This window comes from Engraulis encrasicolus, chromosome 17 (assembly GCF_034702125.1).
Source record: "Engraulis encrasicolus isolate BLACKSEA-1 chromosome 17, IST_EnEncr_1.0, whole genome shotgun sequence".
Lineage (NCBI taxonomy): Eukaryota > Metazoa > Chordata > Actinopteri > Clupeiformes > Engraulidae > Engraulis > Engraulis encrasicolus.
In genome coordinates, this window is record NC_085873.1 from 33172521 (window position 1) to 33244609 (window position 72089).

The 72089-nt window shown below is 42.7% G+C and overlaps 1 long non-coding RNA gene across 1 annotated transcript; it reads left to right on the plus strand.

Moving 5' to 3' along the window:
- Nucleotides 1-45896: 45896 nt before the first annotated feature.
- Nucleotides 45897-47361, plus strand: LOC134466789 (uncharacterized). Its single transcript, XR_010038410.1, has 3 exons — nucleotides 45897-46062; nucleotides 46676-46762; nucleotides 47261-47361. It is a non-coding gene; the product is annotated as an uncharacterized LOC134466789 (long non-coding RNA).
- Nucleotides 47362-72089: the final 24728 nt, after the last annotated feature.

The window sequence follows — 72089 nt, forward strand, 5'->3', positions numbered from 1 at the left end:
GATCGAAGAGGGTTGGAAGTTTTCATATTTAGTGTATATTGGTTGTAGAAACAGAATGGTTGTGTTTGTAGCCATCCAATCTCGGACGGCCGTCATTTGAATTGAAGGCAGATTGCCAAATCGCATAAAGCGGCGCATCTCGTAATAAAATCTAAAATACTGAAAAATAAAATAATATAAACATATAGTTTTTATACTGAAAGTATATCGAGGAGGGTCTATAATATTGAGCTAAAGTGTTTGAAAGCTGGAAAAACTGCATGAAAATATGAAAATATATGAAAATTCATATGAAAATATTCCGGCCGGCCGCGGCCGTTATGGTACAGATCCAGCCGGACGTTCACGGCCGTTATGGGAGCTAAAGGGTTAAAGAGGCATCTAGCCATCCTGCCTAACCCCTGTTCTTGAGGCATCTAGCCATCCTGCCTACCCCCTGCTCTTGAGGCATCTAGCCATCCTGCCTACACCCTGCTCTTGAGTCATCTAGCCATCCTGCCTACTCCCTGCCATCCTGCCTAACACCCGCTCTTGCTTCGTCCAGGACCGCATTAAGACATTGCCGTGCCCCCGGGCACTACACCTTGCAGGTGCCCCCTTAATGAACAATATTTGTAACGTTTGTATCTTGTGGTGCCCCCTAACTGGCTGTAAATGGTTGGTGCCCCTAGACACTGTGCCACTGGCCCGTATGGATAATCTGGCCCTGGCTTCCCACAGCCGGTCCAGCTGCTAAATAACTGATGACTTTGTCTTTGAGCCAGTCAGATAAATCTCCCCTCAGATGTAACATTTATTTTAGTGTATTTATCCCCAATGTGCTGTGCTGCTCTATATTGGACTGATAACGCTGTTCTTCTCTCCCTGGAGTCTTATGTGCTGTGCTGCTCTATATTGGACTGATAATGCTGGTCCTTTTCTCCTGGGAGATTTGAGATTTGTGGAGGTTTGCCCTTCAGATCAAAGAAGAGTGACTCACCAAGCACATACACACACATACATGCACACGCACGCACTCACGCACGTAGACACACACACACGCAAGGACAAATGCACGCACGCACACGCATGCGCACGCACACACACACACAAACGCATGGATGCACACGAACATGCACACACGCACACGCACACGCACACACACACACACACACACACACACACACACACACACACACAGTTAGAAGTTAACTAAGATGGGAGACGGGGGTCTGAGCCCCTTGCCACTGACCAGGGGAATCCAGGAACAGGTGTGGAGGCCACAGACCGCTGGACGTTAGGGGCACGCTGCTCCTCTAGGCCCAGCTTGAAGGGCTGCTCCTGCACACACAAGTCAAACGGAGGGAAGGGGAGGTGAGATGGCACCGACCGCTCAAAGACAGACTCTTAAAGTCACAAAAGTAGCACAACCTAAAATTGGCCATAGTGTTCCTTTGAAACCTGTGCTGTGTGCAGTCTGGTACAAAGTGTCTGCATCATACAATGTCTGGGTCATTTAAACATATTTTCATGTTTTTTTTTTCTTAAAGCTAGTATGCCATTCCCGTGTGAGATGAAGTGGAATTTCAACAGAATACGACTGATATTGTCTGGATGATTTAAAAAAAATCATACTGTGCTGCCATCGATACCCATATTGTGTGTATTTATTGAGTTATACACTCCTGTACATGCAGTTATTGATTTCAAGACACAACAAAGACACTGAAAATATTAATGACTTTACAGTCCACAAGAGCACACAAAATTATCTGTCTTTTATGAGTGATACCGTGTCAAATGTGGACACTTGACAGACATTTTGCACTCATGCACTCTTACGCTAATATTTAAAAAAAAACCTGCCTCCATGCATTGGTAAACAAACATGTAATATTTGTGCTTGCATAAAAGGAAAGCCAGTCCTGAACACAGGACAGTTTAACACAGACAGAGAAGGTTATTGTTGTGTGTCATATCCCCTAAGTGTGTTGTTGTTGTGTGTCATATCCCCTAAGTGCATGTCCTGAGGCGGTGTGTTTGCTTTAACTTTCAAATGGCGCACTAGGCTAATAGAAAAAATACACAAAAGAGAATACTAAAATTGTCCAGATCAAATCCCACACACCCAGCAAACACACAAAAACATGCATATGCATGTACGCACGTACGGACGCACGCAGCCACACGCACCCATGCGCACGCATGTACACACACACACACACACACACACACACACACACACACACACACACACACACACACACACACACACACACACACACACACACACACACACACACACACACACACACACACACACACACACACACACACACACAATCACTGAAAAAGACAGAGAGCAGTTGCAATTATTCTTGTAATGCATGACCACCCCCATCACTATCTCCGATTCTCTATGCAAGCCTGCAGTGTGTGTGTGTGTGTGTGTGTGTGTGTGTGTGTGTGTGTGTGTGTGTGTGTGTATCTGCATATGTGAGATTGTGTGTGTGGGAGGTAAGAATGTTATGCCATGCCGCTAGTCTGGCATTTCTCTTGTAATGAATTACACCACAGGGTTTTGAATTATATTCTAATTGGCAATTCTCTAAATAAGGCCGTTACCAAAAAGTCGTTTTTTATTCTGGAATATTGATAAGGAAGTAATAATTAAACCTCAGATTGGACTAAGCTTCTTTTAATAAAAACCCATTCGATTTTCCACTACATTCAAAGCCCTGAAGGTGCCCTTGTGCACCCATCTGAGTAAGCAAAAGAAATCTGAACAACTCGGGCATGTAAGCGGCCAGGGATCCCTTTTGGACTTTGGAATATGTTCGCGACCCCCTAGCAATGGCAGCCTAAGGCATTTTTTTGTCCCTTAATATTACTAGATTTTCCATGCACAGCAAATCGGCCGGTGTTAAATCAACTCCCATAGAGTTACATTTAACACTTTTCCTGAGTTTATATAATGCTCACCGGTTCCGAGTTAAATCAACACTATGGATAGTGTAAATAGTTTAACTCTATTTCAGTGTTACTTCTTTAACACCCAGAGTGTTACATTTTAACTCTATTCTAGTGTATTTTTCACACCAATTTTTCACTTTATGTGTTAACATCTTAACACCCACAGTGTTCTATTTTTAACACATTTGAGTGTTGAATTCCTCACCAATTAGTGTTAAAGCTTTTCACTTTAAGTGAAACATCTGAACACCCACAGTGTTCTATTTTTAACACATTTGAGTGTTGAATTAGCTTAGCTCAACTCACTATAGGGGTTACCATGTAACACTAATTGGTGTTATGTTATACAATAAATACTGCTTTTTCTAAAATGTTCAGATTCTGTACTGCGTTGAGTGCACATTTACATACAGTACATGAAATATACAATCTAAATTAAATTATTAAATTGTGGCACCTCCCATTCCCCACCATGACTGAGACAACTGTGGCATGGAACCAGCCCATCACACTGCTCTATTGAATTGGTAGACCGAATTATCCATAACCACAGAGAAACTCAAGTATCTGCAATATGTGCAATATTATTACCATTTGATAGTTGTAGTCTCCTGGATGATAGTACATTAACCAGTGTGCATAGAATACTCTGGTTGAGCATAATTAGACAAACCTGAAATTTCTTGATCAAGTAAGCAACCCTCCAAAAAGGATACCCGCTACCATAATACTCACTACCAACTAAATAGCTAGCCAGCCAACAAACCAGTCCACCGGCCAACCAAAAGAGTCAGTTGTCAGCTAGCCAGCCAGAGCCGGCAAACCAACTAACACTCATTTACTCAGCCAACTAACCAACAAACANGTCAGCTGTATGGCTAGCCAGCTAACAAATCAGCCATCCAGTCAACCAAAAGAGTCAGTTAGCCAGCCAACCAGCTGGCCAACAAACAGTCAGTTGGTCGGTCAGTTAGCTCACTAACCAACAAGCCGGACAGAGAGCCAGCGAACCAGTCATTTAGGCAAGCATCTCAACCATTGTGACAGTCTGAGTTTATATAGAGGTGAAAGTTAACCATGTGACCAGAGTAATCAGGCATGTGGCAGCTGCAGGTAGTAATTCAATGAACTTGTAACAGTCCTATGTACTCAAGTGAGGTCAGGTACTAATTGACAGATTGATTGGGCACTACCATTGTTCCTGGTTGATGGTAGGCAATGTCAATCATGTCATGCAGCATTTGACTTTCAATTGTGCAATGGCACTTCACAAGATAGCCTAATTTTGTTTACTAGGTGGCAATATTCTGATTTAAAATTGGACGCTGGAGTTTTGGTGTGCACATCCAAGCCAAAGGCATTAGCAGGTGCCAACTTAAGAAAGTGTTTGTGTAGCACATTGGTTGCAACTTAATTTATTGGAAGCAGAACCAGCAACATTTCCAATCATAGACCTTCTTCAAGTATTCTTGGCAATTAGTAATTACAATCAATCATGGCCAGGAGCAACCCAAAGTGACATACAGATATGCAACATTGGTTACTGTCCCTAGGGTAATGCCGGGTTAGGAGGGATTAGAACCTGCAACTCTCTGATTTTAAGTCCACCTCCCTAACCATTAGGCCAAGGCAGCCACATAATGCACCCAATCATGGCCTAGAGCCACGAAGCACCTGTTATAACCGCACAGTAGTTAACTGTGATATGACGAAAAGTCTCTCTGGATTTCACAGTAACAAATTATGGCAGAATGTCACAGTATGTTACTGTGAAATGAATGCAATTAGTTGCCAGTAACTCCCTGTGAGTTCACAGTAAGATATTGTTACACACTTGAAGTGGGCGAAAGTTCAATGGGGAGGCATGTCAGTTGGGTTGAAGGTTGACGCCTTTACAGTAGTTAACTGTGATACGACGAATTCACAGTATGTTACTGTGAAATGAATGCAATTAGTAGCCAGTAACTCCCTGTGAGTTCACAGTAAGATATTGTTACACACTTGAAGTGGGCGAAAGTTCAATGGGAAGGCATGTCAGTTGGGTTGAGGGCTGACGCCTTTACTCAAAGTGATACACAAATATACATGCTGTCCCTAGGGCAATGTAGGGTTTGGAGGGATTAGAACTTGCAACTCACTGAATTTAAGTCCACCTTCCTAACCATTAGGCCAAGGCTGCCACATCACACAACCTGGGCCTTCAGAGACTTCATGGACATTTACAGCAAACTATTTAGTCATCAACTTCTTGTTTGCTACATGTCTTCCCATGCTTGGTCATCTCCTTTTTTCTCACTTCCTCATGTCAATATGTACAACCTGAGGGGGAGGGGCTTAGGACATATGGGCTTCAGATCGTGTCCCATCATGCAATGCACTTATGGAGAGCCATTTATCTGGATGGAATATCTTAAGTGTGCTTCAAAATACTACTCCTTGTTATATTCTGTGTTTATTGTAGGGGTTGTACTATTTAAAGTGGTACACAAGAAAAATGACCATATTCCCACCGTCATGAAGATGGTCATGTATATCTCCCAATATATAAAAGCTCATTCTCCTGTCATTTGACAGAGAGTGAGGAACACGTAGTCAACTGATGATGGGTGTATATATGAAATAATTTGCTGAAAATGTCAATGAAAGGTGTGATTGTAATGAAGAGCCCAACCTGTCTATGACTGAAGTTGTGCCCCAATGCACTAATAATTCAATAGATTCTCCGCCCACACAGTAGTTTACTGTGATGTTTCCTACTTTATCACTTTGGCATGCTGGTTATCCTTGAAGAGCACAGTACAATACTGTGATGTGCAAGTTAGGTGAGAAATGGCAAGTGATACAATGATTTCAAACTAATTTGCTGTGTGCCGTGTGACCATCACAGTAGCATAGTGTACCAGAACATCAGAGTAATTAACTGTGAGATTTCACAGTAAATTACTCTGAAATCCTTGTAAGTTTTTACTGTGCAGATGAAAGAACCGGATGTGGAATGTCACTCTCAATCAGTGTTAGGCAGTTAACTCTTTGAAACAACACAGTGCGCAGAGCTTTTTAAGCACTCCCAGTGTTAAAGTAACACCACAATCAACACCCAGTGACTCCCGTTCACACCAGAATAATTAACACCAGTAAAATCAACTCTAAATAACACTTCCAATTTTGCTGTGTGAATAGAACAGCAAATACATCTATTAACCATACAAGTGAATACTGCTATTAATCAATTTATGGAATTATGTCAGCTGTTAGCTGTGTGTAGTGTCTTAGGTTAGGTAAATAACTGGACAGAGACAGAGAGGCGTTTAGGTGACTTTACCGGAAACAACATTGTATACATTCATTGCATATGTGCACAGCCAACCAATAAGCTGCTATCCAGCAATAAAAGCCTGAACCACAACACCGTGGATTTACCATTTTTATGCAATGTCCCTTTTTGTCCATGACCCCCCCTTCAGTACCTCCATGACACCCCCTAAGGTGTCCCGACCCCCAGTTTGGGAACCACTGTGCTAAGGACACGGTGGAGAGGGAGGATTACACACCACTGTTACCACTGTTTTGTCTTCCATCTTCTGGTCTGCACACAGCACCAGCACTCTTCTACATGGAGGCTTCCCCAGATCCAGCTTCAGCTTCCTACCTGCAAGTAGAGGGAGAAGAACCAGAAGACCTGCTTATGACATGTGTGGCCGAAACATGTCGGCTCTTTTAATCATGCTTTAGCCATAAGTTAATTAAGGCTTTTTAATTCACTTCCTCATTATTTACTTGGAGTTGCTTGGATTATCCTTTTTAGTTGAATTGGACTGACCTCCTTCATCCAAGAGTACCCAATATACTTGTGAAGACACGGCAACTTCTTGAGCTACCAGCCATCCTTTGTTAAAACGCTTATGGCATACTTGGAGAAGAGCCGACAAGCTTATGACATACTTGCGGTATTCCATTAGCATGCGTGTGTACGTTGTTAATGTGACAACTTAATAAGATGGGTGGGTGGGTGGGCTGCACCCCCTTCCCTCCGTATGTGCTTCGTGTGTGCATGTGTGTAGTGTGTGCGTGCTCTGGCATGTGTGTGTACATGAGTGTGTGTGTGTGTGTGCGTGTGTGTGTGTTGGGGAGTGCATCTCAGCACTAACCAAAATAATAAGTGATCTTAGGCTCAGCACTGCCGCAAACAAAGTTTCAGCACTTATCCTCCTCGACCTCAGTGCCGCCTTTGACACGATAGACCACAACATACTAATTGACCGCCTTGAATCTTGGGTAGGCTTGTCCGGTCACGTCTTAGAGTGGTTCAAAACATATATTACAGGAAGGCAGTTTTTTGTCACCATCGGAGAATACGTCTCCAACAAGTATGATGTGCCTTTTGGAGTTGCTCAGGGTAGTTGCTTGGGCCCTCTCCTCTTCTCTCTATATATGTTGCCCCTGGGCTCCATCATCAGAGAGCACAATGTTGATTTTCATAGCTATGCCGATGACACTCAACTATATATCTCTGTCGAGCCTAGCCAAACCACTGCCATTCATGCCTTGACTAAATGCATGTCTGCCATCACAGATTGGATGAACAGTAACTTCCTAAAATTAAATGAGGATAAAACTGAAGTGTTGCTCATTGGGCCTAAGAAAAAATGTGCAAAACTCCACTCAAGCCTAGGTGACCTAAGCATGCACATTAAAGATAAGGTTACTAGCCTAGGTGTGGTCATAGACTCGGATTTGAGCTTTGAGCCTCACATCAACAAGATAACAAAATCTGCTTTTTTCCATCTTAGAAATGTCAACAAAGTGCGCGGCTTGGCCCCCCGACAAGACGCTGAGAAACTTATTCATGCCTTTGTCACCAGTAGGATAGACTACTGCAATGCTCTCTTCTCTGGTCTCCCAAGAAAATTAATTGACAAATTGCAACTCATTCAAAATTCTGCGGCAAGAATCCTAACAAGAACCAGAATGAGAGAGCACATCTCTCCTGTCTTGGCAGACCTGCACTGGTTACCTGTCTCATACAGAATCGACTTTAAGATTCTGCTCACAGTATTTAAAGCATTAAATGGACTTGCCCCTAGTTATATCTCAGACATGCTCTCTTTTTATGCTCCTGCTCGAGCTCTCAGGTCCACTGATGCCAAGCTGCTAAGGACCCCCACCCCCCCGCAGAAGAAGATCGGCGACGCCGCGTTTGCCTGCTATGCGCCCAAGAGATGGAACGCCCTCCCCATCGAGATCCGATCAGCCACCTCCGTCGACTCCTTCAAGAAGCAGCTGAAGACCCACCTCTTCATCCTTGCCAACTCCTAGCTGCCAAGGCGTCATAGTGTCCCAGCTGCCGCAGCGCCCTTACTACTCGCAACCAGCCCTGGCAGGGGGCTCCTCTAGGTGGCCGCTGGTCTCTGCCTGAGGTTTCTTCCTGACTATAGGGGGTCTTTTTTCTCAGACCTCACTGAGTTTTTTTTTCCCCCTTACAAACTATGAATCAAGCGAAAGGGAGTTTTTCCTCACCCCTGATGCCACCAGGGGCCGCACCTGAGCGCCCAATCTCTGTGTGACTATCTATGACTTATGATAGGCCCAGCCACTATGGACCTTACACATCTAAGAATCCTGGTCCTAACCTACGTCGACCTTATGACTCTACATTCTCTGTCTATCTCTTCTTCCTCTGCCTTCCTGCTTTTTCTGCCTCTCCTCTATACCTCTCCTTTTAAATCTATCTCTAAAAATGTTTTTTTTTCCCATTTGTTAAGCACTTTGAGTTACATGCCTTGTATGACACAGTGCTATACAAATACAATTATTATTATTATCCCATATGGTACAGCAAGAGTGCATTTCTTTCATAGCACTGTGTGTGCATGCGTGTGTGTGCGCGTATGTGTGTGCATGCGTGTGTGTGTGTGTGTGTGAGTGTGTGTGTGTGTGTGTATGCATGCGCCTGTGTGCGTGTTGGGGTTGGTAAGGGGAGTGTTTCCCCCCATGTGTTTCCCATATGGTATAGCAAGAGTGCATTTCTTTCATAGCGCTTCATCAGAAATGACATGTTCATTTAGCAAGGTGTCGAGAAGGATCATTCAAGTCTAATTAGAGCCCTCTCAGCACTCTGCTGCTCTACCAATCAGCAGCTCATTATGTGTTAAGTAGGTGTAAACCCTTGGACGTAAACTCAGCACACGTTTCAAAACGGCAGCGTTTTGAACGTACGTCATCTGAACTGCAGACATTAAATATAAACAACAGCCCTTCAGTTCTTGGAGTAAAAGAGTAGAGGTGCAAGACTGCTAGACTCTCTTTCCATTTTTTCTCTTTTCTTGTAAACCTGAGAAGACAATGTTGACGTCAGAATCGCAGCTAATGGTATGATGCTCATAAACAATGCAATGGATCTTGTTGATGTTTGGAGATTGAAGAATCCAGATCTTGTTAGATATACTTGGCGAAGGAACACCTCTGCAAGCAGGATTGATTTATTTCTGATTTCATTTTCTCTTATCGCAAAAGTTACTCAAGTGGCAATATCTGAAAGATTTAGATCTGATCACCATCTTGTTGTACTAAAAATTAATTTTACAGATAATGATAGAGGTAAAGGTTATTGGAAATTGAATCAATCATTGTTGGAAGATGGGAATTTCATTAATAAGACGAAACTGTTTATTTCAGATTTTTTCCATTTTAACTCTGGTTCAGCAAATCCACATAGTGTATGGGATGCATTTAAATGTGCTTTTCGGGGGCATGCCATAAAATGTTCTTCTTGGAAACACAAGCAAAATTGTAAGAAAGAAAAACTCTATTGAATGAGGTGCAAAACATTAAAAATCATATAGATGCAAACAGGTCTGATTGCCTTGACCAAGACCTTCTACTGCTAGATGATAAAGAAAAAGAATTACAAAGGTTTTATCAGGAGAAAATAAAAGGAATCATCTATAGAAATAAGGCAACGTGGATGGAGCAGGGTGAAAAGTGCAGTAAGTACTTTTTACAACTTCAAAAAAGGAATTTTTCCAGAAAAAATATAACTAAAATTTTGAAGGACGATGGAACAAATATCATTTCAGCAAGTGGCATATTGAATACATTAATGGAATACTATAATGGGATATTTAATGAAGAAACCACAACGGCAGATAATATTTCACTAACTGAGCACATGAAAAGGTTTTTATACCCAACACTCACTAAGGACCAACAAAAGCTGTGTGAAGGTCTTATTACAGAAGAAGAATTATATGAAGCCATTTGCTCTTTTCAAAATGGGAAAACACCTGGTTTAGATGGAATACCAGTGGAGTGGTATAAAACATTTTTCACAGAAATTAAAGTGCCTTTGTTGACATGTTTTAACTATTCCCTTGAAATGGGTTACCAATCAAACTCCCAGAGAGAAGGTTTAATTTCCCTTCTTTTGAAACATGAGGCTGAAGGCAAGGAAAAAGATCCTGTGGAGTTAAAAAATTGGAGACCAATAACACTGTTGTGTTGTGATGCACGTATCTTGGCCAAATGTTTAGCACTCAGGCTTAAAAAAGTAATTCAGAACTTAATTCACCCAGATCAAACAGGTTTTCTGAAAGATCGCTTCATAGGTGACAACATCAGACGTTTACTTGAAGTAATGGATTATTATGAAAAAGAAAATTTGCCTGGTCTAATTTTTATAGCTGATTTTCAGAAGGCATTCGACACAATTAGCTGGAATTTCATATATCAATGTTTGAAGACATATAATTTTGGTGCCAACTTTATCAAATGGATCCATGTGTTGTACCAAAATCCTTGCAGTAGGATAATTAACAATGGGCACATTTCAAAGCCAATTACATTATCCAAAGGAGTGAGGCAAGGTTGCCCTCTCTCAGCGTATTTGTTTATTCTTGCAATTGAAATACTGGCTATAAGAATAAGAAATAATCCAAACATTACAGGCTTAGAAATTAATGGATTAGAATCAAGATGCTCTTTCTATGCAGATGACGCTTCCTTTTACATAAAACCAGATACTTTTTCTTTAGATTCTCTTATCACAGAATTGGATTCCTTTGCCGTTTTATCTGGATTAAAACCAAATTATGATAAATGTTCCATCCTCAGAATAGGATCTTTCAAAGGTATGAGACATAATCTGTGTAAAGTGCCTATTCAGTATACAGATGGACCTGTTAACCTTTTGGGAATACATATACCAGTAGAGACAAAGCTCCTTGTAAAGACCAATTTTGAGTTAAAACTCCAGAAAATGAATAAAATTCTTCAGGCCTGGAGAGGAAATTATCTTTCGATTTATGGAAAAATAACAGTGATTAATTCACTGATACTTTCACAATTTACATATTTATTACAAGCGTTACCATCTCCTGATGGAGTGTTTATGAAAACATATGAAAAAATAATTTTTAATTTTATTTGGAATGGTAAGACTGATAAAATAAAGCGTTCCTATGTCTATAATACACGTGAGAATGGTGGTCTAGGACTGAAGAATCTTGCAACACTGGATACAACCCTAAAAGGGGCATGGGTTCAACGACTGTACAAAAATCGACACTGGTTTACATTTAGATTACTCTTAGCCCAAGGTGGTACATCATTGGGAAAAATGTTGCCCTTTTTTCAACTAAATCAAGATTCAAAAACATTGTGTGACGTTTTCCCTAAGCTGTCCCCCTTTTACAGAAATTGTCTTTCCTTATGGTGTCACTATCAGTTTTCTAAGCCAAGTAATACCTCAGAGATCAAGCAACAGATTCTGTGGTTGAATTCAAACATTAATATAGACAAAAAACCTGTATATTGGCAATCTTTTTTAGACAATAATGTAGTTTTTGTGAATGATGTACTCAATGAAAATGGAGAATTTCATACATATGAATCTTTTGTTTCAATGTATGGGGATTTTTGTCTAAAACTACATTATCTGCAGTTGATCTCAGCAATACCAGCAACATGGAAAACAACACTACTACAGTCCAATACTGACTTGTGTGTCTGTCGCCCATCCATTAAAAACCACAAGTGGCTAGGACATAGAAAAATCAATTTAGACATGTACCATTTTTTTCTGTCCTCACGAAATATAGCAACGATACCATATTATTTTCAAGACTACTGGGAAGACATTTTTGACACTCCTCTACCTTGGTTTAATATATTTAGAAATGTGTATGAATCATCAGATGTAACATATTTATGGGCTTTTCAAATGAAAATGTTCTACAAGATCTTGCCTACAAAGAAAATGTTAAAAATTTGGAAAATAAGTGAGGACAACACATGTACATATTGTGGAGAAGAAGAAGAGGATATTATGCATTTATTTTGGTACTGCCCAAATGTGGCTAGATTTTGGCACAAGTTGGTGGGTTGGCTGTCTGGACAGGGACTCGCCTTACCACTATCACCACATTCTGTTATCTGGGGTTTTCAAGAACAGAAAAATATGTTGTTAAGCACCATTGTACTCCTTGGTAAATTTTTTATTTTTAAAAAAGAAAAGAATGTTCACTTAGAATCATTTATTATGTTCTTGAAACATCATTATCTATTAACTAAAATTATGTCTAAAAGCAAAGGACAGGCACAACCTGATGGTTGGCAAGACTTGATAATTACAAAAGAATGGGAAAAAGAACTATAAGAATGTTTTTTTTGACACTTGTATGTCGCTGTTTCTCTCTCTCTCTCTCTCTCTCTCTCTCTCTCTCTCTCTGGGATATTCCTTAGTTTATGGCCACTAAGAAGTTAGGTGGATTAATTTAAGATATTTTCTGGTGGAGTATGTATGCTTTTTATTTTATTTTATTATTTTATTATTTATTTATTTATTTTGTTGTTGTTGTTGTTTTGTTTGATTATTATTGTCCTTGTTCCTTTTTGTTGGTTGTTGCTGTTTGTTTTGGCTTTTTTGTTAGTGTTTTTTTTTTGTCCATGTTATCCTTTGTACCACTACGTCTTTTCTTCTAATTAAAAAAAAAAAAAAAAAAAAAAAAAAAAAACAAACATCTACACATTCAACCAAAAGACTGAAACGTTTGCTTCAACAGCACAGTTTTAGGATGCAATGGTACATCCCCGACTCATCACTAAATAATGAAGTACATAATCAATTACCAATCCTTCTGTTTGTTAAGGCATTGTTTTCTCATGAACATAGGTCTAAATTAAGAGTGACACCTTCCGTCTGGCTTTGTTTTCCCCCTACTTTGGTTTATCATTAACACTGTTAAAACTCATACTCAATGTGGCAATATGGCACTGTCATTTATCATCATAGTGTTTGTGTAGACATTACATTGAATTACATTACATTTAGCAGACATAAGATAGACACACAGACAGACATAGACACAGACATAGATTTAGACATAGACATCTCTCTTTAACCATCCCAAGAGGACAACTCTAACAGGAGGAGGTGTAACCAACCTGTCATTATTGACAGGGAGGTCACACCTTCACAACAGCACAACAACTGATTTTAAAGCACGGCAAGCATTAACATCCATGTGACTGATGAAGATGAGAGCTATACCATCAAAACATGTGAGGTAAAAGATAAAAGATAAAACTTTTACATGTCTGAAGTAAAAGGAAAACCTAAGTTTTACTTTAACTATATCTAACCATTTGGTCATTTATTTCCTCCAGTTGATGACATTATTACATTACATTACATTGCATTTGGCAGACGCTTTATAACCAAAGCGACTTTCAAAAGAGGACATAATCAAGCCAACATCACAAGCAAATACAAAGTGCACAGGAGATATACAGAACAACAAGTGCAGTTGCAAAGAGGGTTATTTTTTTTAATTATTTTTTTTTAAATCATAAAGAGTAAATAACGAGTACACACACACACAAGCACACACACACACAAACTAAACTAAACTAAACATCATGTCAGGAGTCTGCCCTGGGGCAAGGCCAGTTCAAGCATTAGTCTAGTAGATTCTCTCGAAAGAGGAATGTCTTTAGTTGTTTCTTGAAGGCTGCAAGAGATGTGCTTAGTCTTGCTGCCTCTGGGAGACTGTTCCACCACTTGGGTACCACAACGGAGAACAATCTTGACTGGGAGTACCTAGAGCGACTGGATGGCAGAGCCAGGCGGCTTGTGCTGGATGAGCGCAGTTCTCTTCCTGTAACATAAGGCGTTAGTAGGTCCTTCAGATAAGCTGGGGCCGTTCCTGTGATGGTTTTGTAGGCAAGGGTCAATGCCTTGTGCTTGATCCGGGCGGCGATCGGTAACCAGTGCAACTCAATAAATAGAGGAGTAACATGGGTCCTTTTGGGTTGATTGAATATCAACCGTGCCGCCGCATTCTGGATCATCTGCAGAGGCTTTATCGCACAAGCAGGTAGACCTGTCATGAGTGAGTTGCAGTAGTCAACGCGGGACAGGACCGTGGCCTGGACCAGTCGTTGTGTAGAATATTGTGTCAGCACAGGTCTGATATTCCGTACGTTGGACATCTGGAGTCGACAGGTCCGGGTGACCGAGTTGATGTAGTTGGAGCATGACAGCTCATCATTAATCATGACGCCAAGGTTTTTGGCGACTTTGTTTGGGGTCACGATGGTGGAGCCTATCTTGAGGTTGATGTTGTGACTGAGCGACTCTTTAGCTGGGATCACCAGGAGCTCTGTCTTGGCCAGGTTCAGCTGTAGGTGGTGGTCCTTCATCCATGTTGACAAATCGGTGAGGCAGGCAGAGATGCGTTCCGAAACCGTGGTGTCCTCTGGAGGGAACGACAGGTACATCTGGGTGTCATCAGCATAGCAGTGGTAGGAGAACCCATGTGTTTGAATGACACGTCCCAGGGAGGAGGTGTATAATAATATATAATTCTGATGATTATAACTAGGCAGTCAGTAGTTATATACCTCAGTTATGATAAATTCAATTTTATTTTAGAAAAAAAAAGAGGTATCGCACACCAATAAAGTCTTTCTTGAGGTGCTGGCTTCCTGAGCATATAAATGTTAAAGAAAAAGAAAAGAATGCCGCACACTCTGCTCCATGTTTTAATGGCGAAGTGACGTTTCGGCCGTCTGGAAGTTTGAAGAAGGCCAGACGGCCGAAACGTCACTTCGCCATTAAGGCATGGAGCAGAGTGTGCGGCATTCTTTTCTTTTTCTTTAAAATTCAATTTTATTCTCATCACAACTACAATGTGCTAGTTACAGACACTGAATTATTTGTTTGTAGGCTATTTGTTGTATTTGTTATGCAGACACGTTCTGAAGGCACATAAATTGTGTTTTCATCTCCATCATGGTGAGGATATGTCACACTGGCGATATAAGGATGACACCAACTCTACAAATAGCTCTGCTTATTGCAAATGTTCAATATGACGTGGGCTACAATTAATCTTATGCCTGTGTTTCTGAGTCCCCTTGAATTAATTTCCAGTTGTCCGCCTGTTAAGTCTGTTTAAATTGTCACATAATTATGTTATCATTAAATCGGCCTCCTCTTTGATTGACCCCTGTGTTAGGACGTTGATGATAATTAACCTATCATCATCATCATCATCATTTGTACATGATCATTCAAATGAAAATGCGCCAGCTCTAATCAGCCAGAGTGTTAGTCTCTGGAACTTCAAATAAGCTGGCAGACTCCCTGTGTGTAAATAAAAGATGTCAGATTTAATACTGGGAAAAATCACTCCCCACTGTAAAGTCAGTGTTAAAGTGACACTACAGAATTTTTGACATAGGAGTGTTGGAGACGTTTTCTTACATTTAGAATGTAAAAAGAACTGTAAAATACAATGTTTGTGAATCTTTGCTATTAGCATGCATCAGAGGAACAACTTTCCATAGGCCTACAGAAGTTCTCTATATTTGGTAGTATTTGTTATGCTCCTGTAGGCCTATTGATATTACCATTTTATGACAGTGGTCTTTGTCATTCCTCGCCTGCTGCCTGAGAGTACGTTAGCAGAGGAAAGATGCCTTTCCACCATCTGGCCACTATTGTGAAGCTGAATTCCACAAACCGACAGCAAAACAGGTGTTGATGTTGGACACGAACACAAACATATCTGAGACATCGCTCATTAAACCACTTATATATGAAAAGCCACGTGCAAAGAACAGATGTTCATCATTTCGATGCTGAAAGAATGATCTGTACCCTCGATAAGTGGATGAAAAGAGTCCTGGTTGGCATTGAACATCACATTCATATGCAACTCTAGGTATTAATCTACTGTCTACTCTGAACTCTCTGTCAAATCAGATTGAAAATGCAAGCCAGTAGGAAAAAAAAGACAAATGGGCTTATTGCATTTGAGGCTATGGGACTAGCAAATTAGCAATGCCTGTTTTCTGTGCGATTGTGAGTGAAAAATTGGACAAAGGAGACATTGCAGTAGGAATCAATACAGCCCCACCCCAACACACAAACTCTTATTAGTCTCCAGTTTCCCCAGGGGGGACTGTGATGAAAGAAATCTCCAGGCAGTACTGCAAATATATCATATCAGCATGAGGGCCTGAGAGACTCAAATAGACACCTTATAAGACAGCTGTGCAAAATCAATATATTTCATTGCTATAAATTAATCGTTTCACAAAGCACATCTTCACAACTGTATGTCCTTCCCCCGTCCGTCCTGCCACACTATGAGAGACAAGCAAGCAGCAACATTTTCCAGCACAGCATTTAAGAAAATGCATCTATTCCTACTGCATATACAGGGCAGGCGGATGCTGAACATGTCTTGATTTCTTGTTTCCAATCAAATAAGGTACAATAAATAGAAACTCTAATCTAAATTCCACTCTGCCTGGGAAACAAACTAAGAGGTCTGAGAAAAGCACTCTATTCTACAGGGCCATGAAATCCCCCGAGTCAGCCATTGATTTCAAAAGGCTTTTTTTGCTGAGAATCTTGACTACAGAATAGAGGAGATGACAAGAAGAGGATTAGGCGGTAAAGCATGCGGCTAATGTATCCAAATAGCAGGGATATGTATGTGCATGTGTACTGAGAGGGAGAGCGAGAGAGAGAGAGAGAAAGAGAGAGAGAGAGAGAGAGAGAGAGAAAGAGAGAGAGAGAGAGAGAGAGATGGGGTGCGGAAGGGAAGAAAAAAAAAAGATGCATTCATTCATTCTTTTTTTGAAGGATTTTGTTTTTTTCTGGTGGAAGTCTGCTATGGGGCACCTAAGTCTCCACCCCTTCCGGGCGGGTCATTGGGCTGGGAACGCAAAAACTTTTGACTGGGCTGTAATGGACTGATCAAAGCTATTTTCCAATCCACCTCGCATTTCCCCGTTGATCACACATATGCTGTGCCTCAGAATTAATAACAACCAATGGTGTGCTTGTTGACTTCACTCGGCAAGCGATTTTTAAGTTGTGTACGTGCAAAAATATGTAATTATTTGGACTACACAACAGACGTTGTATGTACGACGTGCAGCCACTTAAGCTGCGGTGCAGTGGTAGGGTTGGCTGTGCCTCGCTGCACGTCAAATATGCGAGGCGCAGGTGTAGTCCCTAACACAGTTTTGCACAAAAGCTAAAATAACGGTTCTTGCGTGTCGAAAATGAGTGGTCTTACGACGCAAATCCAAGCATTTAAAATGTACTGCCATCATGTGTGAAATCCGGAGCACATGCCAAATGGGATGAGGATTTAGCTTGACTAGCTCCATTAACTCTCATTCAAAATTTTGAGAGCTCCAGCCCCACGGATCGGAAGCAGAAGGGCGTGACTTAGGTGCCCCATAAGAGGGGGTGGGGGATGAGGGCAGAGATGTGTATTATGCAACATCACACTCCCTCCTCGTCCTCACGAGTGGCGGAAAATCACCTAAGCACTTCCACTTACAACATGACTAATCTAGTCCAAACTAGTCTTTGGCATCCAGCGATGTCTTGCCCCGGCCACTTAAAGGTAGGGTTGGAGATCTTTGAAAAACGGTTCCTGTGAGCTATATTTTTGAAAATACACAGCCCGCCTCTCCCTTCAGCCCTCCCCTCAAAGCCACGCCTTCAAAACACATGAACGCGCATGCAGTCTGTCAAGTGTTCGGATTATCCCGGGAACCCACGAGAGCTCACGAGGCGGGGGGGCGGGCTAGAAGCCACGACAAAGCGACTAGCCAAGCTAACTTCCAGCCATGGCACTGTCTCCGGCTACGGTAAGAATGTTCAACATCACAATAAACGCACAGGCCGTCATGGTTGCAATTTCAAGAAATATTGATGACAGTAGATGTATACTAGATTAGTTATTGAACTTGACTTGATACGTGTTACTTAGATATCTCATTCTAACTTCCTAACACTGATGACAGATGCTATACTGTCATCCCTAGACAGTAGTTCTAGCCAGTAGCTACAGTACTGACACATGGATTTATTTTGACAGATGTGTACCGCAGTATACATTTTACTATTGTATTTATATATACCCGACACCACAATCCGTAGTGTTTTAGGCTATGACTTCAGATTTCACTTGGGTTGTCGCACGCGCAGACACAGGGACAGAGGGAGTAAAGAAAAACAACCGAACTGTCAACGCTAATGAAATTGTTTTGGCTGACGATATTTTCATATGCTTTAGACCTTCCACGACCACGAGAGCTCCAGCTCTGACTTTCCTGGCCCATCACAATCATAACGACCTAACAGCCCAGTAGGACCGATGGCCAGAGATGGAGGAGGAGGAAGATAGATGCAGCAGAGGTCGGTTTGATTAGGGAGACTCCAACAGAATTGACGCCCTGCTAACTGTAAGGATGTACATTCATCCCTCAATAACATTGTCCTGCTGTATTCCTCCAGATGTGTAAGTATTGTAATGGATGTTATCACAACGGATGTACTCTATATCGCAACACGAGTAGGCTACACGAGTACACCTGTTGTGATAACCATTACAATATTTCTACTCCTATGAGTAGTAGTGTGATATTACATGGTTGTAGGTACACAACACCAGTGGTAGTTCAAGTACATCCATAAAAGCCCATCTACTTCATACATCTGTGTAACCCCTGGCACAACACCAGTTTGTAAGAAATTGACTGAAAACGTTGTATGCATATAATTGGCACATCTTTATTTATATACATAATAATGATTGCTTATGTCCATATTGGTCTTATTGTCAAGAGTTATTTAGTCCCCATCATCAAATAGAAAATGCACTACATAAAATGTATTTATTGCTTTGCAGGCCTTGATTCAATCATTGAATTTGAAGCAATCCCATCGGTTACTGCAGCGTGCCCTGACCCGTGACCCCAGTTTGATGTTCGACCTGGCACATGACATCTGGTCCTCAGTCACAGCCCAGTAGCACAACCAACCTGGCGCCTCTGCGCAATCTGTAAGGAGATGCCCATGAACATTGAAAGGAAATGCTGTGGTGTTCTCAGTTTTGATAAGACTTTGGGCTGATGTAGGACCAGGTGAGAGAAACGGTCTCTTCAGGCATGCAGCCTGCAGACAGTATGGGGCACTTGAACAGGGCTGACCTTGTAATACACAGTACAATACCCAGGATTAGCCAGGGTTACCCTGCTCCACTAGAGCAATATAAAAGGTTTATACAGAGTACGGTATAAAACACACAAACCGGCAGTGTGCAGACTTTTATTATTTTTCATTATCTGTAGGAGCATTCATCTGTACATCTCACCTTTTTGGTTTGGAACCACGTTTGTCTTGTTACCATTGTTTTTTTCATACATAGAAAATAAATGCAACCTGTCAAATGTTCTTCTGATTGTGGTCTTGTGGAATATATAAATTATGTAACCATGCATTTTCAGTCAGAGAATGAATTAAAAAAAAAAGCCACACAGTCAAATTGTGTCCACCAATATTTACTGTCATTGAAATGTATGGACAATTTAAACAATGTATTACACATGACACTAGATACATTACTTTATACTATATTTACAGTTGTCATTACCACACAAAAACTCTGGGAAGGTGGGTAAGTGCAGCAACTGTGAAGGGCCTGGTTTGAGGTTGGAGGCATACATACATAAGTATGTGGTTGTGGAAGGACCCTGTCGGCTGTTGACCTGAGGGAAAAAAGAGCACAAATTGCATATTAGCACAGAGCCCATGCTTAGACCATAGACAGATAAATCATCTGGCACAATCTGCATGCAACCAACAGAACCTAGAAAGAGAAAGATTAGCAGCAATACACAAAGGGGACAAGTATACAAAAACATGCAAAGTGTTCTGATAAGGTGCATGGAGGTAGTCTGTGTTGATTCCAGCAACCTCAAAGACTGAAAAGTGTCCCAGTGTGTTGAATTGAAAACTTGGCGCGTGCGCGCGCACACATAGGAATATCATAATTTAGTGCAGTGTTTCTCAACAGGGGTGCCGGGGCACCCTGGGGTGCCGTAGGGCCCCCTCAGGGGTGCCGCGGAAACGTGGCTGATAAATAAATTATATAACATAAAACATATTTGTCAAAATTGATAAGTTAATGTTAGTCAGTGGAATCTTTGATCTGCCATTTACGCACAATAAAGTAAATATTGGTCACCCCAGCTGCAACTTTGAACGTAGGTCGTGCTACTAGGTTGTGTGTCTCCTAATGTGTTACATTCTAAGCTTGTGTGGTATCGGATGTGATGCTATATGGCTACTTGGTTTGGGGTGCCTTGAAATTTTCCATGAATTGAAAGGGTGCCTCGCCTAAAAAAAGGTTGAGAAACACTGATTTAGTGTATCAATTACAACTACAGGATCTGTTCGCTTTTGTCAGATAGAACCATTGTTTTTCAAAGGCAGATCATTCCAAAAAGGATAGTAGTATCTGCAACTGGACGAAATTACACCCACAAACATGAATAAAATAAACTACCAGTGTGCGGTGATTCATTCTTCATTTACTTGGCAGCCTTGATATGTTGTGAAACAGGAGCAAGGAGCAGCTATGGAAAACACCACACCTTGGAATGGACAAAGCAGAACATTTCAATATAACCAGGGTAAAACAAATAATGTACCGGCATCTCCATGTGATCATTCAGTGTAGCCATCACAATAAAGATCTGCCGTGTAGCCGTCATGGTCATTAGGTGGTATTTATCAAATGCAAAACTACCGTCTTCTCAAAAACGACATCAGCGAGTTAACAACATTACACCCACAATCATGTAAACATTTGAAAACCCAAGGCAATCTATTTTGCAATGCTGGAGCGGCGAACAGGTTGTGCTTGTGCTTGCTACTATTACCAGAGTCATACAACAGAGACGTACCAAAGCAAAACATGCAAACGATATATTTGTAAACCACTAGAAAGACATGGGCTTTGCTGGTCAAAGTAATGTGTGCGTAAACATGGTAGGTTACTTACTACGGGGTGGATCCGTATTTAGCAACTGAACGCGGATGGAGAAGGGGTGCTTCCGTCCTCCTCCCAGCTGGTTTGTCTGGCTCGTTCGCACAACTAGCAGCAAAACACACAAGAGTAACCGTCTGAGTTACACATAGCAATTCTGAAAACGTGTTCATGTGCACAGAATAAATGCCACAGGGGGGAAAAACACAAAAAATAAAGCGATTGAGGTAGCAGCTATGTTAAGCAAGGTAGCAGCTAGATATGTTGGAGCTTGAGCTAATCCTCTGACCCCTCTCAATGGATACTTGCTTAAAAAAAGACACCACTGTGTCCTAAACCAATTCACAAAATATTATACAGACAAATATATTATCTCACCTCTCGATTAGAAATATGGTCACCAAAGCATATTTGAAGCCGCTGCCGTAGCCGACGTCTGTGTCCATGAGTGTCAGGTCCCATTTAAAATTTTCAGCCCGTGTTGGAGTCTGGTCTTGCGAGTCCGATGATAATCCAAGGGAGTATGTTATCCTGACATGGTTACCGGTAGTCTAGTGTTCCAAAAGCCAAAGTTCTTCCTGTAGCTCTGCAAAAGCCACCAAAGTTTCCAAGTAGCTCAGCCTGCTGCTAACTCTCGTTACCTTGCTACTAGCCGAGTGATGATGAGCCTTGTCGCGTGTGCATGAATGATGGGGGCGGGGTCGGTCAAGTTCACGAGTCGGTGAACGCGCAGGGAGGAGGGGTGAGTGCTGGCGGTTGATGGACGTGTCAGAAACCAATAGAAGTGATGATGAGTATTACTTCTATTGGTTGCCGTTTTCTTCTGACTACGCCCTCTACACTGGACCAAAAGATTTCGTTTTTTTTCCAAACACTCTATTTCAATGGGTGCTATGGCGTCATGAGGAGTTTTTCAGATGATATGGTAAAATATGTGCCAGAAAAACATCTCCTATCCCACCTTTAAGTGTCACTTAAAAGACTGCAGATTGCTTTTGCCTTTGTTTGCTGAAGACGCTCCATGCAGTACGAGGACTACATGCGATCATGCGCTCATTGTGTATTGTGTCAGTACACGCTGTTGAGGATGTGAGGGACACCGTACAAAGTGGATCCTCTGTATGCCTTGTGTGTGAAAACAAATGTCAGAATTGCTGTTTATGCCTACCTGTGCCCATCATTAGTGGTGTATCCATGTAGTCAGCAATAATATTCAAGACGATGAGGTGGTATCAGTATATCCAAAGTGTGCCAAGAAGCCACTATCTACAGTACACACCACTGCTGCCAGCATGGAGTGTGAACTGAAGGCAGGGTGGGAATGTGGATTCATGCTGATGGCACCAAACATCCCAAACAAGCTATCCCTCCATCCCTGCACCTCAGCAGAAATCCACATAAATAAGAGGTAAAAGAGTCCCGTAGCTTAATTTCCCTTGCAAAGCAGAGCCCCCTTTTCACCTCTATTAGAATGTGTGAAACTTGTAAAAGTTAACAAATGAAGTGACTTAACCCGTTTTCTGAAATAACCACCAGATTTCTTTTCCCCAGTCCTGAGCAGCTCTGGCCAACTTGTGCCAACCGTTCTTGGAGGACAGGAGAAATCTGGCCTGCTTTTCTATTGTCGGTAACCCAACTACCTTCATGCACATGGGCATCTCTGTGAGCCAGCCAGGCACTCAATTTCTGGGAAGGTGGAATCATTACAATGCACATCCCTGATTTTGAGCCAGCAGCAAGCGGGGGAGAAAAAAAACAACAGGCTTTTGAACTGTTGGGTGGTGGATTGCACGACTCACAGACTGGGTATCTGTGAGAGTTAAGAGCTTCCAAATAGATAATATGGTAAAAAGATGTAGTGGAATGGAAAAAATGAATTAAGAATGGAAAAAATTGAATGGAATGGACATAATATATGAATAATATTTTGTCTACCCTTCAATAAAGGCATGTGCATCCAACAAGTTGCTGCTCAGAACATATTTTATTCGCTCCACTTTCAGTTAGCACTTAAAAAAAACTGTTGTGCAAACTGTTGAAAGGCCCAGGAGATCAGTAGCTAATGAGGTAGTCAAGCCATTCGATATTTACACCACTTCAAAAACATTGCAATCACATTGTACCCCATTCTGATGGTTCGTGTGAAGATTTATTAGGCTCATTTGTGACGAAGCAGTGCTGCTTTTGCTAAGCAGCGAGCATGCGCACTTTGACAATTTAATGCATTGTGGATAGAAAAACTCTAACCAGAATGCATCAAACTGGCAAAGTGTGCATGCCCACAGCTTAGCAAAAGCAGCACTGCTTCGTCACAAACTAGCCTTTTGAGTTTCAGGGCTTGTTGCTTTGATAAGCGCTACTGCTGCCACACAATTGGTTGAAAAGTGCTACTGCTGCCACACGATTGGCTGAAAAGTGCTACTGCAGCCACATGATTGGCTGATAAGTGCTACTGCTGTTACATGATTGGCTGATTAAATAATTGTGTTCAGGAAACAGGTGCACGTCTTGCTAATTTTCTCAGACAATAAGGTCGTTAGTAATAGTGACTGTGTTTTTTCTGCCAGGCAGCAAGTTTGCTAGGCAGCAAGCATGCCCACTGTGTAAGCGTGAAGCATCCTGGTCAGAATTTCTGTCCACGACGCAGCATATGGGAGTGGCCTCTACACCAAAGTCATGTCACATGGCGTTAAACCATGACGGGAACCATTATTTTGCTAAGCAGCAGCGCAGCAAGGTAAGAGCAACTGCGCTGGCATGGGACCTCCTCCATGTCGTCAGTAATCTACCCTGATTGGCATTCATCTATCTGACGTGAATTGCAGGTGTAGTCCACATGCTTGTGAGGCAGTTCACTCGCTGCTTCAAGTAGGAAGCAGCGCTTTTATGTCATAGGGAATCATGTTAGAGAAAACTGTCCATCTAGTTTGCCAAGCATTCAACCCCACCTTTATCAGACCAAGCCGATCTCATTAGGCTTGTTCGTGACGACGCAGTAAGATTTTTGCCAAGCTGTGGGCATGCGCACTTTGCCAGTTTGATGCATTGTGGTTAGAAAATTCTAACCAGAATGCATCAAACTGGCAAAGTGCGCATGCCCACTGCCTAGCAAAAATCTTACTGCTTCGTCACAAACGAGCCTATTGTGTTCATCCCTATGTTCCCCAGGTCCTATGTTCCCCAGGTCCTATGTTCCCCGGGTCCTATGTTCCCCGCTGCTTCAAAGAAGACTACTGCCGCATGGCAAAGCGCAGGTTGTTGTTGCACCTCTGACAGGTTAGATTTAGGGATAGTTTTGGTCAGGGCACAAATTTAAAACTCAGAAACATTGCTTTACTGACAGGTTAGGTTTAGGGATGGTTTTGGGAAGGGCACAATTTGAAGACTGGGAAACATACAATGCGGGGAACTTAGGACCCTTTTCTAAAAAAAGGGTTCTATGTTCCCCGCTGCTTCCAAGTAGACTGCTGCCGCATGGCAAAGTGCAGGTTGTTGTTGCACCTCTGACAGGTTAGGTTTAGGGATAGTTTTGGTCAGGGCACAAATTTAAAACTCAGAAACATTGCTTTACTGACAGGTTAGGTTTAGGGATTGTTTTGGGAAGGGCACAATTTGAAAACTCAGAAACATACAAAGCGGGGAACATAGAACCCTTTTTTTTAGAAAAAAGGGTCCTAAGTTCCCTGGTCCCATACAAAGACAGGGGAACATAGGACCCGGGGAACATAGGACCCGGGGAACATAGGACCCGGGGAACATAGGACCTGGGGAACATAGGACCTGGGGAACATAGGTACGCTCCCGTTGAAATGCCCCCTGAGGGGTTTTACTTTCACACACTACAAGAGACCTTCAACAACAAAACACGACATATGAATACGAGAAAGACATCACCACCAATAGCAATGTGAATGTACACCGCATATTACTGATTGTATTTACACATATTTGTACAGTACACATACATAAAAGTCAAAGGGAAATTCAACCAAAACAAATAATCCTAAATGGTTCACTTCAAAAGTGGACCAGGGGGGCGAAGCCCTTTCAACAACTCGACTTGTGAAAAGAAAATCAAAGGAGCTCACCGCCGGCTGGGCCTCGCTCTTTCCAGTCTCCAGCCATGAGGGCAACGCCGGGGGCCGACAGGGACGACACCCTGCTGAGATGGGCTGGCACCACCGGACCCAGAAACCCCTCCCAGGTGGAGCGCACTCCTGAGAGAGAGACAGAGACAGAGAGAGAGACAGAGACAGAGAGAGAGAGAGAGATAGAGAGAGAGTGTGAGAGAGAGGGAGAGAGAGAGACACAGAGAGAGAGGGAGAGAGAGAGACAGGAACAGAGAGACAGAGGGAAGGGAGAAGGGAAAGAGAGAGAGTGAGGGAGTGTGAGAGTGAGGGGGAGAGAGAGAGAGAGAAAGACAGAGGCACAGGGAAGGGCAGAAAGAGAGAGAGATAAACAGAGAGAGAGAGAGAGAGAAAGAGACAGAGGAAGAGAGAGACAGAGGGAAGGGAGAAGGGAAAGAGAGAGAGTGAGGGGGAGAGAGAGAGAGAGAAAGACAGAGGCACAGGGAAGGGCAGAAAGAGAGAGAGATAAACAGAGAGAGAGAGACAGAGAGAAAGAGACAGAGGAAGAGAGAGGGAAAGAGGATAAGGCCTTCTGTCGACATAAAAGCCAGAGTGCCATATCAAACGCAGGGCCCCTTGCTGCCTGGTGCCCAGGGGATCTCCTGCTGACTGGCCACCGCAGGGGCTGCCCCCTCTCTCCACAGGGGGCTGTCCATCTGCAGGCCTGCACTTAATACAATGGAGACTCAAGGGTGGTTTATGCCTCGAGATCAGCGTCACTGCATCATGATGCAGTGAGCCGCGCAGTTAACGGAGTGAAGCCCCCCCCATCACGCAGGTACTCTGGGGCACCTCCCCGAAATTGTGTCTCGACGCAGGGAGCGACGGCATGAAAGGGCGAAAATAGGTCTCTGATTGGTCCTCTCGACCAGCCTGCTCTGTCCTCGAGTCGAGAACAAGCGCTACTTCCTTGTTCTAACCTTCGTCGGTCTACGGACTGTGAGCTCTTCATTAAATAAGTTGCCCGTGCTTTGTTGTTTGATTTATTTACACGAACCAAAGACAACACATGCGCTTGCAAGTTACGACGCTGAAGTTATTTGGACAGTTGAACAGTGGTTCCGAGGTCGAGGAAACATTCCGCTTCGTCCTCGACAAATGAGCCACTTCTTTGTTCCAAACTACCACTGTGGCTGCCAGTGCGATCAAACATGCACGTGATATAAAGATTTAATGTTTCATTTTCATTCTCGTCGAGTCTGTGATGCTAAAAAACAACCGACACGTCTAGTTTACTCTTTGTATTGAAGGCAGTTTCAGCGTGGAATGACATCGCGCAGACCGTGCTTCAAAACAGGGCATAAACCAAAATTAACTGCATCATGGCTGCGACAAGCTCACTCTGTGGCACAAGTAGGAAGCATAACCCGCCCTTCACACATCCATGACTCTTGAAAGCAATGTACAGCACAGGTAGAAAAAAACACTTGACCAAAGAAACTGTGTGCATTTGTAGGTGTCTGAATGTAAGGCAAGCCAAGTGTAACTGAGGAGTTCCTGTGCAGTTTGCTGCTCGGGGCTCGAACCCGCCACCTCTTAGTCAACGTTCCAGTTTGGGTTTGGGAGTCACAGTGGGTTTACATACAGTGTTGAATCTCGCCCTCCAACCCGTGCCTGCAGTTCACCTAGGGAGCGCTGTCGAGACAGCAGAGCTCATAAGGCTGGCGCTAATAACTTGACAATTGTGCTCGGTGTCGGCTGAAACTTGACAATATTACTGTAAGTTCTGAGAAACCAATGTGGATTTTAATGAAATGTAAAATAACCTGGGAGTTATGTCCTTCTGATTTCCTACAGCTTTGGCATTTATGAGTCAGGCTCCGCTAGCATCTTGCTAACAAAATTGCTTTACGGCCGTCGTGATCACAGCAATGCAGCCGGCCGACATATCCAAACGCAGTGTGTGAAGCCACTCGTGACGTCATATTGGCAATAAAGTCGTATTTTACACAGATCCAGCGAGTTTAAACATTCAAACTAAGTGCGGTTTGAAAGGATAATCTATCCTGCCTTTTGGAAAAATAAATTGAAACGATGATACCAATTCTCTCCCAAAGCAATGGCAGCATCGTGGTTGAGCTCCATGGGACCCCATTCATTTCAACAGCCTCTGCGCTCCTTGGCGCTCCTCTGCGCTATCTGGATGGCGCCACTTAGTGGACAGTACCACCCGGAAAAAGTCGCGAGATTACTCTCTCGTACTACCCATAAACACTCTCTGGTTTGGGAGTCACAGCAGGATGGGGCACCTAAGTCACGCCCTTCTACTTCCGATCCATGGGGCTGGAGCTCTCAAAATTTTGAATGCGAGTTAATGGAGCGAGTCAAGCTAAATCCTCATCCCGTTTGGCATGTGCTCCGGATTTCACATATGATGACAGTGAATTTGAAAGGTTTGGATTCGCGTCGCAAGACCACTCATTTTCGGCACGCAAGAAACGTTATTTTAGCTTTTGTGCAAAACTGTGTTGGAGACTACACGTGCGCCTCGCATATCTGACGTGAACCGAGGCACAGCCAACCCTACCGCTGCACCGTGGCTTAAGTGGCTGCACGTCGGACATGCGACGTCTGTTGTGTAGTCCAAATAATTACATATTTTTGCACACACACAACTCAAAAATCGCTTGCCAAGTGAAGTCAACAAGCACACCATTGGTTGTTATTAATTCTGAGGCACAGCATATGTGTGATCGACGGGGAAATGCGAGGTGGGTCGGAAAATAGCTTTGATCAGTCCATTACAGCCCAGTCAAAAGTTTTTGCGTTGCCAGCCCCACAAGCCGCCCGGAAGGTGGGCGCCCTAAAGGACCAGTCTGATAGCTCAGTGCAACCAATACTGTGTGAGGCTTCAGGAGAGAGGTTAACTAACGTTCTACGCCACACTCTGCTAGTTGGCCTACGTTACACAAGGCAAGGCAAGGTAAGTTTGTTTGTATAGCGCTTTTCATACACAGAGGGAGTTCAAGATTTTATTTTTAAAAAAAAATGAAAACATAGCAGATTACATACGTCTTAAAGCATTAATGTATGAATGCGAGTTAAAATGACACAAACATTTTCTAAGGCCTGTAAGGTAAAAACTTTGAACACACAATACGACACAATTACAGTATATTGTTGTGCATCTATCATATTCTACTGTACCAGGTGAATATTGTGCTTCATCCCATCTGTCTGCAGTCTTATGAAGTGAGATATTGATTTACTGATGCACACTCTGCTCTTCTGATGCTCTACACAGAAGTGTTTGTAGTCCACCGCTCAATACAACAAGTGACAGAAAACACAGCGGAGACTATTGAAAACCAGTGTTTGCAGACAGACTTATTTTGTACACAAAATGGTTTGCAATTCACGACGGCGTGAGAACATGTGGTTAAAATTATGATAACATTTGTCAGTAATAACTATTCTCCAGATTGCCAATTATACACACAAAATTGCACACAGTGTACATTCCATTGCAGTTCAAAATGTCAAAAATGCGCTAAGTGCATATTTATTCATAGTCCTCGACACTTTCTGGTCTCTACATATGAAAAAATGTCCATGAATACTAATTATGGTGTTATGAAAATGTGGCGTCATGGAAAAGCCAAAAACCTCAGATCGCTCAAAACATCCTAATCTATGACGTGATTTCCAACACAATGACATACAATGTGAATCATTGCACATTGTTCTCCAAATCTCTCCCGTTAGTTCAGCAAGTGTGTCAGGTAATGGGCCAAATCAAGTGCATCTCTATTCAGGTGCAGCCACAGCCGCATGATAACAATGGGAGAGTGTCGCCCCAAACAGCACTGTGAGAAATAAAGCACTGCAATCGTCAACAACACTTGAAGCTAATTTGCCTGCATGCATGCAAATGTTCCAACCTTTATTTTCATTTTAGGGTGTCTGAGTGATAGGTCACTGATTCTTGAGAAAGTGGCTAAAACAGGTTGTAATGTTGACAGAAAAAAACAAAATGAATTACAAAATTATATGGTATATCCTCATAGACTAAGGTCTTGGCTTTTCAGAAATGCACAAGGCCAATCTCCCCATTTAGTATTTTTTTCAGAAATCAGATTTTTCTCAGATTATGCCTTGTTTTTTGTCAACACCGTCAGACACAATTAAAAGCAATTTAAATTATATTGATTTGGTTGCATATGTATCTGGAGTTTTTAAGTGATTATGTGTATTTTTTGGTTCACACATATGCCTTTAAATGCTGAAAATTCACTTTTGTTCTATTTTAATACTGTTTCATGTGTTCTAATTTTAAAATATGTACCGTCATACGATGCTTACTTAACGCCTAAATAGAACAAACAATTTTTTGTAATTTCACAAATATTCCTGTAGGCTTAAATTGGCTATTACTATGATAATTCAACAACTCCTAAGGAAAATGTTGTAAGCACATTCATTTAAAATGTCCAAAACTCCTTCTTACTGTGGTGATTTAAGAACTGACGGTGGTGACAGTAATCTGAGAGTGGTGAAAGTGGCCTAATTTGTACCTGCATTTAGCAAAATAAATAGCCCTCTCAAGTCAATGGCATCTTGCATAAACACTTTATTTTTGTGTGTGCACAGTATGTTTGTACATGTGTTTTTTCTTCATTAGTTAGATTCTCTAGGAAGTAGGCCATTGGTTCTTGAAAATGTGGCAAAAACAGGTTTTAAGTTGTTCAAATCCAAAATATAGAGGTGTCACAGACCTGTATTAACCTAGACTGGCAATGCCCCTTGAAATTTTCGGATTTCTCAGAGCCTCAGAATCGTAGTCCGCCATCTTAGTGGAGACTCCCGTAATTACGTAATGACGTCATGCACCGATGGGGTTTTTTAAAAATATTTTTTTGCAACACTGGTTCACTAGTAAAGTTGGGCCAGGCCATGTGTAACGTCTTTAGAACAATAGCTCTAGTATAAATTAATGTTCTAGAAAAGTCTCGCTCTCAAGTGGCTCGTTATTTTCACAGCTGCAATGTGCTGTGCCGTGTTGTTGCTAGGTTACCTTCAGCGTCCTGGGGGGGGGGGGGGGGGGGTATTAATAATAGCACAGTTACCGGTAGCTTCACTGAAAACGTACGGCTTATTTAAGAAATATACATACCTATATACACAGTTGTCATAACATCTGAGTTAAGTACATAAAATAAGCTTTACACACGTAAGCATGGCCGATTCAGTGTCACAAATATCCACAAACCTGCATAAGCGGCAACGAAAACAGTCGGCTTCGGGGTTGCCAGATAACACTGATTATTTTCGTCCATTTTTACCCACAGACCGCCTTCCTCAACGGCCCCGATTGGGCGGGAAACCGCCCGATCTGGCAAGACCGCTCAGCTTCAGGCTCTCTAATAAAACGTTTGGAGGTAGTGAGGGTTATTTCATTATTGGAGTGAGAATTTAGACGTTACGCCTTGTCAAAATCTTACAAAAAATGATTGAAACCCACTTTGATAACGTTGTAATCACCGTTTGAAATCGTATGCATTCCTATGGCACACAGCTGCGATAGTCTCCACTAGGCGGGGCTACGTCTGCAAATATGGCTGCGCCCATACAATCCGAAAAGCTGCCACTGGCTAGAACCGCCCATTGCCAGTCTAGGTTAATACAGGTCTGTGAGAGGTGTATTATCATAAATGTAGGTCTTGGCTGTGCAGTGAATGTATTGCCCAAGCTCCCCATGTTTAACATTTTTCATAAAATGGGCTCTTTCTTGTTTTGTCAACAGCGGCAGACAGAATTAGAAGTAAAAACATATGTTTACTGTATTAAAGTGAATTACTTTAACAATTCAACATAACTGTAGATACTTATTGTATGCATATTCCTAAAACATGTCAAAAACATGTAAAACATGTGTTTTTGGTGAACTCCATCAGATGTCACCACCGTCAGGTTTTCTGACAAAACATCCTCCAAATGCACCTCAGTGGTGGCTAGAGTATTTTGGATCACAATTATTACTAACATGCCTAGTAATGTTTCATTAACCAGCACAATTAAGTAAAATATGGAACACGATGATGAGCGGAACAAAATCTGACGGTGGTGACATCTGACGGTGTGAGACAAAAAAACACTCTTTTACATATTATGCATTGTTTGTTCACATTAGCCATTTCATTTTCGCTGTGTTTCTTAGGTGCTTCATACCTTTTCTGAGAAAGTATATATTAATTAACATTAATGTAATATAATACTATTAAAACCCCCGACGGTGTTGACAGTTTATGGTTGGGACAGTACCAGTGTCCAAACAAATTAACAAATTGAGGACAAAATAGTAAACTTATAGGAGCTTCAGTGATGGTGAAGTATGCAGTAGAGCTAAAGGTTTGAAAAGGGGTCCTCAGTAATGAAAATGACCTTGTGCATACCTGATTTTATTGTCTTTTAGAAAAAATCTGACGGTGGTGACCAATATGCTGGACACATTTTGAGCAATCAGAAAATAATAGTAAATATTGTTTTACATGCACTATGTGCACATCTAGAACCACTTTAATATGGTCTTCCACATCATGGTGATATTGTTCAATTCTGTTAGTGATTTTTGTATTTTAAGTCATTTGAAATGATGATGCCAGTCCTTGTGTATTTGTGTAACAGACCCCTTGGCCATTACCTGGATTCATTTTGTTTGTGAAAATTTAGTTGATTTTCAACAGAATGAGCATTTACTGCTGGGACATGTTTTTGCCAAACTTTCAAGAATCAGTGAGGTGTGGTTTATTTGCAAAGGTTAATTGCATTTTAAGTTAGCTGTGGGTGCAGAATTGCCTGACCACTGCTTGGATTATATCCACCCTGACAGGATAACACTGATTTGAAAGCTGTGATTCAATTGGTTGTTAATTCCTACTTTGTAAGATGCACTTTTAAAGTACAATACTCTTCAATGAGGTATAAGCCCATATTTTAAAAAATGAAAACCCTCCTTCATATCATCAAATAGCCCCTGAACAAGCTAATCGAACAAACACATAGCTAATCATAGAGCAGATAAGTTGAATACTGAGCTCAACTGTGGCAGTGCACAGGCAAAAGGCAAGACTTTTCCGCAGGTTTACCACCATTTTTTATTGTAAATTTAGTCAAAAACATTATTCAAAGGCCAAGTTCAAACACTGCTATACTTGAATCGAAAAAGGAATGCACAGATTATATTTCATCAAAGACAGAGAGCACAACTTTGACGAGGGTAGTGTCCACAAGAGACAAAAAAATTGGCTTATTAAGCCCCTCTTGTCTGAGCATCATGGAAGTTCATGTTCACTGCATCTGTTTTTATTTCGTCTGAAAATAAAAAAAATATTTTGCAATAAGCACAAGGGTTGCTTACCTCTTGAAATAGTCAAAAGCACAGTGCAGATGGTCGGGTACCTGATTAACCTGATTTTTCCCCTTCCCTAGCAGAGCTCCAACATCTTGTGAATATACATTTCAATACAAGACGTGCCTCAGATTTGAGTCCTGCCTGCCATCCTAAAAAGAAATAAAAATACATCAGTCTGATCCAACTTACTCCACCGTACCATACCCCCACCCCCACCAACCCACCCACCCAAAAACCCCTCAAAAGTCAGATAAAAAGTGAAGTGTTTAAACTATCAATTTGGGAGTGGAGAAGGGGACGCGGTGGGTGGATGAGTAGAAAAGGGTGTTGAAGATAACGAGAAGAGATGAGCAGGAACATTATAAGAGGCAGGAGGAGAGGAGGCGAGGATAAAGGAGGAGAGGAGGAGGAGCATTGTAAAAGATAGGAGGAGAGGAAGGGAGGGGTGGAAAGATGAGGGGATGCAGGGTGGCAGAGGAGAGAAAACAACAACCTTGGCAAGCAGTGTTAGTCGTGTGATGAGCGGAGGTCTATAACAGGAACACATATGCCGCCAGTAAGTCTGTGGCAGGGGAACAGAGAGAGAGAAGAGAGGAGTGAGAGGATGTCAAGCCTTGGCGCTGTGGATTCAGCAAGACCTGTGAGACCTCCACCTGCCAATCATCCTCCCTTCTCCTCAGAAGCTCTGAGTGTGTTTAATGTGCCTGATATAGTCTTCGCTTTGAGATGCCACTTCAAATGCACCACAAAGGAAGTCCTTGTTTTATACATCTGTGAAGTGTATATGCCTACTGGAATGCGAAAAAAGTCTCCACATCCTACAAGGTTGAAGTTTCCCCCCACATATTTTCATTCCAACAGATGTGTATGGAGAGGAAATTACAGAATCTACAAACCTATTGGGCGACAATTATACTGTGAATGTCATTAAAGTGCTGTAACCAAAACAATAACTTAAAACACATTCCAATTAGGTTGACACACATTGTTCTAGCCTCGCTAGCCATCCTACGTACTTCCGGGGATTGGCTCCACTACGGTAGTCTGGCCTTGCTCTTCTGTGGAGTGTCCAGATCGGTGGGATTTTGTTCGCAACGCCCCCCATCTAATCTAATCAGAAAACAGCCAATAAGCGAATAAGCCCCCCACGTGGGGGAGGACGCTCGTGACGATGACGAAAACCTCTGCGCCAATGGCTCTGGTCTGCGCTATGTTGTTGTTGAGTAACTGTCGGCGATAGGGTGAGAGCTGTCCAATCATTTCAAACCATAACTGAGTGCAAACTTCCCGCTTCCTGCAATCGCGTCAGATCACACAACTTCCAGACCATCAATACGAAATGAAATGGTAGTATTATGGGATGGCCAGGACCAGGCTAACATTGTTCACTTCTCTGCTGAGAAAATGGCTGCCTGCTATTGCAGCAGTGTCTTTTTTGCTATGATTCATGCAAATGTTTCCAGCACAGTGTGATTTTCAGGAAACGAAAACAAGGAAGGAAATTGTGTCTTGTTAATGGCATTAGTGAGTACACAACACGTCACTGAAGATGCCTTCCTTATGCTATTGCTGTGCAATGTGCAGCTTCGAGACGACTCCTTCTTCAAATAAGCATAGCACAATATGTTCTAATCAGCATAGAGGGAACAACAGACGAGCCACAGATATGTGGGCTGTTGGACTCAGGCGGTGTATGGCAAGCAGACACAGGAACAGGAACACAGTGCCATGTCGGGACCAGACCTGATCCAGAATCAGTCCCTGGCAGAGTTAAGCCCCCTTTTGCATTCCAAAGAAAGCAGTGAGGTGGTGATGCAATCATTTAATCAGGAGGTTGTGGATGCATGACAATCCACATACACCCTGCCTACGCCTAGGGGGAAGGAGAAGGAGAAGGAGGCAGAGATGCCAAGCATTATCACCCATGTGCAGATTGGATAACATTAATGAAACATTCGCCATGAATACATATCCATTTGTATTAAAGCAAAAGCAAAATGCAACCTAATTGTGTTTTTGTGTCTTGCTCTGAAGCTGCCCATTTTATTTGCATGAAATTGAGAAAATAAATATGGCCTGGGCCTCAGAACAGTTTAACCTTCTCAAATGTATAAGACAGAATAAGGATGACGGAGTGCAAAAAATATACTTGGTATGTCTGATAAAGAAGTTGCTCATTTGGCAATCAAACTTCTGCACTCAACAGTGCTTTAGACAGGTGTGTATGTGTGAATGGTGTGAATATAAATCAGCACAAAGTGGTGCAACTGATGCTAAACTTTTTGTGTGAGCATGCCTGGGTGAATGTGTGTGTGTGTGAGAGAGAGAGAGAGAGAGAGAGAGAGAGAGAGAGAGAGAGAGAGAGAGACCCACACACGCACACACACACACACACACACACACACACACACACACACACACACACACACACACACACACACACACACACACACACACACACACACACACACACACACACACACACACACACACACACACACAGGGCTGATGAGAGGAGTATGTGAATGGATATTTGTGTGCATGCGGATGGATATTTGCATCCCATGAAGTGATTGAGAGGCTGTGGAAGTTTCTCCTGACTGCCGGTACTTTAGCTGTCTATTATAAAGTGGGCTCAGGGGTTATTCTCATTTAGCCACATTCCTCCCAGTGGCTGGGGCCCAGGATGGTTACATTAGACCATGGCGGTGGGTAAAGACGCGTGACAATTGCACCATTAAATAAACGAATCCTTAGCAGCCAGATGTAGATCCGGACTGCTCCTGGAAAACTTGGGAGCTTGTTTAGCCCTCCACTCGAACCCTGTGCAGCGTATCCAATGTCTAATGATAACTCACTTGACCTCAGGAAAGAAGTAGAGAGCGGAAACTTCTTCTTTATGGCCTCACCAGGCCGCCATTTTGTTGTTGTTTTTGTAGAGTAGCACCAGTGTGTAGACCAGTGGTTTCCAAACTGGGGGTCGGGAGTATGTGGTCCTATTAAATTGGCAAGATAATTTCCCACGAATTTAATCATTTAATAGGCCTTAAAAATGAAATATAAGACAGTAACTGTTTGAAATGTAAGAACTATTAATTTGAAATAGCATTGTCAAATACCCTAATATTTGTTGTAAAAGCTTCTGTAGAATTTCATTAAATGAAGCGTGCTAATGAGCCAGATGCAGCAACCAACAGCTCCCCTGAACTCCTGAAACCCTGCCCAGCATATCTGCTGTTTAATGATAACTCTCTCAACCTCCAACTCAAACTCTCCTCTTGACCCCTTTCTTCCCTCGCTGTCTCTTCCTATTATTACCCAGCGTGTCGGATGCTTCACATCCACATCTCATCTGTCTGCCTCCCTGCCAATCCTTTGTGCAATTGTTGCTCATCCCCCAGCATTCATGTACGTAACTCTGTGAACTTTGCATATGTAGTAAGGTGGACCTTTAGATGTTAGTTTTCCTAAAATAATAACCATCAGACTGATAGTTGTAATTGCACGACTACGCCACTGGGGGACTGCCACCCCAGAATATATTTTGATTTCAACCAATAAGGCACAACAGGTTCGGATAGAATGGACAAGAGACGTACCTTTGTTTAAAGGAATAACAATGTTTTCTTTATTAATACAATTGTAGTCAATTAAAACCCTGCGCCGCTGAGATAAAAAACAGTAATGCACATTAGAACGGGGTTGGCTGCCCCAGGATAAAAGGGGTTCACCGAGCTAGGCCAGCCGGGCAGGCTTACTAGTTGAGAATAAATTAAGTTCACCACTCGTGCACGAAACCAAGGGGCCTATGGTAAACGCCAGTCACACACACGCGCGCATAGGCTCACTACGCTATGTAAGTGATTAAATGACAATAAGTGTGGATATCCACTACACACAGAATAAATCCGTATAATCACACTCAAAACTACTAGTCTACTGTATGGCCCGGCCCGACTAGCGTAGGCCTACATAGGCCTAGAACTGCGACAGCCAAACCCCGTACAATGACAAAGTGACAAGCTAAAGCGGCGGACAGGCGAAAGAAAATTAAAGAAACAAACAAAACAGAAAGGCTAAACAATTTCGTAAGGGCAAAACAGCGGTGAGCAGCTGCCGCAAGCAGTCTGCCCACAGAGACAGACCCTCGACGTACTCTGAGGTGTCTGGAATTAGGTGAACATACACACAGAGATCAGTACATGTTACATACAAAGACAAATGTTTAACATGAGCTATGCATAGGACAAAGGATCTTTACAAGCTCACCTCAACAACACTGAGAGGGAGGGGAAGCCACTGGGGTTAGACGCCACGGGGACTCTGGCTCCTGAGAATGAACAGTATGTTTAAATACACAGCTCTAGCTGGTTGCAGTCATCTAGACAAAACTGTGATCACACATACCTTGCTGCACCCGTAGCAAAGGCACCGGGCATCATCAGCGAATACCGGCACACCGGGAAGGCTCCAACGAGCCGGTCTAATTCATCTGATTTTTATAAAAACAATGGCATAGCCACCAATTACGGATTAGCCACTGAGCGGCTACCTGAGTCCCGTGACGTCATTGGGGTATGGGAACTGCTGAGGGACACACCTTACTGGACAGACAGTGCGCCCTGTTACATTTTTCCCCGGCTTTTTGAATCGTCGTCCCGACGATACACGATCCCAGCACCGGTGTACCCGCAGGCAAACTCACCATCAGGCACGCACACGCAGTCAAGCAAGCAAGCAGGCATTTGTACAGGCGTGGCATCGTCGCCCCGACGATCGTGCGCACGGGCAGTCGCGCACCTACAGGCAGACAGGCACACAGTCACCCCATCGCACACACACCCTACAATGCACCAAGAAAATTGAACAGCATCATCATACACACACACAAGCATACACACACACAGTGTAAGAGGACCCAGGTTGGAGGTTGGAGAGGCATGGACATGTCCCTTGAGTTCGGCAGCGCTCCGCTGGCACGGCCACTACTCAGTCCAGGGGACGGCAGATCTCCTGCTGGCCGACGAGGGGAGGGCCTCCCATTGCGCCCCGATTGGGCTACCGGCGAGGGCCGCGGCGAAGCAGGGACTCGTTGCCCATCACAGTTCCTGGCCAGGTGGCCGGGCTGCCGGCACCGCCAACACACCTTGGGGCTCCCAGGCGACCCTGCTTGAGGCCGCTGCAGCAGCTCCACCCACTGCGACAGGAGACGGATCTGTTCCCCCTGCCTCCTTGCCATGTCCTTCAGCTCCAACAGTCCCTCCCAGTCTTCCTCCATCTTCAGCGGGGACGGACACCACTCACAGGCACAGGCACCCCACGACGGTGGGTCGTTGTGGAGATTGGGGCCCCCCGCCGTGCCCACCGCTGTTTTGCCCCTAATTACAACCAGCCTTTCAAAAAAATCAAAATAAACTCAAAGCTAAAAAAAGGACACGTCTCTTTGATACATCTATCTCTGCCGACTATAGGCCAAATGTAGTAAGGTGGACCTTTAGATGTTAGTTTTCCTAAAATAATAACCATCAGACTGATAGTTGTAATTGCACGACTACGCCACTGGGGGACTGCCACCCCAGAATATATTTTGATTTCAACCAATAAGGCACAACAGGTTCGGATAGAATGGACAAGAGACGTACCTTTGTTTAAAGGAATAACAATGTTTTCTTTATTAATACAATTGTAGTCAATTAAAACCCTGCGCCGCTGAGATAAAAACAGTAATGCACATTAGAACGGGGTTGGCTGCCCCAGGATAAAAGGGGTTCACCGAGCTAGGCCAGCCGGGCAGGCTTACTAGTTGAGAATAAATTAAGTTCACCACTCGTGCACGAAACCAAGGGGCCTATGGTAAACGCCAGTCACACACACGCGCATAGGCTCACTACGCTATGTAAGTGATTAAATGACAATAAGTGTGGATATCCACTACACACAGAATAAATCCGTATAATCACACTCAAAACTACTAGTCTACTGTATGGCCCGGCCCGACTAGCGTAGGCCTACATAGGCCTAGAACTGCGACAGCCAAACCCCGTACAATGACAAAGTGACAAGCTAAAGCGGCGGACAGGCGAAAGAAAATTAAAGAAACAAACAAAACAGAAAGGCTAAACAATTTCGTAAGGGCAAAACAGCGGTGAGCAGCTGCCGCAAGCAGTCTGCCCACAGAGACAGACCCTCGACGTACTCTGAGGTGTCTGGAATTAGGTGAACATACACACAGAGATCAGTACATGTTACATACAAAGACAAATGTTTAACATGAGCTATGCATAGGACAAAGGATCTTTACAAGCTCACCTCAACAACACTGAGAGGGAGGGGAAGCCACTGGGGTTAGACGCCACGGGGACTCTGGCTCCTGAGAATGAACAGTATGTTTAAATACACAGCTCTAGCTGGTTGCAGTCATCTAGACAAAACTGTGATCACACATACCTTGCTGCACCCGTAGCAAAGGCACCGGGCATCATCAGCGAATACCGGCACACCGGGAAGGCTCCAATGAGCCGGTCTAATTCATCTGATTTTTATAAAAACAATGGCATAGCCACCAATTACGGATTAGCCACTGAGCGGCTACCTGAGTCCCGTGACGTCATTGGGGTATGGGAACTGCTGAGGGACACACCTTACTGGACAGACAGTGCGCCCTGTTACATATAGTTGTGAGCATGTGATTGTGTGTGCGCGTCTGTGTGCATGAAGAAAGAAGGTGCGATTTTGTGTTTAGAGGTCACTTGATACTTAATATGCTTCAGAAAACACGTCTCATTACAGTTCTGCCCGCAAATCCAAATGTGCAAGGTGTCTCCTCCCGCAGAGGCTGTTGAGAATTTGTGTCCACAAAACTAATTGGAGCGATGTCAGATCCCACTGTAGAGGAAGCTCAGACGGATGAAGGGAGAGGGAGAGGAAGAAAACAAGAATTATTGTTATTGTTGGACAAAGATGGAAGGTCCTGGACACACGTGCAAGATGTCTCTTTCTGTCACTCACTCTTTCCTTCTCACACTTTTACTTTGTGTGGGAACTCTCATCAATGCACGGAGGTTAAACAGCAAAAAAATGAGCACATAACTATGTAGGCTGCTCTGCTCACGCTTTCCTTAGACGAATGTTGCCTCTCATTGACGTTGAGTGTGCTTATATGTCAAGAGTTGCCAAAGGAAATCATGAGAGTGTAGGGGGAGTACAGTGCAGCATTGGAATTTGAGTGAGATGGAAGACGTTTCTAGCTTTCAAGCCCCAGCGCCCACATCAGCTGCGCCAAGTGGACCTTTCATGGTGTCCGGCATGTCAAACTTCTCAAAACATTTACAGGAAGTGCATTGTGTAAAGTCTCAGAAGTTGGTTAATATAACAAAACAATTACTGTGAGAGGTGACTCATGTGAGCCATCTCCATTCAATGGTGCGATCTATCCAACCTCTGATGGAGCTTCTTCGATAGACGCACTGACAGGCACTTGTCGCTGCAGTGCAGCGCCGGAAGTGGCTAGTATGCTTCACATGGACCAAAATGAAAGGAATGGTGCCATTTTAGCATCACATGTAGGCCGCTGAATGGCTTCCACATTTTGGATGCCAAGCGAAGGGTCGTGAGGTCCTCGACTGCACATGTGTACGGGTCAGTGACGTTTCAGCAGTAGCACAACGGCAGCCAGTGCCACTATTGTATGGATTTTTTTGTTTGTTTGTTTTTAATGGACTATCTACAGTAAGAAGCATATTCATTACGCGTATCAACCACCAATAATCAATTGATGGGAATTAGATGCCGTTTTGCCACCTGACATCTGAGACATAGACATAGAGCAATACTACAGTACTCACAGGAAGGGCTCAGCTACTCAGCTACTAAATGGCAAATTAATGTATACACTGTAATATTTTTTGGCATATTATTTGGATTCCCATTAGCTAGTGCACACATTGGCCACTCTTCCTGTTTTCCACAATATTTACGCAAAATTTTTGCAAAACACCAGTGGAAGAAAGTTCTGTCCATTGGAGCATGTGGTAACACTAGCTGTGTCTGTGTCTGGCTGTGACAGTCAGCAGTAGATGGGTGTACACAACTGTGCAATTGAAGGTGCAATCAAAGATATTCTTCTTGAGTTCTCTGGGGTTCAACTGTGGAAGGCATATGTGCATGGTGTTCTTTTCATTTGACATTATACAGTATGTGCTCAATCTGCCACCCACCACAAAAGAGAGGCTGCAGCACACAAAACTGCATCGCAGCATTCAAACATGATAGAGTGGAAACGTGGGACCACCAAAAAACATAAAAAGAGCAAAAAGGAAGATCCTTCACCATAGTACATTTGTGGCTGTTTCATAAGGCATGCACATGTATTCATGCCAAGCTTACATAAATATGGAAGGCTGGATGATAAAAACATGTCAAAATAAAGGTCCCATAGACTCATGCCTCATGAAAGAAACTCTCATGGATGCATTATGCAATTTTATGAAAGGTGCTGGAAATATGATGTGCTTTCACCCATCACGTTCAGTCTTATGCAGAGATGGTCATGGTAAAATACACAAAACAACTAGACTGCCTGTGCAGTCGCCTTCGACTGCTTAAGGTATATCCCCGAAACGCGACGGTTCCAGTCCCCCATCATTCCTACCACTCCCGTCCACCATTTCGTAAACGTATATGATACATACAGACGTGACATGACGTGCATAGGCTTAAAACCAAACGACTATTGTGAAAATGAAGCAAAAAATGGGGCAAATGGTAATACTGTTTTAATGCTTCAGTGGATATACCACATTAGGTACAGTGTAATAACCAGTGTAACAATATTTAATACAATGTAATTTTTTTTCTTACATCATGTGTTTGTGCGTAAGTGGTATTACATGGTATTGCATATTGTTACACTGGTATTACACTATATTTCATGGTATTGCATACTGTTACACTCGTTATTACACTGTACCTGATATTGCATATTGTTACACTGGTATTACACTAGTATTACATGGTATTAAATATTGTTACATTGGTTATTACACTGTACCTAATATGGTAGATTCACTGAAATGGTGAACCATTAAAATATGGTGTTACCAGGCAAATCAATCCACCCAGTCAGAAGTTATGGGCCAAATGAAAATTCCGCCATTTTGAAAGTTTTGTCTTCCATACTCGAATCAGTTCATGAACCTACCCTAGAGCATTCACACACAAAATCTGGGACAAATCCATCCACCCGGTCAGTAGTTAAGGGCCAAACAATAATTCGGCCATCTTGAATTCAGCCATCTTGAAAGTGTTGACCTCCAAACTCGAATCAGTTCATGAACCTACCCTAGAGCATTCACACACCAAATCTGGGACAAATCCATCCACCCGGTCAGAAGTTATGGACCACACAAAAATTCGGCCATCTTGAATTCAGCCATCTTGAAAGTGTTGACCTCCCAACTCAAAGCAGTTCATGAACCTACCCTAGAGCATTCACACACCAAATCTGGGACAAATCCATCCACCCGGTCAGAAGTTATGGACCAAACAAAAATTCGGCCATCTTGAATTCAGCCATCTTGAAAGTGTTGACCTCCAAACTTGAATCAGTTCATGAACCTGCCCTAGAGCATTCACCCAAAAAATCTGGGACAAATCCAAACATCCGTTCAAAAGTTATCGCGTTAACACGAAAGACCTTACGCGGCGGCGGCGGACGCGGACGCGGCGGCGGCGCACGCAAAACCATTACATCCCCGACGCTCCGCGTTTCGGGGATATAATAACCTTATGGGTGTCTTTAAAACGACAGAGGAAGGGAAGACATCTGGTGTAGACGTGTAGGCAAACACACAAATAAGACATTTCCCACACAGTCTTTTGTTGTTGTTAGTATGGAATTCCCACACTCTTATGATGCTGATTTGGAATGCATTTACATTTCATACATACAATTTCAGATAAAACAACCCCATTTTTTTTGCAGCAAATGGTATTGCAGGCTCTGAATATGTTTATGTTCTGAAATGAGATGAAACAGAAAGTCCTGCACACACACATACAGACACACACGCACGCACAAATGCATGCATCCGTGCAGACACACGTGCACACGCGCACACACACAGCACACAAACACAGCACGCACACACAGAGCACACACACAGCACACACACACACACACACAGCACACACACACAGAGCACACACACAGCACACACACACACACACACACACACACACCTTGGAAATATTGCATATATCAGATGCATCTACCTACCATAGCTTGTTTTATGAGTGGCTGGTAAATAAAGATGTCTATTCCTAGAATTTGTATTCAATGCTTTTTCTAGTTCATGTTTTCTATGGTTCACAGGTTAATTTGTGTCTGATCTTGACTTCACCTGCTCCATGTGAAGTGGGGTTGCAAATGATTTTTCCTGTTGCCACGGTGAAAGGCATGTGCGGTGAAAAACATTGACTGATCACCCCTGATTGTAGCCGTGTTCATTTGATCTGAGCGGTGACAGGTAATCCATTGAGAGGTCTGTCACAATGTCATCGTTTGAATGACATAAAAGGGAAACATTACCAGCTCAGTGTTGTGTGTGGCCTGTTACTACACGCGCCAATGCAGCAAAACTGACTGCAGCCCTTTGAGAAATTACACCTGTTGGTCTGAAAAGGTCACCTGTGGCTGAAAAAGCTGACATTTTCCACCCGTGCTGTGGCTTGCATGAAGCGTAGGTGAAAGGACAGACATCCAATTTAAGGGGCTAAGGGTCTCTGAGGGTGGGGGGCTTTTCAAAGCCAAAACAAAATAATTTGTAGCATGGCGAGTCTTAACAAATCTGAGTCATGGAGAGTTAAAAGGCTTGTTGATTTTAGAGTGTGAGAGAGAGAGAATAGAACCAGGAGCACATTTCAAGGGCTGATGAAAACAATAAAAGAGACATTATGGTGTAAATGCCAAGTCGAGCATTTCTCTAGGCTTGGTATACATGTAGTCAAAGAGGTTGGAATTTTAATAAAGAGCAATCGAAACACGCCCACTAAATGCAAAAGCGTGTGCTCAAGTTGGGTCTCCTAAAGGGGCGTTGTTCCCTCCTTCTTCTTCTCTTTTTGAGGTGTTTGCAGAAGACATGCGCTTCCGCTATCTGCAGCACTAAGGGGACTTAACTTATTCTCAACCTCAGGACTCCGAAGGTCTCCTAACCGGGCGTTCATCCGACATAAAGTGGATACCGGAAAAGAACGAGCCAGACTTATCTCTCTCTCATGTACGATTCTCTGATGTAGTCTTGTAACACTGCCTGTGTACACGTTAGACCAGTGCCCCCTATTCGTCCCAAGTGCAATGGCAACTGTAATTGCAGTGGGCCTAAAATGAGTGGAAATGATTGACGAGAGGAAATGGGCCAAGGCTTAGGCCTATGTCCAGATATTTTTTGAAACTGCTGCATGAATTCTGGAAATAAACTACTACAATATTACACGGTGCACTTTTGAATATAAACATACTGTTATTTCTTATAAAAGAATGAACATATTGTATGTTTCATTGGAATGTAATTAATTATGATTTTACAAACAAACACAATGTTCTCTGTTGAAATTAAAATGGTCTGTAATTAAATGTGGATAAGCTCATGACCCCTCTTTTAAGGCTCAGGGTTTTTTTCCTTGAAGCAGGCTGTGAATGTGTGCCTTATTTGTTTCTAAATCTTGTTCATAACAAAATTAGTTTGGGCTCCCCAAACCAATACTGTCTTCCTCTCACGATCCCAGGACAGACCTAAAATACTCACTTTAATTGCGAAGCAACTTCACCCACACACACAACTTTACACACACACACACACACACACACACACACACACACACACACACACACACACACACACACACACACACACACACACACACACACACACACACACACACACACATACACACACACACACACACACACACACACACACACACACACACACACACACACACATAAAAAAAATGTCTGTATGGAACTCAGTCTGTCACACCAGCAATAAATAACACAAAGTAAAACAATTACAGTTGAGCCTTGGGATGGTGTGTGGGGGTACACAGAATCACAGAAGGTGGAGATTCCTGGCTGGTTTGGTTGTCAGAACATTAACATTCAATTGGTACAGTGATCCATCATTCAATTTCAAGAAACGTCCACACATATTTACTTTTGAGAGAGATGTTTTTTCAGATGGAACCTCAAAAAACTGTCAAGACTGTCATTGTGTCATCCTGAAGATGAAACAATATGGAAACAGCCTCAGGCAAAGTCAACCTAAATCAATTAAGTTTGGGAAGGAGACGCACACGGTATACACTTTCTCATTATCCACAGTTTGCACACCACCCCACGATGACACTGTTTTGATATAGCAACACAATCAATCTCACTTCATCTCAGATTGGAAACAAACACAAACTTGGTGCTGGATGAGGAATCGCTTTTGGAATTCATCTGAACGCCTCCGTACCAGTCAAAATATATTAAGACGTGTGGGTTGCCCTATTTGTTATGACCAAACATGTTTACACGAGCTAAACTTTGAATGATTTAGAGTGGAGGAACTTAGAATATAACCTTAAAGACCTCATGACACGTGGAGACGACCCTTTTTAGTTCAGTCTGAAATAACTATTAAATTCTAGTTGAGATGCATCCATATGACAAATATTACTGGTTCTCCTGTTATTTCCAAAATTTGAACACGCGCCACTAAATTCCACATGCCAGTGGCCCTTCCATAAAATGACGTATGCTCAGGAATGCCGCCACGCCACACCTCTCTGTTTACACCTGACTGCACGTGCTGTCAACCATCCTGACAGGAATCGATAGAGTGTACGTTCTTTCTCGAATATTTTTTTAACAACATGCCCGAGCGGTGCGTTGCAGGATACTGCTCAAACACCAGGGAGAGCGGTTTCACACTGCATCGCTTTCCAAAAGACCCTGAATTGAACTTGCTGTGGACTCGCAGGACGAGAACTGATCCCAAAGGAACACCGTGGAAGCCAAGCTCTGTACTGTGTTACACATTTTCTGGATAAATGTTACGACTCGACCCCGGCTCTGAAGGAGCAACTTGGAATTGATGTTCGTCTGAAGAGGGTTTCGCGGCCCAAATCAGTGCCGAGCATATTCCCTCGGGGGACAAGCTCGAGGGGGGCGAGCGGCACCGACGCCAGCTGCAGGGGGTCTCGTGCTCTGGAGAAAAGGCAGCGGCTGGAGGTAGGCTGTACCATCTTATTTTGGACTGCATTCTAATCATGAACTCGAGGGAAAGGAAGTGCAAAGAGGTTTGTGTTTTATCACCGCGTAAACCACTTGCTTGGTGAACGGTATGAAGTTGGTGCCAGTTCTGAACACTTCAACAAAGCTTGCTACTAAAGTGCTTCAGCCGTGCATCTAAATTAATCTCAGAGAGTGTTTGCAAAAAAGTCAAGTCGCCTTCCTACATTTCAGTTCGCCGCCGTAGGCCTACAGTTACAGTAAAATTATATGTGTCTAGGCTACTGGCAAATAGTCTACTGTAGGCCTACCTGCTGAAAAGACAGTCAATGCAACTCTATGCGACTGCCCCCCCCCCCCCACCCCCCACCCCCATCCCCATCAGCGTTGTGTCCGTGACTAATGGAGCATGAACGTACTCTAAGTGTTGACAAATAGCCTACTCTTGTCAGAAACCCAAAAGAACATGCAGTAACCGCTGTTATGTAATGTCATGTAAATTTGCAACTTCTTTCTGTGTTCAAGAACAATCTGCTGTCATGTTTGTTTTGGGTTTGCAGTAGCGCTTTTTTCTCTCCTATTCACGCGGCATCATATTTATATAATGTTTCAGATACTCCAGGAATGCCAGTCTGAGTAGGCCTATGTTGCTGCAGAGGAAAGAGATGGCTTCACTGCTGACGGGGTCCCATCAATTGATGTAAGTTTTGGTAAAGTGTGTAGGTCAACTAAGTTAGGCTACTAATACAGATCACATTTGACTACACACCACACTCTCAGACCTTACACTGGTTGGGTTTAGTACACTGTACATGGGTCTACTTTTTGCTCAGATAGGTTCTTTGTGTTGGGAAAGAAACCTTTTTTCAATTATTATTTTATTTTTCCTTTTACACATACACACACACACACACATATTTTATATGTGCTCATATTCATGTTCTTATTTATTCATGTGAACTCAACAAAAGATCAGCACTGTGACTTTTGCATACAAGCATGTCTGAGGCGACCAACAAGGACTGTGACTATGCAGTTCTAAGGAAGTGTAGCCTACATTTTATATGTCTCTACACATATATTGGTACATACACACCCCACATTATTTCATCCCTGCATTGCCCCAGGTGTGTGTGTGTGTGTGCCAGATGTACATTACATTCACTATTTATTGATTCATCTACACATGTTTACTCAGGTGTCAAGAAGAAGTTGCAGAGCCTTGGTCAAACCAGAGGTTGCCAGGATGTCAAACCCTGGGTGGGAAGTATAATAAACCATCTGTACTGGGCTGTGGTCTCGACGCCTCCTGACAATGTTCAACTTGTGGTGGACAAATGGACATTATGGATCACATCCACAACAGGCATACCGGATTCGAGGGACTGTTCTCTTCTTGTGCACACAGAGTCTTGGAAGGCAGGGAACAGCCTGTGCCACTTTTCATACAAAGGGATGGAGAGCAGGTAATCATACAGAAATATTCAGTGAAACATACTTTTAGGACATTACATTATACTTGGTAGACTCTTTTATCCAAAGCTGCTTTCAATCAAGGACTTAGCTACCGCTTGCAACATTCCCAGTGCACAAAAAATGTACAGAGCAATGATTGTAAATGTCTCAGGACTTGCACTTTTGTTTGTTTCAAAAGACATTATCACAGGGTAAGGAAGAGTAGTAGTATGTCTCAGATAGACTGGGGCCATTTCTGAAGTGACTATAGAAAGTTCATAGCAGATAAGATTAGGTTTTTAGATGCGTCCCACGCATCTCTATAAGAGGCTTTGGTGTCCGTCCGTCCGTCCGTCCCTCCGTCCGTCCGTCCGCCCTCCCGTGATGTGTTTCCCTCCCGTGATGCGTTTCTGAATTGTGATTCCCTCCTGTGATTCCCTCTTGTGTCCACAAGGTGGCAGTCGCTCAGTTTTGGCCTGGAGCTCATGCGTGCAAACCAACCGTGCTCTTTGCCAGTGAGAAAAACATGGCGGCACTTCCTGTTGATTTTCACATGAAAGTTTTGCTTAATTTAAAGTCCCTAAGCGACTATAAATGTTGTGGCTTCCATATATTGATGTAAAAGTGCCCCACGAAGTAATGAAGCACAACAAAGTTACTCCACATTACCATTTGACCACTCGTTTTTCTATGCTAACAGGGTAGCTAATGTAGCATTGTAAATGATCCAGGGAGAAAGGGGGAAATGTTGTGATTTCAGTCCGCCTGAGGCAACGATTTTCGTGGGGAAGATGACCTGCATCTCGGTGGCATTGAACCACGCCCCCGTGCCTTATTTGGCTCGCTCAGCACGTGCGTCCTCAGTCCAATCGCAATGCTTTATGTTCCCCAGACGTTTAATCGCATTTAAGTGAAAGTGCCATGTATACACATCGCAAAATAACTCTTAATCCGATCTATTTAAATCGCATTTATTAAATCGGACTTAAAAACATCATGTACACGTAGCCAATGTCTCATTGATTAGTTTATGGAACTTACGGTTTGTCTGTTACGGTCCACGAAGACAATATCCACGTGAAAACGCAAACGCCTGCAAACCACTGTTTTGACAGAAATACAGTTCACCTGTCGCCTACTCTGTTTTCTTCCCAAAGCGGCATTTAAAAGTATTCCATGAAATCCAACATCAACGTCACTTCAAATAGGTGACAGCATCATGCTCACACATGAAATAACACTTCAGTGAGGGGGGGACATCACTGCTCTCATATTAAAGTGAAAAGAGAATTTCACATTTTAGTTTATTTAATGTAGGCCTATGCAAAATTGCAAATAGCCTATTCATTGAAATCTGTCCAGAAAGGGTTGTAATGTTTGCCTGTTTTTTATGTTTGTAATTTAAACAAAAAAAAACAAAAAAAAGTGATTTAAAAAAAAAAAAATAGCCTAACAAAAATAGAGATTTTATGTTAAAAAAAATGTGATATGGGATGGACCGATGGCCCCCCTAAGCTAAATTCGCCTTAGGTCCCCACATTGCTAAATGTAGTGTAAGGGATTATTTTGAAAAGACAGTAACATGTAATCAGCAATGCATTACAGTTTTTCAGTAAATTGCCCAACACTGTTGAAATCCTATGGTACTTTCAAATCCAGGCTTATACAGTACATGGTAGGCTTATTGATAAATTGCCTTGACAGGTTATGAGGAGGCCAAGGGGGCGTTTGGGCAAAAAAGGTTCAGAACGGGCATAGACGGACGCATCTGTTGTCCGCCTGTCGGACTTGTTGAGATGTACTAATGTGCTATATCTATTGTAGGATTAATTTGAACCTTGTCCCCATATTCCTCTGCAACAGGCTATGCTGAAGAGCTGATGCGGATGGTGGAGGCCATGTGTCGAGTTGAGGACTACAGCTGTGATGACTTTGACATTCCAGACCTATCCCCTGTTCCAGAGCCACTGAGTGCATCATGTGAAAAGCCGGATAAGAGGGCAGCAGTCAGTACACACACACACAACACGCTTTAGCGCCACAAACAACCCTTCAATATAGACATTACCAAAAGTTTGATGCCGGTAATTCCAAAACCACAGTACAGGGTGTGTTGGAAGGACACTTTTTTCTCTCTTTTTTCACACTTATGCATACAAATGGTTCCAACTCAGGTGACTTATCTGAGTAAAAAGTAGACCAATGTACTTGTCGTATGTTCAGCTGATTCTCCACTGGTTGGATTGAGTTTGCGGTGATAGTATGTGTAGCTCTGCTCCAGCAGGGGGCACCAAAGCTACACACTCACCATCTGTTGTGAACCAGGCCAGGTCCTCGTTAGGTTTTTAGTGTTTTTTTTAGTAATGACAGTCTCACTGTACATAAGGTACAATGGCATACATGGTGTTACAGTTATGTATTATGTGCTACTGTTGTAATTACACCACAAATGTACTCATACTTTTGTTTAAAATTGGACAGAGCTGAACTGCATGTAATAAACACATTTATTTTCATATTTTCTGTGAGTGCATTGATCTACTGTGTTGGGAACCACCTGCTCCATCCTCTCCTTGGGGTTCTGAAAAAGGTTATTACAGGGTGTGTAATATTAGCTTTAGTCATTTGAGATGGAGAGACCTTGAGGTGATATTTCACTTGCTACAGTGCCCCCCAATACCCATGTGGGCTTTCATTGTATTGTCCCAGAAGTACTGCACAACATCTTGGACACCACATGATAAAGACTACTAGATAAGCTTCCACGGTGAAGGTGTAAGTTGTCAGTTTGCTAGCAAAAATGCCAAAGTAATTTTATGGGGCAAAATGAAATTTTTCCATACCCTATCCCCGTCATTTCTGTCTTCCTGCCTCAGTCATTGGTCAATCACAACTCTCAGAAGTTAAAAAAACAGTACCTATCAAAACTGCCAAGTTATATGGTGAAAAAGCTCAAATGAATGATTAGGGACAGAGCTATAAGGAGGACAATTAGGGCATTTGCAACTAGTCCAAGGGCCCTCCTTTAGGTAATGGGGGCCGTAACGGGCTGTATGTGGGGGCCCTGGCGGGCTGCATGTGGGCCCTATCTATTTGCCCTAGCGCCCTGTGTGCAATTGTTCCACCACTTTGAATGTCTTAGTCCGCTTGACTTAGACATTGACACACACAATATCGCAGAGGCCGTTCGTTTACATCTGTTTAGGGTTTTTATTAATACATTTCAGTAAATCAAAAGTGATGGCCATGTGTTTTAATTTAATCTCCAGGCTTCACTGTCTGAGTGATCATATTTTTGATGTTTTAATACAAAGTTTGAGTCTTAAAATAAAATGGTGATATGATGAAACTTTGAAACATTTCTATATTGTATTGCATTTTTCTTATGTTACTTTTGTGTTAAAAGCTGAAATTGGTGTTGGACTGTTTTTCAATGAAGGTTTGATTTATCTTTTGTCAATTTGTAAGGGAGGTACCCTGACCAATTAACTGTTCCACCCCTCTACCTACCATGACTGTGATGGCCTGAGCATGGCATGAGGCCACTGATGCTGAAACATACAAAGTGCATTTTGACTTAGATGTGTATTGCTTGAGACATTTTCAGTGAATGCATTCAGTATGGAAGAACATGGCAATAGGAAATATGTCAAATCATAACATTATAAAATTGTCTGAACAGTAACTCTCATTATATTTATTATGACATCAAGTGAACTGAGTTGTAAAAGTAAGCTTGTAAGAGCAGGTAGGGATTATAAGTCTAAGCAGGATGGGAATGGTTGATGCAGTCAAGACTATTACAATTTGTACAAGATTGTTCCAATGGTTCATCACTTTATTTCAGGATTTCGTCTCTGGAATAACACTAAAAGAAAAATGTTCAACTGTTTGTTTCCTAAGAAGTTGACTTGTCTCTTCTCAAAAAGTAATAGATAAAATAAATCCAATACATTTACATCTTAGGTGATGCTGCTGGTGGTGGTGGTGGTGTGTGTGTGTGTGTGTGTGTGTGTGTGTGGGGGGGGGGGTCCTCAAATGTGGTCTTTGCCCAGGACCTCAGACTTCCTAAAACCGCCACTGCTGAAGTTGTATGTTTGGTGTCACCTAGGCCAAGGGGCGTGGGGTCTCGAAACTGTTCTTTGCCTAGGACCTCAGACTTTCTAAAACCGCCACTGGTGAGGTTGTATTTGGCGCCCCCTAGGGCTATTTGTTGTACGCTGTTGTGAGTTGCAAAATGAAGACAAATTCATGTGAAGCTACAGGTAACATGTATTGACATTCATTGTCATTTATTTATCAACACTTGTGCATGAGCAACATCACGGGCTGTTGTCCTGGAACCCCCTGTAATCTGTAGAGGGAAAAGTTATCCGGATGGACCACACCACAAAGGAAGGTAAGGGGACCTTGGCGTGTATTCCCAGGTAGTCATAGCTAGATCTAAGAAATTGTTTATATGCAGTGTATCTCTTCCACCTAAAAGTTGAAAGATGATCAGAAGAGAGAAAAAACAGATGAGTTTTAGATGTAGGCCTGCATGACAAGTTTACATCATTGATATGAAATCATACGGTTCCTACTATTCCATACAAATGGTTTTACAATATGACTAGGCTATAGCCTAGTATACTCACTCGTTCCCTCTACGTCCCCGTAGTCTTGCCGGTAGTGGAAATATGCGGTGCGGAGAACGTGCTCGTTCAGACAAACGGGCTGAAAGCCAGAATGTTCTGTTACGCAGCGAATGTGTCCCGCTCCTCTTCTCTCCTGGCGCAAACTTTGGGCTGCTCACGGCAGCACACAGAGTCCTTTACTGTTTGCATCGGCGCACACCTCCCACAAAAACACCTAAAATGCGACAGATAAAGGCACGAATGTTGGAAATAATCACAGAACTTCACAAAGTTTCAATGTCGAGTGTTGATTCGCGTAAAAGTCCGGAGTAGCCTATTCGCGGAAGGAAAGGCACTGGAGCCAAGCCATGGCGCAGGGCAAACTGCGTAATTGGTCTGAAGGCCTTGGTGTTCCTTTGGTGTTCCTTTATAAAAACAAATAATAATATAGGCCTAACTACATAAAGATGAAGACAATGAGGCACTGAGACGTAAAATCATTTTGCGATCGGTACAGTCCCCTACCTATGGCTATTAGGCTACTTTTGGGATGTGATAAGTAGACTGCACACAAATGCTCGGTGGTACAAACAAACGATACAACAAAGTAGGCCTACACTATCTTACGGAGTCTACTCTCCGTTCATTGTCAGGAAAATGAACAAGAAGGTTACCATTCCACGCGCTGTAGCCTGCCAACGTCTCTTGGCATCCCGCGGTCTGTCACAGCAGCACCACCGACAGCGCCTTCTGCTTCGCCATCCGAACTTTCGGAGCCTCATCGCTTCATCTCATCCAGATACGGCTCGTAGCCTATCTGTAGGGCATAATGCCTCCACCACTATCGTCCAGTATCGGGTTGGACTCTTCTACTTTCAAAAATGTTTCAGGCTCCGAGTATGCGTCAGATGAGTTGTCTAGACCCACTACGGAATCCAATCAATCCATGTTAGTTGTGACAGGTAATCCTGACAGGCGTCAAGACAGTCCTGATAGGCCTATAGATTCCTGAGCGTGCGTCATCGGTCACGTGACGGACTTGTGGGAAGCGCGCCAGCAGATGTCAAAAATCTCGCTGTTCAAAGGCCATAAAACATCATGTTTTCTATCATAATGATCAAAACCAACTTCAAGTGACTATATTTTATGCTTACTTTCAATGTGTTTGTGTATATTACAATATTTCCCAAGTGTCATATGGTCTTTAACCCACATTGTATAACAGATATGGTTGGTCAAACAATTTAGCAATTGCTGAGAAGACGGAATGCACTGTGCATAGCACTGGTAGTGAAGTGAAGAAATTCCTCCACAACATATTAAGGGTCTCTCATGAGAGGGACACCCAACCCTAACTACGAAAAATCGCAGGACGGACCACACGATGACAAGGGAAACAGAAACGGACTACGAGAACGCCAGAACTCCAGGAAATGAGGAGTAGATCCTCCGAAAGAGTGCATGTGTATGGGAAAAAGTGACCACGTACAGAGGTGTCCGAATCCACCAGGGGATAGCGAAGTGTGGCCAGAATGGCCAACAGCAACCTTGCACTTGTGGAGTTGTTCACAGACAAGTCTGTAAGGAATGCCAACGCCAAGGTGTCGAGAGGCTGCAAGTGGAAAGCCCAGTCCGAGGTCAACCAAGCCATCAGTCGGCTCCAACATCAAGAGATCATGGGCAGAGTCCAGGTAGGGAGGGCAGGCCTAGGATGGGGAGATGCACTACGCCTCTGGTCCAAGGACAACCGAAAGGAAAGGAAGGAGATGGTGGTGGTGGAGGTGACGAGGATGGAGGAAGACCACTACAAAATCAAAGTCGTGTCGCAGGGACGACAAGGAAGCTGGACGACCTGGGAGGGAATTACAAATAGGAACATCAGCTGGGCAGATGTGTGGAAGTTCCCCCACAGGCAAGACTAAGCTTCCTCATCCGCTCAACTTACGACACGCTTCCCTGCCCTCGGAACCTCTACCAGTGGTTCGGAAGTGAATAATGTTGTGCACTCTGCAAGGCCCCCAACGCAAGCACATCTTGTCAGGCTGTAAGATCGCACTTTCACAGGGCCGCTACAGGTGGCGCCATGACCAAGTCCTGAGGAAGCTAGCCGAAGTGCCGAGGAGTGCCGACTAGGAAGTAAAACACTACCACCTCCAGAGGATTTCACCACCTTTATTGCAGAGGGAGGGGTCAGCAGAAGCATCAGGCCAAGGAAACTATCAAGGCCATTTACCCCTGACCAGGAATGGAGCATGAGAGTCGATCTTGACAGGAAGCTTCAGTTCCCTATGGAGATCACCAGCACATCCCTCCGACCAGACATTGTTGTGTGGTCAGCTAAGGCAAGAACATTGTTCCTCATCGAGCTAACAGTGCCTATGGAGGAGGGAATTGAGGCCGCCTTTGAACGTAAGAGGGCCAAGTACTCGGAGCTGGCTGCTGAGTGCCGGGAGGCTGGCTGGATGACCACCATCTATGCAGTAGAGGTCGGCTGTCGAGGCTTCATGGGTTTGTCTACCACACACCTCCTGAGGGACGTGGGACTCACCGGAGGAAGGCTCAGGAAGGTGACAAAGGCCCTGGCTGAGGAGGCTGAAAAGGCGAGCTTTTGGCTCTGGCTCAGGAGAAAGGACAAAATGTGGGGGAAGAACACCTAACCCCAGACAACAGCCGCAGGGGAAAACACCCATCAGCTGCAGGGGGTGACAGGGAGACCTCCCTGTCACTGCCCTGCCACCAGGAGATGTTTTGGGATTAAAGGGGTGAAACGTTGGTGAATGGTGTTTCCCGACTGATGACCCTGCAGCTGACCCATGGGCAACTTCCTTACTCAAAATTCAACCTAAACATTTGGCTAGCCTTTTCTGTCCAGCACATTTCACACACAAACAAACCACCCACTCACAAATATCCATGCAGGCACGCAGGCACGCAGGCACATCAGCAGATGTGTCAGGGTGTTGGGGTATCAGAGTAACAAAGGCATAAAAATGTGACCTAGTTAAGTCCCTGGATGCATGAGAAGAAGAAGAGCAATGCATCAGAATCAATGATGGCATACAGTATATGCCGTGAATACGCACAGGAACACAAATTCCAGCTAATTTCCCCCCCCTAAAACCTCCCTTCACTCAACCCCTTTGGAGAGGCAGCAATCACTCTCCAACTAGAAACGTTTTAGCGTAGCCGTGGGACACTCCACTTCCCTCCGGAAATGGGGAGAGCAGAAGGCAAACCAGGAAGTGTTTAACCGGGTGCTATATTAGCACAGGGGCTGTGTTTAAAAAGAGGCCCCAGGGTATCTACAGACATCTGCTTTAGATATCTGGATATGTCATTTGGAATGCGAAACTCACTGGAGATGAATCACATTCATGAATCATTACCCACTGGTCCCCTTCGTCTACGAGCCTAACTAAACTCATTACCCACTGGTCCCCTTCGTCTCTGAGTCGAACTAAACTCATTAGATTAACACTGACACTGACATATGTTCTGCTCAGCATCTGGACTCTGCTCTACCTACTCTAGCTGCTCTCCATTCTTACTCAGTCACCAGAGCTGTCAGTCCTAAAGTGTGAAACTAATCAGCCAGCGAAGTAAAAAGACAGGTAGACTGACTAATTAGGGAAATATGTGTTCAGTGCACAGGTAAAAAGCAATGTTTGTGTCTTTTATCTCCCGAAACTGGGTGTGACAAGTCAGGGCCATCCATACGTAGTGTGAATCTGCACAAAAGTTCACGACTCACCGAAGTAAGTCTGACCAAGGTTCCGCTCGGCCATTTCCTGCTCCCCAAACTTTGGGAAGCGAGGGTATTTTCACACCTATGCCCATTTAAAAACTCAGTCATCTTTAAGTGATTCATTACATATTGTAAGTGTATTACGAAACAAACAGATCACTCTCTCTGATCTTTTATGGTGTATCATTCCTTTTTTTGATCACACCCGGTGCTCTGCAGCTCTCGTCAAGTGATTACACCTAGTCACAAGTGCATTTGTAAGGACTCATAAGCGAACCATACTGAGACCACGTCAAGAGTACGATCTTAGTACAGTTTACTTCCAAGGGGTCTGGGTACACTTTAGAGAATTCACATATGCACAGAAAATGCTGAGTCAAATGCATGAGTTCGCTTAAATGGCTGAAAGGGTCCAGATGTGTAAAAACCTTAATACACTTTGTCTGTAATGCGCATGAGCTTTACATTTATGATAGGCAGGCTAGGGTTTGGCACCTCTGACAATCATAGTAACCTTTGTCTAAAAGGTGCCTATGTCTATAGGGCAAAGCAATCCATTTAAGTCCCCAAAGAATCACTGCCATCATTTGTGTTACCTGTACTGAAAAATAATAGTGGGCTTTTAAAACCTTTTGAGCTTTTCCTTCAACACACTGAACACTCCCAGATACTTTTTGTGAAATTGATATCGATTTTCTGACACCTTGAGCTGACCCTGAGCATGTTTTGGTAAATGCCAGATCTTGACAGCAGCTTCTTTTAGGGGGAGAACGCATGGATGCACAATGTGAAATTGCTTTCATAATGATGGCAAATTCTATTTTTCAGGAGAGCCTTCTGTAACTTTGCTGAGGTGCGTTGAAGTTGCATTTTGAAACTAGAGCCCCCCCCCCCCCAATTTTCACCACACAATCCAATAGTGAATTGTGGTGTTTCTTTTATATATATTTTTAAATATATATTTTTAAGGCTTTTTGGGGCTTTATTTGTGACAGAAATGAGTGGGGAGAGAGTGCCAGGGAAGGAACAAGTGTAGTAACCTTTCTTTTAAATCTAAGAAAATGTGAGCACCAACTGAGCACACCAGCTGGATAGTCTTGAACCTACTGACTGCACAGCATCATGTAGGGTGGAGGAGTGGAGGGGGGCAATAGCTCTTCCAGGAAATCTAGCATAGTGACCTTGTGCTTAGAACTCAGTCACAATAGACCAGTGGTTCTCAACCTTTTTTGAACAAACGCCCCCTTAGTCTCATCAAAAGCCTCCCAACGCCCCCTTGACCTCATCATAAGCCTCACAACGCCCCCCTTAGTATTAAAAAACTAAGCACCACCCCCTCTCAGCTGTATCCTTCTCAACTCCCCCCCCTAGAGCTACCCAACGCTCCCTGGGGGGGCTGTACTGCCCCCGTTGAGAAACACTACAATAGAAAGCTGCAGCCTCCAAAGCTGTGCCTCAATGTGTCAGTCTTAACTGGCCGGAGGGTTAAGCAATGGCCTCCCCCGGAGATGGCAGCACAATTAACTATGTGCTTAACATCAGTATTCTCTTTAGGCTCTGCAGGGTGCACAGATAGATCAAAACGAATTTGCGGGCATACGCATAATTATTCTGAAAACATCATCATGCATCATATGCACATATTGACCTTAAGGCGAAAAATATGGATAGCGGTCTTTTTACAAACACTCATGCACGCACACATTCACACACACATGCACACACGCATGCGCATACGCACACACACACACACACACGCAAGCACTCACACACGCACACACACACACACACACACACACACACACACACACACACACACACACACACGCAAGCACTTGACACACACGCAAGCACTCACACACGCACACACATACAGCTTTAGTTGCTGATTTTCTTCATATCTTGGCTCTTGTGCTGCTGGGCTGTCTGCTGCATCTAGATTGCAAGGCTACGGATCATGGGGTGTCATGCATAAGCAAAACAGATTGAGAGGCCAACCAAACCTTATGCCTCAGCTCTGACACCACGGCCCCCATAATTCATTACAGCTCCTTTCTCTTGAGCGCCCCGTAAATAAAATAATGGAATAAGCTCACTATATTAATTACTCTTGACATTTTGTGTTTGTAATTCTAAGTAGATATATGCCTATGCCAGCATTACATAAACTTCTCCCTGCTGCTTGGCCCTCTTGATAAATACACAGATGCAGGTGGATGATAATGAAACAACAATGTTAAACAATATATCGTGATCACAATGGTGTCCGGACAGCTTAAAGACAAAAATGCAGGAAGAATTTGTCAAGGACCAGATGCTCATTGCTCTGAGGTAAAGTGTATTATACTGTACATGATGTACTAGCCTGTGCCGTTGTGTTTTTGTATAATGCATACAGACACTGTGGTCCTGGCTGTGTGTTGAAAGGTATGCCAAGGCCTGACCAGTCCCTTACTGACGCGTGGAGATAAAGCGGTCCTATATGATAAAGGAATCTATCTATCTACTATAAAAAAAATAAAGGACTTTATCTATCTATGCGACCTGAAGTGATAGAGAGCGGGTGGTGGAGATGAGATTTGCTGTAAAGTGTTGAGTTGATTCCACGTTCCAAGGGCTACAACAAGAGTAAAAAAGGAAAACTAAATATATACAATAAAAAACTCAAGTCTAGAAAAGAGCAGCAACATGCAGAAAGGTTGTTGACATCAGTTTATACGTACATAAAAAATATGCAATACAAGATAATATCTGTAATCTAAGGTGGAAATGTAAAAGAAGTGCTATTTGTTGTTGTTTTGTGTCACATAGTTGTGCAATTATTGAAATGTAAGACATGTCATTCTCCACTACTTCAGACACTATGAGGAATAGAGACAATGATGCTGAGCCTCTGCTGTCAGAGATAATTACACTGCAACACAATTCATGCTGAAAAGAAAAGAGCTACTAACAGCAAACAAAAAAACAACGGAAGCTTCTGAAAAGAACATTGTGCATGACAGAAGGAGAGGAAAGTGAGGGGAAATTATACCTCATCGTGTAGGCCCACTCTGACCATGTATAACAGGTGGAGAGGTGGCGGTGGAAATACAGAGCAAATTGTTAAACGACAAGCAGGATGTACGTACATAGAGGCCAGTGGGGCATATCTGACTCAACTCTTCAGAAGAGAGGCTCTTCTCAATTCAAAGGTACTGTAATTGGCTACAAAGCTCCCAGAAAGGTGATCAGGCTCCTCAATATACAAAGGGCATATTACGGTTACATATTATTATATTACAGGACAAGCCGAAAATATTGTCTTTAGTCCATTATATTCTTATGAAATGAAAGCTCTGTCTTGTTCTGCTTTCAAAAACATACTTTTTGAGAGCCTGATTGCCCATACCCCGTTGTCTGGTCTTGTCAAATCTAATCTAATCTAAACATGGCGGGTGTTGCTGCCTTCACATCACACCTGAGATGACAACAGTAGCTGTGAGGCGCTGCAGGTGCAAGGTTTTGTGTTGATGCTCAAGTCTTGCAATCATGTAAGTCGGGCCCCAGGACGGGCCATATAAAACCCACATCAGCCGTCCTCTGCAAGAGCATTTGGCAGTCCTATGCTATAGCTGCAGGTTGAAACATTACTGGAGATTGGTTTCTGTTCATCTCCCGGCCCCCTGTACTGACTTACTCTTGTGGAGCTTTTCTAAAGTGTTGTTTTGAAGGTTGGCTCGAGAAAAAGGAAAAGGGGTACTCAGCCACAAAGAGCACTCTGCCAAAGAGGACTCATGAATGATTCATAGTTGTATTTTATTAAAGAAGTTTGAAGGTAATACTTTCCATTTGTCATGAGTAAAATGCCAACACATGCAGCAACCTCCCTGACCAGTATGTGAAGCATTTTGGAGCATGAAACGAAAATATTCAAGAAATGAGTATTGGACTTCCAGTGCATGTTAATCACTCTCGAGGTGGAATTAAAATTATGAAAACGTAATTTGCCATGTCATCTAATATCACATGCCAGCACAATGACAAGATGACAGGGGTCCCAGAAAGTCAATTACACCAAATGTCAAACCGTTTTCCATCAGTGAAGACCACCTTCTCTTCAAAAGGCCAGTAAAGATTTGAGATAACAACGGCACTTCAGTACAGCCCTATTACATTACATTGCACTTAGCTGACGCTTTCATTTATTCAAAGTGACTTAAAACTATTATTTTTCAGGCTGTTGGTTACAGTCCCTGGAGAAATGTGGGGTTAGGTGTCTTGCTCAAGGGCACTTCAGCCATGGATGGAGATGAAGGGAGAGGTCAGGGGGGATTCAAACCGGCAACCCCTAGATTGAAAGACCAACTCTTTAACCACTAGGCCACGGCAGCCCTACTGACAGATGATAAGGGGCTGATCTTACTGTAATTACCGGTATCTGATTAGGGCTCAAATCTGATCCCACCCCTAAAATACTTGTGACATTTATAGTACCAAAATTATTCCAACCGTTTCCATAAAATCATTTTTTTTTTCGTTTTGAGAACCCCCTTCTTGACATTTTTGGAGTACAAACACTTTTTTCTGCAAAGGAGAACCTTTGCACACTGATTATGATATCCCCTCTCTCTCTCTTCATATTTGTTTGGCAGCATATATTTGCATGAATTATCTAGAAGGTGGCGACGGGTGTGATCCCACCAGGTATCAAGAGACTGATCATAATGAATACCTCAATGACAATCACACGGAGAGAAGAGAAGAGAAGAGAAGAGAAGTGAAGTGAAGTGAAGTGAAGTGAAGTGAAGTGAAGTGAAGTGAAGTGAAGTGAAGAGAAGAGAAGAGAAGAGAAGAGAAGAGAAGAAAAACCCAGGAAGAACACAAGAACCGGCCGTATGGGAGACCGGCATGATGCTGGCAGATACACAGATAGATAGATGGCCCCTTATGAAGAATCCAAAAAAACAAAACAAAGGAAAACATTATGAGCGGCTGGCAGACTAAAGCATGCTGATGTAAGCCTGTGCAAGGCGAGGCCCACGATGACACCAGAACCAGCCCCTCGTTGCCGAGAGTGTGAAACGATGACTCAAAACGTGTTGCTTTCATCAGTGATGCGGCTCCCTTTTGAGGTCGAGGTAGGTGCTCGATTCATCAGGCTGATTAGAGGTCGAGGTAGGTGCTCGATTCGTCAGGCTGATTAGATGTCTAGCTAGCTATTCTTCCCTTTGGATGGAATGGAAACGCCTCCTTGATGTATTTTATTGGTAAATTCTTACAGTTCTGCCTCTGAACCGATGCATTCTTGGCTGCTCTGCATGAGTGAAATGTACTGGTCCTTGGCACTCGCACACTTGAAAGACAACAAAGAAAAGGGCTGCCCACTGGCTTTAATGAAAGTCGTATATAATTTGTAATCCCTTTCACATGCATTGTAAATGAGACTGTGTTTGCTTGTGTGTGTGTGTGTGTTTACGCGTACGTTTGACTGTGTGCTTGTGTGCATGCGTGTGTGTGCGTGTGCGTGTATGCATGCGTTCGCCTGTGTGTGTGTGTGTGTGTGTGTGTGTGTGTGTGTGTGTGTGTGTGTGTGTGTGTGTGTGTGTGTGTGTGTGTGTGTGTGTGTGTTTGTGTGTTTGTGTGTGTGTGCTTGTGCATGCATGTGTGTGTACATTTGCATCTCCACACAATGAGAGGCTGATCAATAGCACTAATGTGCATCTGAAGTCAACTTACTGGGAAGTATGTCACACTCTGTGTGCATTCCAATATGCAACCTTGCGTCCTCCACTTGTGCTTGTGGCCTCGTACCAGGAAGTCATACATCGTGATGACATGGGGCGAAAACCTGCCTGATTTTAAGCATAAATAATGCAAGTATGACAAAATTCATTCAGCTCTTAATCCATAAGCCCGGCCTTCTCCAAATCTTAATCTTCTGCTTCTTGAGATTGTAAAGATTACTCTTCTCATTCTCTGTTTAATGGGGATTATTTATTCAGTTTCTTTTCAAAATTCACATCGTGAATTTGGGGAAAATGTCATAGAAGATTAAGTATAGCCAATAACCTCAGGGCATTACAGTACTGGTACTGAGTAAAACATGCAGTAAAAAAACTAAAATACTAAATTACCAAAATAAATGTGAAGATTATGCATTCATTCCTTGATAAAGATTATGTGCAAACTTTTTAGCTCCAACCTCTTGTTTTGACACATCTCAAAAGCTTTTTCACTAAACGATAAGCTTCATGGCATGACTGTATAAGGTACTGTAGATATATAGATAGATGAGCTGAAGAGATGATGGTGATGATGATGATGATGATGATGATGATGATGAGCATAACCTTTGTTTAAACTTATTTGAAAGCGCAGCCTCGGAATACGCTGGTAAGCTGAGTTAAATTATATTTAAAATTCCACTTCAATGTAATTATTTTGCTAATTAGTCTCCAGTTCCAACGTGCCCTGGGTTACGTGGCTCACTGACTCAATACAGTGGTAAGAGTTGCTCTGTTGCAGAAGATATATACAGTAGAGCAGTGTTTCCCAACCTTTTTTGAGCCAGGGCACACTTTTTCCCTTCAAAAAAATCTCGCGGCACACCACCAACCAAAAATGATGAAATAATGAAAACAAATTATAGTAGCCGCCTAACAATATAGTCATTCTTATAAAAGTGTCTTGAAGAGCAATCAAATAAACGCAAAAATGTATTTTTTTATCATCTTTTAAATTTCCTCTTTCAAATAAAAAGTGCACTTCACATGTCCCTTCTTTAGGAAGCTATAAACTTCAAGCCTAGGCCTACTATGTTATTCTGTCCAGAAGCATTTTATTTGCAGGAATACAGAAAATAATGCTTATTCTGATAGTTGCAATGATATTTAGGAAAGATTTCACTGTTGCAATATGAATATCCATGTTTAATATCAATCTCTGCTCAATGCCTTGCCAAATAGAACGCTTTCTCTGATTGCGTTTCCATCCACAAAACGCACATTGGCCAGAAGTTGCGCATGTCCACTAATATCAGCCTCGTCAAGTTGCAACGCAAATTTCTCACGGATACGGATCTTTTCCAAAACCACACTTTCGATGTCAGCAGACATGTCATCAATGTCTGGAGATTGTGTTATTTGAGAGTGGACTTTGGCTATTTCTTTAACCGCTTAAGGTCCAAGCATCTCATTTACAATGGCTTTGCAGGCATTTTTGATTTATAGCTACAAGTTCAGCTACGTGGTAGCTAGCTTTAAGGTTCTCTCGTATATCTTTTTCCCCTCATAAATGTTGCTTGGTTCTCTGTTTGCTTACGCAGGCCAGCGAAATAGTCTGCACTCTTGTTTTGTGAAGAGCGTTTCGTTTACGTACCAAGCACAATGGAATCGTTGCCGTTGCATCCCACGTACCAGTACCGGCAGTCCTAAATCGAAATGAAATAACTCTCTTTGTATTGACTCGAGCTCACGGCACGGCATTTGCCTTTTTTTGACAGTTACTACAATGCAATTCGCTACCTGCTGCCACCTAGTGATAAGGAATTATTACATGATTAGGACGCCAGTCATCAGCGGACACTACATAATGACATATAGGCTTTATTTGCTGATAATAATGATTTTTTATTTTTTTGAAAACAAGAATTTTACACGGCACACCTGACGATCTCTCACGGCACAATAGTGTGCCGCAGCAAAGTGGTTGGGAAACACTGCAGTAGAGCAGGGGTTCCAAAGACTGACGTACAAACCCCAACTCCGATGAAGTTGGGACGTTTGGTAAACAGTGAATAAAATCAAAATGCTATCATTTTCAAAACATTCAATCTATTCATTAGATGGAGAATAGTGACAAGACAACATATTAAGTGTTAAAACCGAGAAAAAATATTGTTTTGGGGGACATATGTACTCATTTCTAATTTGATAAATCCAACACGTCTCAAAAGAGTTGGGACGGGGATCAGTGAAATTTAGTAAACATCCAAATAAGATAAAACAACAAAGAAGAACATTTCACAATGAATTGTACTGACGGACAATATAGGTGTCCAGGTATAAGATCATCACAGAGAGACTGAGTCACTCAGAATTAAAGATGCAAAGGGAACTAGAATGGGCACTCGGTAGAGCGCAAACCTTCGCCTACGCCACTTATTTTTTTCTGGCCATCTTCAAAGTGTGGGGCATAACATTCTCCAAATTTTGGTGTTAGTTTCATTTAAATCGGACCGGAATATCGTAATATTACATTTTTGGCCCAGTCTTGACCTCTTATTCAATTCAGCATGCACACATTCTTCTGGCATATAGTGCTTGGCAAAGAAAAACGTTTTTGACCTTTTCGTGACCTTGACCTTGACCTTTCACCCAATCACTCCCAAAAAGTAATCGGTTGTTCCTTGGGTCATGACCAATCATCCCAGTAAATGTCATAAAAATCGGTTCAATTTACGTTTTGACCTTTTCGTGACCTTGACCTTGACCTTTGACCCAATCACTCCCAAAAAGTAATTGATTGTTCCCTGGGTCATGACCAATCATCCCACTAAATTTCATAAAAATCGGCTCAATTTACGTTTTTGACCTTTTCGTGACCTTGGCCTGGACCTTTGACCTTTGACCCAATCACTCCCAAAAAGTAATCGATTGTTCCTTGGGTCATGACCAATCATCCCACTAAATTTCATAAAAATCGGCTCAATGTACGTTTTTGACCTTTTTGTGACCTTGACCTTGACCTTTGACCTTTGACCCAATCACTCCCAAAAACTAATCAATTGTTCCTTGGGTCATGACCAATCATCCCACTAAATTAAAAAAAAAATCGTCTCAGTTCTGTCTGAGTTATACGAAGTACAAACACACATTTTGACCTTGACCTTTGACCTTTGACCCAATCACTCCCAAAAACTAATCGATTCTTCCTTGGGTCATGACCAATCATCCCACAAAATTTCATAAAAATCGGCTCAGTTTTGACTGAGTTAGACGAAGTACAAACAAACAAACAGACAAACAGACATATTCACAAATAAATACACGGCGGGCAAAACATAACCTTCTGGCGAAGGTAATAATAATTACCATAGTTATTACATACATTTTTGAATTCCCTTTGATTTACCACGATTGAGTGTATATAAGACATATTTTTGTTAATAAAATCATTGTATAGGTTCATGACATCATGAAATATATATTGGCTGTAGTCTCACTCTAATTCCTGGAGTGCTAGAGCTATTAATTTACCATATTAAGAATGCTTAATGCATGAAAATGATACAGGGGTGTAACATTCTCCTAAGCACCTGAGCTCACTTGAAATAGACCCAGAAGACATGGGAAACTGTCCTTTGCTTACAGAAGTCAGCAGAAGTTGTAGAAGTCCATTCTTTTTGACAATAATAGAGCATTGCACATCCTGTGCTACAGTAAAAATGGACCATCCAACTTGTGTTAGTGCTAGCTTCAAAAGTCAACCTCCATGATGGCATGCGGGTGCAGTAGTGCATTGGTTAAGATGTTCTCACTCATCTGTAGAGTTAAATACAGTGCTGAATGGTATAAATGGGTTTTAAACAGCATGAAAAGCCACTCATGCATTATATTTTGAAGGGAGATCTTCGATTACTGCCACATAGTAAGGTCAAATTGCATTCTCTACTATGTTTTAACAGTTTGGCTCCATCATAAGGACCAGCAGGTGATAAAATGGTGGGTTTTTGGTCAAGACCTGTCACACTGTAAGCACTACAGAAAGGAAAACATTGCAAAACATGACAAGGAATACACCCACCATTTAAGCTGGTGAAATCATGTCCAAGATATGAATTAACACTGTTTTTTATATAAAATCATCTCATCGGTTAATGTATTTAACTGTTAAGTGTTGTCTTTTGTTTTGTTTTTAGTCTTCCTCGACATTTGCTGCCATTTATTGTCCCCGTCCCAACTCTTTTGAGACGTGTTGGATTTATCAAATTAGAAATGAGTACATATGTCCCCCAAAACAACATTTTTCCTCAGTTTTAACACTTAATATGTTGTCTTTTCACTATTCTCCATCTAATGAATAGATTGAATGTTTTGAAAATGATAGCATTTTGATTTTATTCACTGTTTACCAAACGTCCCAACTTCATCGGAGTTGGGGTTTGTATATACATCTTAGGGCCCAGTTGAAATTTAACTCAAGAAACAATAAAACTCAAATAAATGGTTGCAATTTATTTTACGGTACAGTTACCATGCGTAATAACTGCATACTTTCTGTGTAACAGTGGCATGCTATCTAACGGGTAAAAATGGAGTAATTACAAAGTAAATACCATTAATTGGGTAACAACAGGGAAGTTAGATGATTAGATGGATAGAAAATATGCCGTAGTTCCATAGTAATTATTAGTGTATTTAGTGATATTTACGTTGTAATTACCTCCTTTTTACCCGCTACATACCATGTAACTTATCTCTGTTACCCTGTTGTTACACAGGAGGTTCACAGTAATTACTGTACCATAAAGTAAAGCATTACCAAATAAATATAAACAACAACACACATGCATATATTATTTTGATTTTTAGGAAATGAGTTCAGGGCCGACTAGGAATACCCTCGCAGCCCACCAGTGTAACCCAGCCCACAGTTTGAGAATCGCTGCAATAGAGAAAAGAGTCTGCTATTCACATCATCACACTCCGAACGAAGGGTACAACCTCATTGTAGACTATATCATATATCCACAAGTAATTGGACAAACAGATAAAAACAATGACTTGACCAAATGGCATCCTACACCTATTCGTAATAGTGCAGGCAAAAGCACTAACCTCCAAAAGCAATTTCCCAAGCTGAAAGGAAGGGAGAGAAAAAAAACAGTCACCCATAACAAACTCCTGAAAACAGTTTTTAAATGTCATACGTCTCACTTAATACACCATAAAAGAGTAACCCTTTGGTGGCGCGTGGCACAGAAAGGACGACGGGTCACCTGATGCTGGCCCTCTGAGTCTATGTTTTAATGCAGCCTCACAGACCATCAGCCAACTCGAGTCCACAGTAAAAAATTAACAACCAATTTACTCAAAGGTCATTAACATCGATGACCTGGTCAATGCCACGTGCTACACTGTAAATTCCTCCTGCCAGAACTTAATTACAATAAATCACACCCTGCGTTCACCCCTGCAGTCTGGTCCCAGCATCCAGGGCAGAAAACACACACTGTAAAAAAATGTTGTAATTTCACATTAGAATTCTACAACAAGAAGTTGTATATACCAGTTTACTATTCACTGTTGTAATGTGCAATGCATTGTGGGATATCATATAGAGTACAATTCACAATTGTAAATGTACAGCAGCACATAGTACTTTTTACAACATACTGTTGTAAAGATCTGTTTTGTCAGGGCTGCTGTCCTAATGCAAATGTATGCAAAGCCACATGCAGAAATCATGGAGCTCAGGTCGCATTCTGATTGGATGCTTTTAAAACATGCATACAGGCCTGACAGAGGTGGAGAGGATTTGAACTGATTTGAACTCTTCAATCGCACACACCTGGTCATGAGCAAGGAGGTAGAGATAGGAGGGTTTACAGACATCATCGGAGCGTAGTACGGAATGATAGCAAGGGGAGTCCAATTTTCTTCTTCCATGGTCAAATTGGAAGCATGGTAAAGTGTGGAACAGGTCATAGGATACAATAGTGAATGTTTGTCAGCTGTCCTTAATTATCCCCCGCAATTATTGCTGATCAACAGCTGCGGTTATTTTGGCCACAAATTGAACACTGACAACCGGATATCCTCTTTCAATCGAATTTGTGGAGTACAAATTTTGTCCATCATGGCATCGCACACACTGACGATGACAACGACATGTCATTAAGCATAAATGTAGTTCTATGGCATTAAAGCAACACCCTCATACTACACTGTGGCCAATGCATTTTCCATTGAGTGATACTCCTTATCCAATCTACCTTCTTTGGTCATGAGCCAGCTGATTGTAAATGACGTCCAGCTCAGTGCAATTCAAAACGGCCTTCTCTCTGCTAAAAGGGCATGGGAGAGGCCACACAGCAAATTTCAGAGAGTTAGAATCAACTACGAGAGTGTTAATATTAACACTTGTCCCAATCTGTGGAGTGTTAGTAGAACACTCCCGAAAGTGTTAAGACTCAGAGAGTTGCAGTAACTCAAAGCAGAGTTAGTTATTAATACTCAGAGAGTTGCATTAACTCCAAGCAGAGTTAGCTATTAACTCCCTGGTAACATCAAATAGTGTTACATTGCCATTAGACACTGTGTAGAGTTACAATCAGACAACTGATTGAACTGATTATACTCAGGTGAGTCTAAGTATAGAGTTACAATCAGACAACTGATTGGACTGATTATACTCATGTGAGTCAAATTGCAATCAGACAACTTTGGACTGATTATACTCTAGTGAGTCCAATTATAGAGTAACAATAAGACAAGTTATTGGACTGATTATACTCACTGGAGTCCAATAAACATCAACCTAATTAGATACGTAAAAAAAAATGCCCAATTGACAGATTTGTCTAGTGCTGACAGGTGGACCAGTCTAGTATCATCAATGAAGGGTATGCAAATGCATTCCTCATATATTATTTAAAAAATGGCCTGAAAATACCTTACGGAAAATGTAGGTCACAGCTAGCTGGCAAGCAAGCTAACAAACAAGCTAGTTAGCAAGCCATACAGCCACCCTTACAACATGACAAGCTAGCAGGGCCGACCAGGCCAGGCCAGGTAGGGGCCTTACAGCCGGCCTTACAGCCGGCCGGCCAGCCAGCTATCTAGCAACCAGTGAGCAGTACAATGCAACAGTCCCGGTTTAAATACATGTTCAAGTGAACCATGTGACCAGCGTGAAGAAGCATTTGGCAGGTGCAGGCAGTAATTGAATAATTGCATGACAGCCCTTAGCACTCAGGTGAGGTCAGGAATTGATTGACAGATTGATTTGGATGAGGTAGAATGACAGTTTCAAATAGACTGGGCTTCTTCTAAAAGACTGAATCAAGGGATTACTGTCCCAGGTAGAGTTTTTCAAATTATGCTAGCCTATAGGTATATTTTACACATTAAATGAGGCTAAACTGTTCATAGGCTGTTACCGGAGAAATAAATAAGGTAGAGTGAATTACAGCAAACTGTTAACTGTTCCAATACAATTGGAAATCTACAACGCCGAGACACCCGGAGCCAAGCCAATGTAAAAAAGGATATTCTGAATTTTGAAGAGGTTTACTTTGTCAATTTGCCTCTCAATCGAAAAGTCGGATGGCAAAGCATCAAAGTCCAATAAGAGACAAAATGATTGCGGTGGAGAATTTTGCACAGGATGAACTAGAACACATGCAGAAGGTTGTACTCTAAGTTAATGCTCATTGATGGCTACTAATCAAAGCGTGTTGACATCAAACTCTGCCTGTTACAATATATCAGTGGTTTGACAAGTTACACATGGAACAAGTGGAATCACAAGAGATCTATTGGACCGGGGGTGAACAAAAAGAGAACTCAAAAAGCCTAACATGACCAGAAAGAGCACCTACTTTTTGTAGTACACACAATGTCACAATGTGAAGAAAAACAGAACAGAGTTCTTTGTCTGTTGGTTCACAATTTGGTTCACTTACAGAGGGTTGAGTTTGGTTCACTTATAGGGGACTATAACAAAATGGCTGCTTAGTTGCCAAATCATTTGAAATTTAGGGAGGCGTGGTTTTCATAACTCTGTAGGGAGTTAAACATTAACTCTCTAGCTCTCTTAGCTCAACAACTCTGATCCAGATGAGTCAAATAACACTTTGTAGTGTTGCTGCAACTCTGGATGTTCAGATTTTGGCTGAACACCGGGAATCTAACTCTGACAAATTTGCTGTGCAATGATGGTTTGTCCATTTATACAGACGATGGGCAGGTCATAGAGCATAAACGATGCTCAGGTGTGGCAGCCCCCCTGTGGTTCAATTTGGCTTTTTGATGGCTTCGGCAACAGAATATAGGCCTACTCAAAATCCCATGAGAAGAAATGGAAGCAGAGGCCCAGGACCATTATTTTCAAAGGCTGTATGTTGTGAAGTTTCCAGTGTTTGCGTTGGAAGAACGCAACAATTAGCTGGCAGCTTGTTGCTAACAATTTGATGTAATTTTACAACAATTAGCTGGCAACTTTTTATTGCCAGCAATTTGCTTTAATTTTACTTCAATTAGCTGGCAACTTTTCACCAGCAATTTGTTTTAATTTCACAACAATGAGCTGGCAACTTTTTTGCCAGCAATTTGTTGTAATTTTACAACAATTAGCTGGTAACTTTTCACCAGCAATTCAACTCAACTTCACCTTACTGGTGCAATGTGCAATTAATGAAGATTGGTCAACAGGCTGGCCCACTTATGCCATGAAACACATTAAAAGGACAGGTGTTTCAGTTATTTTGTCCAACCACTGTGTAGACAATTCCACATATATATGGAATGTTTACTTATAAACATGGATCAGAATGAAAACTTTTTGGAACTGAAGTTTTGATATGTGCATTAAACAAGGGCCAAAACCAATCCATTTAAGAATATCCTTATACTTTTTTAAACACTATCTTAGAAGGAGCCCAGTCTGTTTTTAAACTATAGTTCTAGAGCAGGAGCATCAATGATTGGAACATTCTAGGAACTTGTTACCTTTTTGATACAGATCTCTCTTGTTACTCTGTTGTCACACTCTATACCTAACCAATCTGTCAATTAGTGCCTTGCCTCACTTTATTACTAATCACTTTCATGCCGTGATTAAATGATTGCCAGCACCTGCCTAATGCCTGATTACTCTGGTCACATGGTTCACTTGCCCCACTATATAAACCTGGACTGTCACACTGCTTTGGTTGCTTGTCTGAATGGCACAGCATAGCGCCTGACTCACTGGCGCTCACTGGTACTGGCAATCAATTGATTAGCCGACTAGCTGAGTGGTTGGTTTGTTGACAAGGTGGCTGACAGCATAGTGCCGGTTGACCAGCTAGCTGCCTGGCAGGTTGACTGACAGCCTGTCCGCCTGGTCAGTTGACTGGCTTGCTGCCTTGCTTGTTGACTGGCTGGTTGATTGGCCAGCTGTCTGTCCGGTTGACTGGCTGCCTGGCTGGTTTGGCCAGGCAGCCAGTCAACCAGCCAGTGAATCGGACAGGCAGCTGGCCAGTCAACCAGCCAGGCTGTCAAGGCCAGTTGGCTACCTGGCCGGTTAACTGGTTGGCTGCCTGACAGGTTAACTGGTTGGGTTGTTTCATCTTTTGAGAGCCATCTTGTAGCATAGCATGTTTTATGGTGGGTTTTTGCATAATATTACATTTAGACCACTTGATTGGTTTGAGAAATGCATTTCCATACAGTCCTTATTGTGAATGTTTTTGAATTCCCCTTTGAGATGACTTGATTAATGAAAGTCCTCTTGAGGAAACTGTCACTGTGACAACACTATGCTGAGTGATTTTTTATTTGTGCCGTACTCATGCAAAGCTGAACCTGTGGAAGTATATGCTTAGAGCAGAGTGGCATTATGGTACCATGCTATCTCAGTCATGGTGGAGGATGGGGAGGTGGGACGATACCATGTTGAAGGCATCTCAGACATGGAGGCGGGCAGTGGGGGTGGAGGCGGCAGGAGGCGGGCGGATGAGGGGGCAGGACATGTGCCATGGTCAGAGTAGTTTTGAAAACTGAACAGTGTTGTAATTTTAAACGACTGGCTGGCAACTGTTTTTGTCTGAAATTTGTTGTAAATTTACAACAATTTGCTGGCAATTATTCCCCATCAATTACCTGTACATTTCAGTCTGAAATCTCTTACAGTGCACACACACAGGCACACACACAAATACAAACACACACACACACACACACACGCATGCCCCCCCCCCCCACACACACATCATATAAGTACATGTGTACACACACACACACACACACACATACGCGCGCACACACACACACACACACACACACACACACACACACACACACACACACACACACACACACACACACACACACACACACACACACACACACACACACACACACACACACACACACACACACCATATAAGCACATGTACACACACACACACACACAACACACACACACACACACACACAACACACACACACACACAATTTATAAGT